This window comes from Eulemur rufifrons, chromosome 7, assembly GCF_041146395.1.
Source record: "Eulemur rufifrons isolate Redbay chromosome 7, OSU_ERuf_1, whole genome shotgun sequence".
Taxonomy (NCBI): domain Eukaryota; kingdom Metazoa; phylum Chordata; class Mammalia; order Primates; family Lemuridae; genus Eulemur; species Eulemur rufifrons.
Window position 1 is genome coordinate 198,492,422 of NC_090989.1, and position 71,701 is coordinate 198,564,122.

The 71,701-nt window shown below is 46.1% G+C and overlaps 3 protein-coding genes across 3 annotated transcripts in view; 1 reads left to right on the forward strand and 2 right to left on the reverse strand.

The window, feature by feature from the left end:
• LOC138385894 (putative serine protease 47) overlaps positions 1-348 on the forward strand; it is an 11,588-nt gene extending 11,240 nt beyond the window's left edge. The window contains 1 exon segment of the mRNA XM_069472083.1: positions 43-348. Within this exon segment, the coding sequence (XP_069328184.1) occupies positions 43-348 (306 nt within the window).
• Positions 349-20,033: 19,685 nt separating this feature from the next.
• Positions 20,034-31,625, reverse strand: LOC138385895 (putative serine protease 47). The gene is given in 7 exon segments (XM_069472084.1): positions 20,034-20,339; positions 20,477-20,575; positions 20,577-20,663; positions 28,320-28,608; positions 30,098-30,282; positions 31,089-31,155; positions 31,378-31,625. Coding segments are annotated over 7 exon segments (1,281 nt in total).
• An 18,498-nt stretch (positions 31,626-50,123) lies between these two features.
• Positions 50,124-55,998, reverse strand: LOC138385896 (NUT family member 2G-like). Its single transcript, XM_069472085.1, has 8 exons — positions 55,917-55,998; positions 55,089-55,520; positions 54,695-55,007; positions 53,808-53,936; positions 52,656-52,792; positions 51,879-52,177; positions 51,332-51,448; positions 50,124-50,867 (listed from the first exon to the last, which is right to left on the reverse strand). The coding sequence occupies exons 1-8, from the start codon at positions 55,996-55,998 to the stop codon at positions 50,124-50,126; spliced, it is 2,253 nt and encodes a 750-aa protein (XP_069328186.1).
• Positions 55,999-71,701: the final 15,703 nt, after the last annotated feature.

Below are 71,701 nucleotides of genomic sequence, written 5' to 3' on the forward strand. Positions count from 1 at the left end.
ACTCCTCCCTCTCTCTCCCTCTCTCTCTCTCTCTTTCCTCAGGGCGATTCCGGGGGGCCCCTGGTCTGCTACGTCCCCAGTGCCTGGGTCCTGGTGGGGCTGGGCAGCTGGGGCCTGGACTGCCGGCATCCCGTCTACCCTGGCATCTTCACCAGGGTCACCTACTTCACTGACTGGATCAACGAAATCAAGAGACTCACTCCTCTTCCTGCCCCTGCGTCTGCTCCTCCTCTCACTGGCTCTCAGCCCCAGCGCCTGAGGGCTGCCGGCTCTCCCGGGCCCTGCACAGCCCTTGTGCCTCCACAGACCTGGCTCCTGCTGCCCTTTACCCTCAGGGCCCGGGGGTGACCTGGGAGGCCCTCCACTCCTCTCTGTCCAGGCTCCAGTCTTCATGCTGGAACCTCCTCCCTCCAGCCCACCATCTCTGCATGGTTCCTCCCCAGCTTTTCTTGTCCATCAGCTGCCACTCCCTAAACCAAGCCTGGCAAAACCAGACCAAACCAAACCAAATAAAAAACCCATCTGCTCCACCTCCTCCCTGCACAGCCATCTGGAGATTCCTCCTCCTCACCTGCCTGCTCTCCCTTCAGGGGTAGTCGTCTGATGCCCAGGGCAAGGGCGTGGGTCCCGCAGGGACTCTGAACCTCAGGCCCCAGGGCTGGGGGGCACTCCAGGTACTGAGGGAGCCGGGGCTGCCAGCCAGGGAGCGAGGGGTCTGTGACTGCCCTTGCCCAGTCCTTCAGAGCTGAGGCTTTGCCCCTGGAGTCCACTGTGCAGGGAAGCAAGGACCTCCCCGAAGTAGAACGGTACTCCTAGGGCTGGAGGAGGGAGCAGTGGCTCCCAGTGGAGAGCAAGGGAGGGAGGTCCGCGGGGCGCAGGGTGACTAAGCAGGACTAAGGGACACGACCCAGGCTGTGAGCGAGGAAGGGAGTTGTGGCCTGTGGCAAGAGGGCTCTCATGGAGGCCTAGAAAAGTGGATCAAAAGCAGACAGAGTAGGGCCCTGACGCCAGGCTTAGAGCTGAAGTTTAGGCCAGCCATGCTTGGAGCTCTGCTCCTGGGGACAACTCCCAGCACCTCCTCACTTGCCTCCGTAGGCCCTGCTCTCCCCAAGTCTTCAGGAGCCTGGTGCACTGCCCGCCCGCCCAGCCCCCAACCCCACATGAACCTGCTTGCTCCTGTCCAAGGCCCCAGGCCAAGCCTGCCCTGGGATGTCCACACTCCTCCTGTGGTTGGAGCCTGGTGTCACCTTCTCTGCTTAGCTGACCCAGGACTTAGTGGCCCAGCAGTAAGCCTGAAAGAAGTGTCCTAGGCCATCCCTCCTGCAGATCTGCCATACACAAAGTCCTTGTGCAGCCAGCAGGACCCCGGGGCTCCCAGTGCAGCCCAACCCAGGCTTCAGATACCACATTAAAACTGGGAGAGCTCCCATTTAGCACATGTCCATATGGACCAAGTGCCATCCAAAGGATCTAGCGCACATTCTTCCGATCCTGGTATTGCCCAAATGTCCTGGACCCTCACCAGCAGGGAGGCACAGATCGACTCACGTGTGCATCACCACCAGGATTTCATTGGCTTAGACCCTCTGCTACTCATGCAGGAATTCTCATCCCCAAATAATCTTGTGAGGCCTTAAGAAAGTATCTTCCCAGTGTCCAATCCTGTAGGGGCATTTCTAGCAGCCCCTGCCTGTAGCCGGAGCCCCACCACGCAGGCAGCATGATGCCGGGTTGTATGCCCACTACTGGCATCCAGCCTTAGAGCCCAGCAGTCTCTGGAAAGGGGACAGCAAGCATTCCCTCCCCTGGTAGTAAGCTCAGTTACAGGGTCTCACAGCAGGGTTTCTCAGGACTCTGGGATGTCAGTGAGAGACAGCATGCATTCCACACAGGTTCTCCACAAGCTCAGGAAAGTTTGAGTAGTTCAGTTTGGGGTATTAACGACTCCATTGGCCCTAGAGCCACTGTTCTCCCAACTGTGGCAGCCACAGGCTGGCTGTGCTCTGGGGGCCTGGCTGTCATATACCCTATTCCAGGAGTTAAGTGACTTCCTATCCCCCAAATGTTCTCAGACCTCTAAATCAAAGGGTCCCAACACATACCTAGTCCACACAACAGATCAACCAAGTCTCGGCTCCCGCACAGCCAGTTTCCCCATTGCCTGAAACAAACGTAAGTGCTGAGGATTCTTATCCTGGTTTGGTTGCTTTTCAAGATAAACTGAAGCCTATTAGGGTAGCTTTTCAGAGATGACACAGGTAGTAAGTAGTGGAACAGAAATTCAAACCCACATCTCTCTTGAGAGAGCCCAAACACCATTGTTCTTCCTGCTCCCACAGCCTGCACCCAGATGCCAGTTACCCAAGCCTCAGGCACCTGGGAGAGGCTTCCTCTAACCTTTCCCAAGATTGAGCCCGAGACCTTCATTCCTGAAGAGAGAGACTGGGGTGAGGACTGGGGGGGCCCTGGAGACATCATCAGACACCCTCCCCATTGGTGCACTGGCATGGGCTGCTGGTCTTGTGGCCAGTCGTTCCCAGAAAAGCTATGGAAGTAAAAAGAAAAGAACCAAGATCAATTAAAGACTTCCAGTTTCCAGGCTGGAGCATAAGGAGCTTGGAAGTTGTCACTCCCATTCTCAAAACAAGAAAATAGCTGAACAAATGGAAAATTAACTCTTCTTAGGTCTGTCAGAGAATTGAGGTCATGAGGCAAACTGCTGCCCTCAAACTTGGAGACAGACAGGCACAGAGAAACACAGCTTGCCTGAAGGGAAGTTGAGGAGTAGAAGCTGGCCACTGGAGCCACTATTAGGGTAGGAAAACCTAAACTGTAACTTACAAAGTGCAGGAGGGTCAGTATAGATGAGCTTGAGAGTTAAAAACTTCAGGGCCAGTCTTTGGGGAGTGTGCCCAAACTTTCATGAGTTTTACCTTTTATAGTCTTATCCGGTCTTCAGGGTATAGATCAGAGAAAAATCACTTCCTGTTTTTGACAGGTGGTGGCGAAAAGTAACCACTTTGAAATATGACCAGAACATTAGTTCTACTCTACGAAAGTCTGCCCTCAAGAGAAACTGTTAATATTTTACCAGACCCTAATCTGTTGGGGTTTTATCAGAGCCCACTGATTTGGGGAAAGGGAAGTACCAAACTCCAGCCCCCTTTTGCCTTCTTGTCCCACTAGAGGTGTGGGTGGGTACTACTGAGAAGCATGTGTGAAGGTCACAGCCCAGGGGCATAGGCTCACTCTAAGACTGAGACTTAATCATGGAACTATAGAACACTTCCCCTCCCACATACACACCTCACCACCACATTAATAGGGCTCCTATGTAGTAACAGGGATTACAACAGAAGGAACTGCATATCTCAGCCCTTGTTTAATAAGGAGTCTCTAGGGAAACTCAAAGTCAACAGGGCAGATAAAAATTAGAGGAAATCTAGCCTTTAACACTTATAGCAACACCAAATAGTAAACATAGCCTAACTATCAGCCAGATAAACATAGAACCTTATATCAAAGACCCGTTTTCCTCTGTTCCTCTAGCCCAGTATATCATGTCTAGCTTTCAACCAAAAATTACAAGACATACTAAAATTAAAAAACAAACAAACAAACATAGTTTGAAAAGACAGAGCAAACATCAGAACCATACTTAGATATGGCAGAAATTTTGGAATCTTCAGACCAAAAATCTAAAATAACTATGATTAATATGGTAAGGGCTATAATGAAAAAAATAGACAACATGCAAAAAAAAGATGGATAATATAAGCAGAGATATGGACACTCTAGGAAAGAAGTATAAAGTAATGCTAGAAATCAAAAGCACTGTCACAGAAATAAAGAATGCCTTTGATGAGCTTATCAATAAACTGGACATAGCCAAGGGAAAAAAAATCAGTTATTTTGAAGATATGTCAATAGAAACTCCCAAAAGTAACATGCAAACAGAAAAAAAATTCAATGATAAAACAATATCCAAGAACTGTGGGATAATTACAAAAGGTGTGACATGCGTGTAATAAAAATATCAGAAGAGAAGAAAGAAAAAAAAAGCAAGAAGAAATATTTGAGACAATGACTAAGAATTTTCCAAAAGTCATGACAGTAACAAATCTGGATCTACATATCCAGAAGGCTCAGAAAACACCAAACACTGGCCGGGCGTGGTGGCTCACGCCTGTAATCCTAGCACTCTGGGAGGCCGAGGCGGGTGGATCGCTCAAGGTCAGGAGTTCAAGACCAGCCTGAGCAAGAGTGAGACCCCGTCTCTACTAAAAATAGAAAGAAATTATATGGACAACTAAAATATATATATATACAAAAAATTAGCCGGGCATGGTGGCGCATGCCTATAGTCCCAGCTACTCGGGAGGCTGAGGCAGTAGGATCGCTTAAGTCCAGGAGTTTGAGGTTGCTGTGAGCTAGGCTGACGCCACGGCACTCACTCTAGCCTGGGCAACAAAGCGAGACTCTGTCTCAAAAAAAAAAAAAAGAAAAGAAAACACCAAACAAGATATATACCAAAAATTACACCTAAGCATGTCATATTCATTCACACTGCAGAAAATCAGAGAGATAGAAAATCTTGAACAAAACCAGAGGAAAAAAACACCTTACCTATACAAGAAGAAGGATAAGAATGACATCAGACTTCTCTTCAGAAACTATGCAAGCAAGAAGAGGGTGAAATGAAATATTAAAAGTGTTGATAGAAAAAAATCCACCAACCTAGAATTCTATAACCAGTGAAATTATCCTACATAAATGAAAGATAAAGATTTTCTCAGACACATAAAATTTGAGAGAAATTTTAACCAGTAGACTTGTCTTGCAAGAAAAGTTTAGAAAAAGTTCTTCAGAGAGAAAGAAAATGATATAGGTCAGAAACTTGGATCAACATAAAGAAAGAACATTTGAGAAGGAATAAGTGAAGGTAAAATAAAAACTTTCAGCTTTTTATTCTTAATTGATCTAACAGGTAGCAATTTGCTCAAAATAATAATAGTAATAATGTACTCAGTGATTAAAGCTTATGGATAAGTGAAATGAATGACAGCAATATTATAGGAACAGGAGGGAGGAATTGAGAATATTCTATTATAATGAATTCATGAAGCAATATAGTGTTATTTGAAAGTGGACTGGGATTAATTGTAAATGTATAATGCAAACTCAAAGGCATCCTCTAAAGATGTAAAAAATAAAAAAATATAACTGATATATTAGGAGAAGAGGGGCAATGGAATAATAAAATGTTCAACTAAAATCACAGAAGGCAGAAAAATAGAAGACAAAAACAAAAAGAAAAAACAAGGGCAAAATATAGAAAACAGTAACAAATGTGGCAGATTTAATCTAACTATATCAATAATTACCCATCAATAAGCAACATCAATGGTTTAAATATACCAGTTAAAAGATAAACTGTCAAAGTGGATTAAAAAAGCCCTAACTATATATTGTCTACAAGAATTCCACTTTAAAGATACCCCAGTCCCCAAGCTGCACTGCATTAAACCCAACTCACTAAGACAGGAATTGTTGTACATAGTCTCCATGGCCAAAAACATTTCAGAAGCATTAAAAATAAATGAATTGAAGTATATCATTTCTTTCCAAGTGGGTAGAAGAGTCAACTTGCTGATTTTTTGGATTTGTTTAATTTTTTATTTTGAAATAATTATGCATTTACAAGAAGTTGCAAAGATGGTACATTCTGTATCTTTCACCCAGGTCCTTACCGTGGTTATATCTTACGTAATTATAGAACAATATCAAAACCAGGAGATTGACCTTGGTACAGTGTGTGCGTGTGTAGAGTTCTAAGCCATTTATTTTATCACATGTAAACATTTGGGTAACCACTGCTGCAAGCCAGATAGAGAACTATTCCATCCTCACAAACATCCTCATGTTGTCCCTCCCTGGTCACACCTGGCTCCTCATCTATACCATGTGAATCCCTGGCAACCAATTAATATATTCTCAATTGCTATGATTTTGTCATTTTGAGAATGTTATATAAATGGAATAATAAAGTATGTGATCTTTTGAGATTGGCTTTTTTTCACTCAGTATAATTTCCTTAAATCCATTCAAGTTTTTGTTGTATCAATAGATCATTCCCTTTTTATTACTGAAGCATATTCCTGGTATGAGTTTACCATAGTTTAACCATTTACCTATTGGGGGGCATTTTGGTTGTTTCCAGTTTGAGCTATTACAAATAAAGATGCTAGGAATAGTCATGTGTGGATTATATAAATGTTAAGTCTTCATTTTTCTGGGACAAATACCCAGGAAAGCAATTGCTCAGTCATATGGTTAACCGTATATTTAGGGTTTTTTTTTCTTCTTTTAAGAAAAAAACAAACTATTTTCCAGAGTGGCTGTATTATTTTACAATCCCATCAGCAATATATGAGAAATCCTGTTTCTTGGCATCCTCACCAGCATTTGGTAGGATCAATAATTTTTATTTTAGCTATTCTAATTGGTGTGTGGTAATTCTCCTTGTTAATTTGCATTTTATTAATGGCTAGTGATGTTGAACATCTTTTCATAGCTTATTTGCCAAACATTTGTCCCTGTGGTAAAATGTCTCTTAATGTCTTTTGCCCATTTTCTAATTGGATTGTCTCTATTTTTGCTGTTGAGTTTTGAGAGTTCTTTATATATTCTAGACACAACACTTTGTTAGATATGTGGTTTGCAAATAGTTTTTCCAAACCTGTAGTTTCTTTTCATTTTTTTAACATGGTCTTTCACATGGGAAAATTTTTAAATTTTGTTCAAGTCCAATTATCTGTTCTTTCTTTTATGGATGGTGCTTTTGATATCATGTCAGAGAACTCCTCACCAAGCCCTAGAACCCAGTGATTTTTTTTCTATGTTATCTTCTAAAAGTTTCAGTTTTATGTTTTACATTTAAATCTATGATCTATTTTTTGTTAACTTTTGTATTTGGTAAAAACATTACCTTTTTTATTGATTTTGAACTTTTGTAAAAAATCAGTTTGCTCTATTTGTGTGTGTTTATTTTGTATGCTCTTTATCCTGTTCATTGAACTATTTATCTGTCCTTCCACCAATACCACACTGGCTTATACTATAGCTTTTCATGGTAAGTCTTAATATCTTCCAACTTTATTCTGCTTTCCCTAAATTGTTTTAACTATTCTAGTTCCTTTGCCTTTCCATATACATTTTGGAATAAGCTTGTCTATATTTACAAAAACAAATTTTGTTGGGAGTTGACATTTCATTATGTTGAATCTTCCAATCCATGAAAGTGATATGCCTCTCCAGTTATTTAGGTATTGTTTGGTTCCCTTCATCAGAGTTTTCTTGGTTTTATCAACCTCTATAAAATTATTTATAACCAAAAATATTTCCTTTTTTGGGAACCATTGTGTATGGCATTGGGTTTTTAGTTTTGGTTTCTAGTTGTTCATTGTTGGTACTTGGAAATAAGATTAATGTTCATGTGTTGATCTTGTATCCATAAACTTTGATAAAGTAATATATTATCATTTATTAAGAGTGTTCTTGTGGATTATTTGGGATTTTCTATATAGATAATATCATTCATAAATACAAATGGTAATATTTCTTCTTTTCTAATTTGTATGTCTTTATTTCCTTTCCTTGCCATACTGCACTGACTAGTATCTATAGTACTAAGTTGAAAAGGAGAAACGAGAGAGCACATTTTGGCCTTATTTTTGAACTTAAGAGAAAAACATTCATTCTTTCACCATTAAGCATGGTGTTAGCTGTAAGGTTTTTGTTGATTTCTTTACTAAGTTGAGATAGTGACCTTCTATTCTTAGTTTTCTGAACATTTTTAATACAAATGAATACTGAATTTTGTCAAATGCTTTTTATGTATTAATTGGTGTGACTATTGTGTTTTCTTCTTTAGATTGTTAATATGGTGAATTACATTGATGATTTTGGAATATTGAATAGCCTTGTTTTCCTGGAATAAATTCCTCTTGTTCATAGGGTATTATTATTTCCTTCCTTCTTCATGATTTGGTTTTATTTTGCTGTGTTTTGGGGATTTTTCTTATGTGAAAGCATAAATATATACTTGATGTCAGTCCCTTGTTCAAATATAAGCATTTAGTGCCAATTATTGTCCTCTTAGTAATGCTTTATTGGATCTTACTACATTTTATATGTCGTATTTTCATTTTCATTCAGTTCAATGTATTTTTAAATTTTCCTTGAGATTTACTCTTTAATCAATTACTTAGAAATGTACATTTGACTTTCTAAGTGTTTGGAGGCTTTCCTATTCTCATTCTCATTTTTAAATAATTTAAAACTCATACTGTGGACACATTAGAGTAGAATGCAATTAGGTTTAGTTACTTTATATAGATTTGAAAAAACTTTTCAAACATTAATTTTATGTAGTGGTCCTCAATTTTTTGCACTAGTAAGGAATTCCCTGAAGATATGACCCCCAAGCTACTGGGGAAGTGTTTATTAGAAGAAGTTCACAGAGACAGAAATAATGGCAAGGGATCAAGGGCCCAGAAGAGGGGCCCAATCCTTGGGCTCTGGTGCCTTTACATTGCTAGATCAGAGAAGCCCAGGCCCTGTGTAGACAGGGACTAGGCCCAGCACTATGATGAGCAGGGTGTAGGCCCAGCACTTCTCCATCTAATAAGCACTTGAGGTGAGGAGAGTACCAGCCTCTCCCCTGCTGTCAAGGTCTGAGTCAGCCGGCAGCATTCACCCAGCTTTGATGGCCCTAAGCCTGGCAATGGGCAATGTTTATGAAAACTTGAAGGAGGCTGGCCTGCAGGGAAGTAGTCTTGTACAATTTAACCCTGCTTTCTTGCCACTGCAACAATCAAAATATGTGGCTGGGATAGTGGTTCACACCTGTAATCCCAGCACTTTGGGATGCTAAGGTAGGAGGATTGCTTGAGGCGAGGAGTTCAAGACCAACATGGGCAACATAGTGAGACCCTATCTTTACAAAAAAATTTTAAAAATTAGCTGGGCATGGTGGCACGTGCCTGTAGTCCCAACTACTCTGGAGGCTGAGGCGGGAGGATACCTTGAGCTCAAGAGTTCAAGGCTGCAGTGAGCTATGATGGTCTTACTCCCCTCTCGCCCCCAAAAAGCATAGTTTTTCATGGGGGTGCCCATCATTCATTTTACAAACATATTAACATCATTTCATAAAAGAAATGACATCCTAACCCCTCAATTAACCAGGAAATACATATTGCAGAATAAGCAATAGTTTGCCCTAAGATAATATACCATTAGCAACTTCCATGTGTATATACATTTTCTCCAATTTGTTCATTGTGCTGCTGAGCAATGAAAAGTTGATGCTTGAGAATTTCTCAGATAATTGGTGTGCTATCAACAGCATTTCCAAAAGCAGGAATCTGACAAGCCAACAGTGGCAGTGTGAGCAAAGAGGTGAGGAGACAGCAGCTGCTGATGGCTCTGCGCTGTGAGTGAGGGCTATTCTCTGTCCCCTAGCCCATCCCTTTAGCTCCTTTGTATCTCTGTCATCTGAAGAATGATAGAAGTGCCCAAGGAAGACTACCCAGGCATCCTGACAACTTACTGCAGAATTGCCCCTGTCTAACAGGAAGGTCACCTCCACGCCAGACAGCCCAAATCCTCCCTGAAACACATCACCCCACCTGCTGCTTAACAATTCCCTTCAAGCAAAGTCAATTTACATTCGTAAAAGTTGTCCTATTAACAAATAGTTTCTGGTTTGGAAATATGGTGACTCCCTGCCCTGCCTGCTCTGTTCTTGGAAAAACATGACATTTTGTAGGGAAGACCCACTCAGTGGGCCCAAAGTATTACTGTCTGTTGACTCTGGTTCTTCAGAAAATGCTTTGAATCAAGGTTGATGATGGCAGAGTTAGGTATTCACCACACTCACCATCATGGTCCTTTCCCTGGTATCACTGACCAAGCTTTACCTTGATGAATACCATGTACAAAATGTTGCCCAGCCCCTGCCTCATTCTCTCAGACAAGCCACAGCCATGTTGCCTGCTGGAGTCAGGCACCTCCTCTGCACACCCTGCAGATAGTGGTCATTTGCCTGGATCCATGAACACATCATCTACTTAAACTGTTATTTCACAATGTTGTTTTTGCAAGGATTGTTTAACATATGAAAATCAATCAATGTCATACATCACATTAACAGAAAAAGTGACAAAAACCTCATGATCATCTCAAATGATGCAGAAAAGCATTTGACAAAATTCAACACCATTTCATGATTTAAAACACACAACAAACTATGAATAGAAGGAAAATACTACAACATGATAAAAGCCCTATGTGAAATGCCTACAATAACATTATATTCAATGATGGAAGACCAAAAGCTTTTCCTCTAAGTACAGGAACAAGGCAAGGATGCCCACTCTCACCACTACTATTCAACATAGTACTGGAAGTGCTAGCCAGAGAAATTAGACAAGAAAAACATATGAAAGATATCCAAATTAGATAGGAAGAAGTAAAATGATCTCTGTTCACATATTACATGATTTTATATGCAGAAAACCCTAAAGATTCCACAAAAAACATGTGAAAACTAATAAAAGAATTCAGCAAAGTTGCATGACACAAAATTAACATGTAAAAATCCATTGTGTATCTATATGCTAACAATGATAGATCTAAAAAGAAAATTAAGAAAATAATTCTATTTATAGTAACATTAAAAAGAATAAAATACTTAGAAATAAACTTAACCAAGGAGGCAAAAGACTTATACACTGAAAATTACAAAAGAATGCTATAAGAGAAAGGATATAACAAAAAAAAGAAAACTACACACCAATATCTCTTATGAATAAAGATGCAAAAAAATCCTCAACAAAATATTAGCAAATCAAATTCAATATACATCAAAAAAATAATTCACCACAACCAAGCGGACTTCATCTCAGGGATACAAGGGTGGTTCAACTTACATAAATCAATAAATGTAATTCACCACATAAACAGAAGCAAAAACAAAGATCACACAATCATCTCAATAGGTACAGAAAAATCATTTGACAAAATCCAGCACCTTTTCATGATAAAAACCCTCAACAAACTAGGCATAGAAGAAACATACCTCACCATTATAAAAGCCATTTATGATAATCCCACAGCCAACATCATACCAAATGGGAAAAGTTGAAAGCATTCCCCCTAAGAACTGGAACAAGACAAGGATGCCTATTGTTACCACTTCTGTTCAACATAGTACTGGAGGTCTAGCCAGAGCATTTAGGCAAGAGAAAGAAAGAAAGGGTATCCAAATTGGGAAAGATGAGGTCAAACTATCACTTTTCACTAATGATATGATTTTGTATCTAGAAAATCCCAAAGACTCCACCAAAAGACTCCTAGAATTGAAAAATAAATTCAGCAAAGTCTCAGGTTACAAAGTCAATGCACAGATATCAGTAGCATTTATACATATTAATAACAGTCAAGCTAAGACTCAAATCAAAGACTCAATACTATTCACAAAGAAAATAAAATACTTAGGAATACACTTAACCAAGGAGGTGAAAGATCTCTACAAGGAGAATTATGAAACACTGGTGAAAGAAATCACAGATGACATAAACAAATGTAAAAATATATCATGCTCATGGATTGGTAGAGTCAACATTGTTAAAATGTCCATACTGCCCAAAGTGACTTACAGATTCAACACAGTCCCCATCAAAATACCAATGTCATATTTCACAGATCTATAAGAAATAATTCTACACTTCATTTGGAACCAAAAAAGAGCCTGAATAGCCAAAGCAATCTTAAGCAAAAAGAACAAATCTGGATGCATCACATTACCGGACTTCAAACTATACTATCAGACTATAGTAACCAAAACAGCATGGCACTGGTATGAAAGTAGAGACATAGACCAATGGAACAGAACATAGAACCCAGATATAAAACCATATACCTACAACCAACTGATTTTTGACAAAGCAAACAAAATATATATTGGAAAAAGGAAGTCCTATTCAAATGGTGCCGGGAAAACTGTATAGCCGCATGCAGAAGAATGAAACAGGACCTGTATCTCTTGCCATATACAAAACTTAATTCAAGATGGATAAAAGACTTAAATGTAAGACATGAAACCATAAAAATTCTAGAAGAAAATGTAGGAAAAACTATCCTAGACGTTGGCCTAGGCAAAGAATTTATGAAGAGAACCCCAAAGGCAATTACAGCAACAACAAAAATAAATAAATGGGACTTGACTAAATTAAAAGGCTTCTGCACAGCAAAGAAAATAATCATCAGAGTAAGTAGACAACCTAAAGAATGGGAGAAAATATTTGCAAACTATACATACAACAAATGACTAATATCCATAATCTACAAAGAGCTCAAACAAATCAGCAGGAAAAAAACAAACAACCCCATTAAAAAGTGGGCAAGAATCCCATCCTTCTCTATATTGGAGAATAGTTTATGTAGGATGGGCACCAGTTCTTTGTAGGTATGGTAGAATTCAGGTGTGAACCCATCTGGTCCAGGGCTTTTCTTTTTGGGAAGGTTTTTTATTGCTGTTTCAATTTCAGATCTAGATATCAGTCTATTTAGGAATTCTACTTCTTCCTGGTTGAGCCTGGGAAGGCTGTGTGTTTCTAGGAATTTGTCCATTTCCTCCAGGTTTTCTAATTTGTGTGCATAAAGATTTTTGTAGAATTCATATATGGTATCATGTATCTCTGTGGCATCAGTCGTGATTACTCCTTTCGTGTTCCTGATGGAGGTTATAAGAGATTTTTCTTTTCTGTTCTTGGTTAGTCTAGCCAGAGGTGTGTCAATTTTGTTTATTTTTTCAAAGAACCAACTTTTGGTTTTATTAATCTCCCTTATGGTTTGATTGTTGTCCTTTTCATTTAGTTCTGATTTAATCTTAATAATTTCTCTCCTTCTGCTGGGTTTAGGATCGGTCTGTTCTTCCTTCTCCAGCACTTTGAGTCTATTCATTAGATTGTCTAATTGTACCAAGCCAACATAATCCTGATACCAAAACCAGGAAAGGATGCAACTAAAACAGAGAACTATAGACCAATTTCTCTTATGAATATAGATGCAAAAATTCTCAATAAAATTCTAGCAAATCGAATCCAAGTGCTTATCAAAAAAATAATCCATCACGACCAAGTGGGCTTCATCCCAGAGATGCAGGGATGGTTTAACATACGCAAATCTATAAATGTAATTCATCACATAAATAGAAGCAAAAATAAAGATCATATGATACTCTCAATAGATGCAGAAAAAGCATTCGACAAAATTCAACACCCTTTTATGATAAGAACACTCAAAAAAATAGGCATAGACGGGGCCTATCTAAAAATGATACAAGCCATATATGACAAACCCACAGCCAACATCATACTGAATGGGGAAAAACTGAAAGCATTCCCACTTTGAACTGGAACCAGACAAGGCTGCCCACTGTCCCCATTACTTTTCAACATAGTATTGGAAGTCCTTGCAAGAGCTATCAGGCAAGAGAGCAGAATCAAGGGAGTCCAAATAGGGACAGAAGAGATCAAACTCTCACTCTTTGCTGATGATATGATGTTATATCTAGAAAACCCCAAGATTTCAACCAAGAGACTCCTGGAATTGATTAATGAATTCAGCAAAGTCTCAGGATACAAAATCAGTACACACAAATCAGAGGCATTCATATACACCAATAACAGTCAAACGGAGAACCAAATTAAGGACTCAATACCCTTCAAAATAGCAACAAAGAAAATAAAATATCTAGGAATATATCTAACTAAGGAGGTAAAGGACCTCTATAGGGAGAACTATGAAACTCTGAGGAAGGAAATCGCAGAACATGTAAATAGGTGGAAAACCATACCATGCTCATGGATCGGTAGAATCAACATTGTTAAAATGTCTATACTGCCCAAAGTTATCTACAGATTCAATGCAATCCCTATTAAATTACCAACATCTTTTTTCACAGACATAGAAAAAATAATTTTACGCTTTGTATGGAACCAGAGAAGACCCCGTTTAGCAAAAGCAATATTAAACAACAAAAACAAAATGGGAGGTATTAATTTGCCAGACTTCAAACTTTACTACAAGGCTGTGGTTCTAAAAACAGCCTGGTACTGGCACAAGTGCCGAGACACAGACCAGTGGAACAGAACAGAAAATCCAAATATAAAACCATCCTCATATATCCATCTAATCTTTGACAAAGCAGAAAAAAACATACTCTGGGGAAAAGATTCCTTATTTAATAAATGGTGCTGGGAAAACTGGATATCCACATGTAGAAGACTAAAACAGGACACACAGCTCTCACCCCTCACAAAAATCAAATCACGGTGGTTAACAGACTTAAACCTTAGGTCAGAAACTATTAGAATTCTAGAAGAAAATGTAGGTAAGACTCTTACAGACATTGGCCTAGGCAAAGAATTTATGAGGAAGACCCCTAAGGCAATCACAGCAGCAACAAAAATAAATAAATGGGACCTGATCAAATTAAAAAGCTTCTGCACAGCCAAAGAAACAGTCACAAGAGTAAATAGACAACCTACAGAATGGGAAAAAATTTTCACATACTACACATCAGATAAAGGACTGATAACAAGAATCTATTTAGAACTCAGGAAAATCAGTAAGAAAAAATCGAACAACCCTATCAAAAAGTGGGCAAAGGACATGAATAGAAATTTTTCAAAAGAAGATATAAAAATGGCTAACAAACATATGAAAAAGTGTTCAACATCTCTAATCATCAGGGAAATGCAAATCAAAACCACAATGAGATATCACTTAACTCCAGTGAGAACGGCCTTTATCAAAAAGTCCCAAAACTATACATGTTGGCGTGGGTGTGGAGAGACAGGTACTCTCATACACTGCTGGTGGGACTGTAAACTAGTGCAGCCCCTGTGGAAAGCAATGTGGAGATACCTTAAACAGATTCAAGTAGACCTACCATTCGATCCAGCAATCCCATTACTGGGCATCTACCCAGAAGAACAAAAGTCATTCTATAAAAAAGACACCTGCACCCGAATGTTTATAGCAGCACAATTCACAATCGCAAAGATGTGGAAACAACCCAAATGCCCATCGATTCATGAATGGATTAGCAAAATGTGGTATATGTATACCATGGAATATTACTCAGCTATTAGAAATGATGGCGATATGGCATCTCTTTGGTTCTCCTGGAGTGAGCTGGAACCCATTCTATTAAGTGAAGTATCCCAAGAATGGAAAAACAAGCACCACATGTACTCACCAGCAAACTGGTTTCCCTGAGTGCACATTTGGGATTCACACCAATTGGGTATTGGACAGAGGTCGGGGCTGGGTGGAAGGGATGGGTGTATACCTACTTGATGAGTGAGATGCGCAATGCCTGGGGAATGGACACCTTTGAAGTTCTCTCTGGGGGGGATGGGGTGGGGGGAGGGGAGGAGTGCACACCTATATGATGAGAGTGATGTGCACTGTCTAGGGAATGGACACAACTAAAGCTCAGACTCGGGGGGATGGGGAGGCATGGGCAATGTATATAGCCTGATCTTTTGTACCCCCTTAATGAGCTGAAAAACAAACAAACAAACAAAAAAAAAAAGTGGGTAAAAGATATGAACAGAAGTTTTTCAAAAGAAGGTAAGACAAATGGCCAATGAACATATGAAACAATGTTCAACATCACTAATCATCAGGGAAATACAAGTTAAAACCACAATGAGATATCACTTTACCTCTGTCAGCATGGCCATTATTAAAAAAATCAAAAAACAATAGATGCTAGCATGGATGCAGAGAGAAAGGAACGTTTATACGCTGTTGGTTGGACTGCAAATTAGTACAACCTCTATGGAAAACAGTATGGAGATTACTCAAAGAAATAAATATAGACTTACCATTTGACCCAACAATCCCATTACTGGATATCTACCCAAAGGAAAAGAAGTCATTTTATCAAAAAGACACCTGCACCCAAATATTTATGGCAGCACAATTCACAGTCACAAACATGTGGAATCAACCTAAGTGCCCATCAATTCATCAGTGAATTAACAAAATGTGGCATATTTACACCATTTACTCAGTCATAACAAATGAAATAATGCCTTTTCCATCAATTTTGATGGAACCTGGAGACTGTTATCCTAAGTGAAGTATCTCAGGAATGGAACAACAAACACCACATGTACTCTCTAATAATTTGGGACTAATAGATGGGCACACATGGGCACAGAGAGAAATAAAGGTCATTGGAAATCAAGAATGGGGGAAGGGTAAAAACCTACCTATCAGGTGCAATGAACACTATTCAAGTGATGGGCAAACTGATAGCCCTGACTTAAGCATTATAAAAGCTATCCATATAACAAAAATGTTTATGCTCCCTTAATATTTTGAAATTAAAAAATACTTTATTGCTAAAAAAAAGAATGCTACGAGAAATCAAAAAAGATATGAACAAATGGAAAGACATCCCACGTATGTGCACTGGAAGACTTAATATTGCTAAAATGTCCATACTATCTAAAGCAATCTATAGTTTGATACAATTCCTATCAAAATCCCAACAACTTTTTTTGCTGAAATAGAAAAACCTATACGAAAATTCGCATAGACTCCCAAGGGATTCTGAGTAGTCAAAACAATCTTGAAAAAGAACAAAATTGGAGGTCACACATTTTCTGCTTTCAAAACATATTACAAATCAACAGTTATCAAGATAATATTCTAATAATACTGGCATAAGGACATATAGACCAATGGAACAGAACAGAGAGCCCAGAAATAATCCCTTGTATGTATGGTCAAATGATCGTCAACAGGGGTGCGAGGACTACACAATGGAGAAAGAATAATCTCTTCAAAAAATAGTTTTGGGAAAACCAGATGTTCACATGCAAAAGAATGAAGTTGGATCCTTACCTTATACCACATACAAATATTAACTCAAATGGGTTAAAGACCTAAACATAAGACCTAAAACAATAAAATTCTGAGAATAAAACATAGGGAGAAATCTTCAGGACATTGGATTTGGCAATTATTTCCAGGATATGACACAAAAATTACAGGCAACAAAAGCAAAAATAGACAAATGGAAATACATAAAATTTAAAACTTCTGTGCATCAAAAAAAATTAAAAGAGTGAAAAGAAAATCTACACCAGAAGGGGAGAAAACACTTGTAAATCATATTTTTCATAAGGGGTTAACATCCAGAATGTATAAGGAACTCCTATAATTCACTAACAACAAAAAACAAATAACCTGATTTAAAAATGAGCAAAGCACACTTCCCAACTATGTACTATATCCATGTAACAAACTGCAGTTTTACCCCCTAAATCTATAAAAACAAAAGAAAAGTTGGAAAAAAACAGGCAAAGGACTTGAATAGAGAGTTCTCCAAAGCAGATAAACAAATGGTCAACAAACATAGGAAAAGACACTCAACATCACTAACACAAAAGAAATACAAATCAAAACCACAATGAGATTTTACTTTATATCCATTAGGATGGCCACTACCAAAAGAACAAAAAATAACGTGTTGGGGAGGATGCGGAGAAATTGGAACACTTGCACACTGTTGGTGGGAATATAAAATGGTGTATCCCTTGTGGAAAACAGTATGGAGGCAGCTCAAAAAAAGAAAAATAGAATTACCATATTATCATATAAATATTATATATAATTATACAATTAATTACCATATAATCCCACTTCTGAGTATATATTCTAAAGAATTCAAAGCAGGATCTCAAAAAGATATTTGCAAACCCATGTTGATTGCAGCATTATTCACAATAGCCAAGAGGTGGAAGCAATCCAAATGTTCATTAATCGATGAAAGTATAAGGTATGGTACACATATATAATACCATGGAATATTCAGCAGCCTTTGAAAAGAAGGAAACCTTGTCACATGCTACAACATGAATGAATCTCAAGAACGTTAATACGCTAGGTGAACCAAGCCAATTACCAAAGGACAAATACATTCCCTCATTGGAAGTATTTAAAGTAGTCAAAAATCATAGAAACAGAAAGTAAAAAGGTGGTTGCCAAGGGCTGAGAGGAGGAAAATTAATGTTTAATGTATATAGAATTTCAGTTTTGAAAGATAAAAAATTTCTAAAGATCTCCTGCACAATGTGAATATACTTAACAAAATGAACTGTAACTATACACTTAAAAATGGTTAAGATGGATTTTAAAAAAGGAAGAAGCTTAAGAATAAATCTTCATGACCTAGAACTAGTTCATGGCTTCTTACATGTGACACTAAAAACACAGGGAACAAAAGAAAAAATAGAGAAGTTGGACTTCATTCAAAGTAAAAACTTTTGTGCTTCAAAGAGCATTATCAAGAAAGTAAAGAACAACCTATGGAATGGGAGAACTGTTTTGCAAATTATATATTGGAAAGAGATTTTTATTTAGAATATATAGGAGTTCTTATAACTCAATAATAAAAGACAAATAAATCAATTAAAAATGGGCAAATGTTGAGTACACATTGACCCAGGAAGATATACAAATGGACAATAAGCATGTGAAAAGCAGCTCAATATCAAGGAAATGCAAATCAAAACTACAGTGAGATGCAACTTCAGAACCACCAGGATGAATATTTTCAAAAAGACAGATGACAACAAATATTGACTAGAAGGTGAACAGCAATTGGAACCTTCATACACAGCTAGTGGGTATATAAAATGATGCATCTGCATTGAGAACATTCTGAAAAGGTTAAACATAGAGTTTCCATATGACCCAGCAATTCTTTTAGACACATAGCCATGAGAAATGAAAACATACATCTCCACAAAACCTTGCACACGAATGTTCTTAGCGGCATTATTCATAACTGCCCAAAAGTGAAAACAACCTAAATGTTCATCAATTGATGAATGGGTAAAGAAATTTTAGTATGTCTACCCAGTGCAGGTTTCATGTAACAATATGTGCTAAAACATGGGTGAATCTTGGAAATATTATTCTGTGTGAAAGAAGACAGACATAAAAGGCACTTATGATATGATTCCATTCATATGAAAGTCCAGAGTATGGAAAATTATGTGGACAGAAAGCGAGTGAGTGTTTGCTCAGGGCTGGGGTGTATAGATGAGGGGCCAGGGGGTGATAGCTAAAGGATAAGTGGTTTCTTTTTGAAGTGATGAAAATGTTCTAAAAGTTATTATGGTGACGGCTGAAAATTCTATGAATATGCTTATTGTGGTGATGTTGCAAATTCTGTAGAAAAACCATAAAATTGTACAAATTTTCTCACTTTTTATTTTTCAATTACTTTAACACTTTTCCACCTGTGAAGACTTGTCTGTTTTAAATGGGTATTCTACATGAATGATTTAATAAAGCTTTTATTTAAAAAATGAGCTGAAGCAAAAATAACAAAATGTTAATATTGCCTACATTTAGATGGTGACTGTATTGCTTTCAATTATATTTTTTCTATATGGTTGAAACATTCCTAAAAAAACTATGAAGTTTCTTTTAAAAACAGAAAACATCTGTTTTCTTTTCAGAGGCTGAAGCAGGAGGATCATTTGAAACCAGGAGCAACATAGTGAGACCCCCCATCTCCACAAAAGTAACAACAAAAAACATTAACTGGGCATGGTGGTGTGCACCTCTAGCCCCAGCTACTCAGGAGGCTGAGGGAAAAGGATCACATGAGCACAGGAGTTCTAGGCTACACTGAGTTCTGATTGTGCCACTGCTCTCCAGCCTGGGCAGCATAGCAAGACTCTGTCTTAAAAAATAAATAAATAAAATAACAAAGAGGTTTGATTCGGTCTGGTTTTGCCAGGCTTGGTTTAGGGAGTGGCAGCTGATGGACAAGAAAAGCTGGGGAGGAACCATGCAGAGATGGTGGGCTGGAGGGAGGAGGTTCCAGCATGAAGACTGGAGCCTGGACAGAGAGGAGTGGAGGGCCTCCCAGGTCACCCCCGGGCCCTGAGGGTAAAGGGCAGCAGGAGCCAGGTCTGTGGAGGCACAAGGGCTGTGCAGGGCCCGGGAGAGCCGGCAGCCCTCAGGCGCTGGGGCTGAGAGCCAGTGAGAGGAGGAGCAGACGCAGGGGCAGGAAGAGGAGTGAGTCTCTTGATTTCGTTGATCCAGTCAGTGAAGTAGGTGACCCTGGTGAAGATGCCAGGGTAGACGGGATGCCGGCAGTCCAGGCCCCAGCTGCTCAGCCCCACCAGGACCCAGGCACTGGGGACGTAGCAGACCAGGGGCCCCCCGGAATCGCCCTGAGGAAAGAGAGAGAGAGAGAGGGAGAGAGAGGGAGGAGTTGGCGTTGGGGACTGAGTAGCTCAGAGACATCAGGTAGCAAGGTGAAGCACTCTGTGCGTCCACCGTCTGAGTCAGGGTCCCACTGCAGACCCACTAGACAAACATCTCCAGGGTGGGACACTGGGTTGAGTACCGAGATGCTCCTAAGCTGATCCTCAAGGTGGACAATCATGGATCTGAATCTGTCAACATGTGGACCCCACCCCCTGTGCCTTGCACGTGGGACAACACGCTGCCTAAGGCCTACAGGGGACAGCTGTAGGGACAGGGCCCAGGAGAGGCTGGGGCTGTGAGCAGAGCTGGGCCCGCTCTCACCTCTGTGCAGACCTCACTTCTTGTAAACCCTGAGCTGCGGCAGAGCATTCCCACTGGGGGCTCCTCCATTGTTTGTTCATTTGGACCTTGGGCTTTCTCTCCGCTTCTTGGGCGAGCATCTTCAGAAAATGCCCATACCCGGCCTGGTGGAGACAGCCCGCTTCTCTAGGGGAGCAGGCAGGGGTCTCTAGAAGGTTGCTGGGAGTAACTAGAGTACTGAAATGCTGTCATGGTGGGGTCAGCCCCCTACTTCATAGGCCAAAAGGTGAGGCCCAAATAAAGGGTCTCAACCTTGGGGTGGGAGGGCAGGAGCCACAGTAAACAAGCAGACAGACCCTGCAGAAGGTGGAAGGTGGTCACAGAAAGCTTTCCTGAGCTGGGACTGGAGACAGGAAAGAGAACCTTCCCCTGCAAGGTCCAGGAGCAGAGGGCACAGTTAGCGCAAACAAGCAGAAGCGTGAGCCCAGCGGTCGGGAGCATGGGGCCAGGGGAGGTCCCAGGGCCGCACGGAGGGAGTCTAGAGGAACATCATCAGGGGTGGGACGCATGACCTGTCTAAACAGATCAGTTTGGTGCCGTGTGGAGAATGAACGGTTGCTGAGCACCAGCTAGAGAGGGAGACCAGGAAGGACTATAGGAGGGAAGGTGAGACAGATTTGGGATGCTATTTTGAAGGAGGAGCCAAGGGACTTGTGGAATCTAATCCTTTATCACCACAAGGAGAAGGTGCAGAGAGAGAGGGAAGAGGGCTGAGAACTCGGCTCTGGGGTCTCCAGCATATATTTAGTGACCAGGAGGGGGCAGCCAGAAGCAGAGTGGGCAGTGGCTGGGCCTGGCGCCAGGCGACAAGTGCTGCTGGCGTGCCAGGGGAGCAGAGGCTGCGGGCCAAGCAGGTCTGGCGGCACGTGGGAGCACGGTGGGGCAGCGTGGGGTAAGGAGAGGAGGAGTCTTTGGGGAAGGGAGGCAGAGAAATTGGGCAGCAGCTAGAGGAGATTACTGCTGTGTGTCTCCGTGGGAGGTGTGAAGGGGAGAGCAGGGGAAAGGCCCTGGGTGCTGGGTGCTCAAGGCGGGCCCAGGACCAGGCAGATCTGAGGTGGGTAGATGCAGGCCCGGGAGGAGCGAGCTCTAGTCTGACCGCCTGGGTCCCCTCAGTGAGGGAAGAAGCAAGATGGCGTGCTGAGAGGGACAGCAGGGCTGGGGGCAGGGTGTGGAGGCCTGAGGGGAGGCACGGGGGGACATGGTGTGGTGGCCAAAAAGTGGCCCCTAAAACGTCCACATCCTCATCCCGGGAAGCTGTGAATATGTTATCTCCTGTGGCAAAAGGGACTTTGCAGATGCAGTTGAGTGGAGAATCCTAAAGTGGGGGATTATCCTGGAGTATCTAGGAGGCCCAATGTCATTACAAAGTTCCTTATAGGGGAAAGAGGGAGGCAGGAGGATCAGAGTCAGAGGAGATGTGACAATAGATGCAGGGGTCACGCTGGTGTGCTTTGAAGATGGATGAAGAGGCCACAAGACATGGAATGCAGGCGGCCTCTAGAAGCTGCAAAAGGCAGGAAACAGACTCTCCCCTAGAGCCTCCAGAAGGAACCAGTCCCGCTGACACCTCAGTTTTAGACTTTTGACTTCCAGAACTGTAAGATAATAGATGTCTGTGGTCTCAGCCTCCCAATTTTTGGTGATTCACACACACGGTCTTCCTGAGAGTGGGAATGTGCCTTTGCTGCCTCAGGTCTTCCCCTTGGTGCCCCCTACTCCGAATGCCCTCGCCGCTCCCTGCAGTGCACCCCCCCACTGAGCCAGTCCAAGGCCAGTGGGAGGCCTGGTCCTCTGGGCAGTGGTCCCCACCCACTCCAGGCCTCCTCAGTTCATGCAAATGAATCATGTGGTTGCCAACATCATGCTGGATTCTGGGCCAGTCTGGGGGAGAGGGGAAGTACTCCAGCAGACTCAGACCCTTGGAGAACTCAGAGTTGGCAGAGGATGCCCCAACACTAATTACTCCATGCAGAGTGAGCTGTGGTTTGCACTACTGTGGAGACAGAGGCAACTGTGTGTGTATGCACGCACATGCACACACACACACGTCAGTGGGGCCGGGGCTGTGGCGGGTAGGACAGGTCTAAGACAGGCTCAGAAGAATGAGTATAACTCAGATAGACGGAGACAGACAAGGCCAGGAACATGAAAACCAACACTTGTTAAGCACCTGCTAAAAGCCAGGCATGATGCTAAGTTTTCTACAGGAACCTTATGAAGTAGGGGCTGTTAGCAAGCCCATTTCACAGGTGAGAACATAGCTAAGGTCACAGCACATACAAATGACAGAGGAAGACTGGAACCAGGCCTGTCCTGCTCCACAGTCTGAGCACTGAGTCAGCCCGGGGCCCCATCTCTCCTCAGAGTTGTTTCTAGGTGCTCCACGCAAGGATGGGGGTAGTCTGGGGGAGAGAAGAGAGCCTTGGGTGGACGTGGGGACAAGAGCAGGTGAGTGGCAGGAGATGAATCCAGATGGCATCTAATAGACATACAGTGGTGACTGAAAGGCTAAGGAGGCACCAGCTCAGTGGTGTCCTTGGCCTGCAGGAGGGGCAGGGTCGAGGGGGCACTACGGATGTCCAGCAGGCAGTAAAAGGGTGCTGGTCCTGAGGCTCCACGGGCATGGCCTTTGCAAGAGAAGGCAGCTGGAGAAGAAGGCTGGAAGGGAGCTGGACTGGGGAGCCGGTGGCTGAGCCCCACCAGGCCCTGGCACTCAGCAGACTCCTTACTCCACAGACTCTGTGAGGAGGATGGGCCAGGCCAGGCTGCCGGAAAGGAGGGGTATGTGGATGGGAAACCAAGCAATCTGGGGCTACCTCCCACCAGGAGGGCGGGTGGGCCAAGCTCCCTCCCTCTGGCTCAGCCAGCTCACGGGGCAGTAATGAAAACAGTGCTGTTGGTGAGCCCTCCCACAGGCTAGGGGGATTCAGGCTCAGGCTGCAGGGCAGGACAGACCTGGTTCTAGTTTTCAATCTGTCGTTTCCCAAGTGCTGTGACCTTAGCTAAGTGTATTCACTCCAAGTGCTTGCCATAACACATTGCCACACACTTGGTGGCTTAGAAATAACAGAAACTGATTCTCTCTCAGTTCTTGAGGCCAGAAGTCCAAAATCAAGATGTTGTTAGGGTCACTCGACCTCCAAAGGCTCTAGGGGAGAACCCCTCCTACCTCTTCCAGCTTCTGGTGGCCCTGGCATTCCTTGGCCTGCGGAGCATCACCCCACTCTCCGCCTGTCTTCACGTGGCCATCTTGTCTCTTTGTGTCTCTGTGGCCTCTACTCTTCTTATGAGGACACCAGTCATTGAATTTAGGGCCTAAATCCAGGATGCTCTCATCTTGAGATTCTTAACTAATTACATCCTTAAAGATCCTATTTCCAAAATAGGTCACATTCTGAGGTTCCGAGTGCACATAAATTTGGGGGAACACTATTCAACCCACTACACTATCCTTTCAACAAATTCATGAAGGAATCCTCAGAACCCCCCCACACTGTGAATGAGGACCCAGGCTCAGAAGGTAGAGAGACCATTCAAGGTCACAGGGCAGGCACACGTGGCAGAGCAATGTCTCTGACTCCAGGTTCCTACCACTTTCCTCTCTGCTCCACAGTGGCATCTACACAAAAGCTCGGCCCACAGATGCCAGCTAAGGGGCTGGACGCTATGGGAGATGTCGTAGAGGCAAGGTTGGCCTTGGAGTCAGATCACCTGGGCCCGGGTTGTGCCGCCTCACTTTAGGCCGCCCACTTTCCCTCTCTGGGCCTCAGTTTCCCCACCTAGAAAAGGGGACATTACAGAGGGTTGGAAAAGATCTTCACAACCCATATGTCTAACAGTGAACTTATATCTAGAATATATAAAGAACTCCTAGAAGAAAAAGACAGGCAGCCCAACAGAAAAATAAGAGGGGAAAAAAAACTTGAAGGGAAACTTCACAGAAGATATCCAATAACGATAAACATATGAAAAAATACTTAATTTAATTAGCCATCAGAAAATACAAATTAAAACTATAAACCACTACTCACTCACCAAAATGGCCAAAATGAAAAAAGATGGGAAAGGCCAAGTGTTGGTGAGGATAGAAACTCATCCACTGCAGGAGGGAGGGCTTTTTGGCTGACCTGAAGCCAAAGCTAACCTTTTTGCCAAAGCTGAACACACGCACCTTTTCCTCCAGCAAGTCTACTGGTGGGCTTCTATGAAAATAGAACGTGAAATACACGGTGTTCATCTCTGCCCCAAAGACAAATACAAAAATGTATATAGCACTGCTATTCATAATACTTCCAACTTGGAAACTACTCAGATATCCCCCCAGTGTAAAACTGATGATAGAATTTGATTCACACAATGGCATGCTATAGAGCAATGAGAATGAACAAGCTACAATGATGTGTAATCGTATGGATGAATCTCACCAATATAATGTTAAGACACAGAAGAGTGCCAACTCTAAATTCCATGTATGGAAAATTCAGAATTGAATCTAAAGTGTTAAAAGTTAAGATGGTGGTTACCTTTGGGCATTAGCGATGAGAAGGGAGCATGCAGAGGGCTCCCTGGGATGCTGTGGTATCAGCATGGGAAGGTTCATCAAACTATACACTTATGAATCATGCACTCTTACGTGTGTACATTATGCTGCAATAAAAATGTTTAAAATAGGTAACAAAAATGGATGTTGTCTGAGGGTCTTTCCAGAAAACGCTCATCATGCTGGGATGGGGAAGGGGGTAGTCTGGGGGAGATTTCTGAGGGATGGAGCTCAGGGAAGACACACAGGGGAAGGAAACAGGGGTTCCCTTCCTGATAAGTCCAGGGGTCTGCACAAAGAGAGTAGAGGCAACACAATCCCCACTGGGGAAACTGAGGCCAAGAGAACAAGCAAGGAAAGAGTAGAAACGGCCTTACTCACCTGGCAGATGGACTTTCCCGTCGAGAAGTCTCCCGCACACACCATATCCTCATGCACATAGTAAGTATTGCCTTTGCTAGTAATTTGACCATACAAGAAATTGCAGAACATGTTCTCAATGAGGATCACTTTACCCTCCTGGAGACTGAAGGGCGGTAATAGACGCACTGCAAAGATAAGCGGAGGTCATTGGCATGCCCTGTAGGGTAGCCAAACAAGCCCAGGCTACTCTGAACCTCCACTGTTCCTGACTGCTCCTCACTCCCCCCGTGAAACATGGCGTTTTCTCAGAACAGCTGAGCTTTAAACACTGCTTAAGTCTTCTACCCATCCTTGATAAGCTACTCTTTTTCTCAAACCCCTCCACATACTCATCCTATTCCTTTCACCTCTCTCATAGCAATAGATCACACCACTCCATTCCAAAAAGAGACAAATCCCACCAACACGTGACACACTCATCAGGGCTTAGCAATCGTTCACTGACCCATCTACCCTTTCATGAACTGTCCCATCCATCCTCCATCCATCTATCACTGATCTTTCTCCCAACTCTTCATCCACCCATCTGCCCACCCGTTCACTCATTTACCCATTCCTCCATCCACTTACCTCTCTTCCCACACATCCCTATTCATCCATTCATCCTTCCATCCATCCACGCTTTTATCTATCCCTCCACCCGTCCCTCCATCATTCACCCACCCATCCTTCCATCTATCAACATATCCATCCACCCCATCTATCCACCCACTCCTCTATCCACACATCTATCCCATACATCCATTTACCCACCCAAACATCATCCACCCATCCACGCATCCATCCATCCATCCATCCATCCATCCATCTGTCCATCCATGCAGTCACCCATCCTTCTATGCACACATCCATCCATCTTCCCTTCCATCTACCCACTCATCCTCCCAACTATCCACCTATCCATCCACTCACCCAGTCACTTATCTATTCTCTCATCTGTTCATCTACCCTCACACAAGGCATCTTTTAGATACTAATGATACAAGGAAGATACAGAGTAGATGAAGTAAGTACATTTTTTAGTTGGAAGATACAGAGTAGATGAAGTAAGTACAATTATTTTAGATTAAGTGGTATGAAGAAAATAAAACAGGGAGATGTGATGGTAGGGGTTCCTACTTTAGCTCATGTGATTAAGTAAAACTCCTCAGAGGAGGAGCTGAGTTGCAAATGTAAGGAAGAAACAGTCATGCAAGGATTAGAGGGGAGAGCGAGCAAGGCAGGGAAGGCAGCAAAGCTAAAGGCCTGAGACGGGAATGGCCTTGGCATATTCAAGGAGCAGCGAGGAGGCCTGAGTGGCTGGGATGGGGCACGTGAAGGGAGCAGTAGGAAATGAGGCAGACAAGGAGAAGGGCATCAATGTCACACAAGGCCTTACAGCCAAGGTAGGGAGTTGGGATTTCATTCTAAGCACAAATGAGGCACTGGAGGGTACTGAACAGCGAAGTGACATGACTTATGTTTTAAAGTGACACTCGGATGCTATGTGGAGACTACAGTGGAGAAACACAATGGCGGAAGCTGGCAGACCAGTTCAGAAGCTATAGGCAAGAAGTGATGGCCTGTCGGGCCAGGTGGCAGCAGTACAGTGGGACCAGGCCCCAGGGCACAGGTTGGGATACTAAAACAGGTAATATATGGCCCCTGACCTCAAGGAATAACCAGTCTGTATGGGTGTGTGTGAATGCTGGGATCTGGCCGTCATGTGATTAGGGAGTGATCCTGATGTTTAGTAGGCAAAGGCCAGGGACGCTAGCAGAGCCCCACTCAGTAAAAACATGTTTGGTCCAAAATAGCTGCAGCACCTCTGTTCAGAAACACTGTACTAAATTGTGACCCTACAAATAATTATACATATATGTTCTTCTTTTTTCCCCTTAACATTATACCATAAGCATTTCCCCAAAGCCCGTAAACACTCCTTTCTTCAATACACACTCTTGGGTTTATAAGTCTTTGCCTATATTTCTCTTCTTTCAATCTAAAAAAAACAAAAACAACTTTCTTTTCTGTTATTCAGTTCACCTAACAGGACTATGAAGGAGATGGTTGACCCAGGTTACGGTAAGAGCAAAGTGAGGTTCAGAGAGTTTAAACACTCCTAAGCCGTAATCATTCTAACTTGATCATGCGGGCTCAGAGGTCTGAAGCCACAATGTGTTTTCCTTCTACTTTTCCCAGGCACCCTCTATGGCAAGGGAAGATTAAGATGTTGGGTGGTGAACTGGAATAGGCCAGCCCCCGAGCATAACTTTTGAGTGGAACAAGTCATTTCAGATCCGTGGCTGATTAAAACCTTAGAGTCAAGAACCAAGAAGAATCAAAAAACCCAGACTCTTGATTCCAAAGGTCAAAGATTCCCAGACTTTCCGAGCCTGGGACTTAGGGGACTCAGAAGCTGTGGAACCCACACACCTTTAGACCTAGAAGGGCCAGCATGGTTGGTTCTCATCTCATAGGTCATGGAAATGAGGTACAGAGGACCAAGGTCCAGTGGCTCCAGAAACCAGCCTGGGCCTCTTTGCCTGGCTAAGCCACTCTCCCTTCTTCCCTTCCATCCCTCTTCTCCTCCCCTGCCCCTTCCTCAACCTCCCCTCCCTCATCCTCCAGCTTCTCCCACACCCGCCTCACTGTCCTCGGTGAGCATTCCCCAGCCAGTTATCCAACAGGATGCGTTACTGGGCAGCTGCATGTCTGAGGATGGGAGGCAGACTGGGGCAATGTAGAAAGTGAAGTTGACAGGCAGGTCCAGCTGTAACATGGCAATGTCACTCCCAAAGGGGTGCAACTTCTCAAAGTCTGGGTGGGTGATAATCTGGTTCACAGACATCTTCTGGGTGTGCTGGGTTTGCTGATACAGTTGAGTGTATCCCAACAGAACCTGATAGTTCTCCAGGGCCCGGGATTTTCTGGAGGAAGAAAGGGCCCATTATCACCATCCTCTCTGAGTGTGGGCAGCGCTCTCTTCCTGAGTCCTTGTCTAAGTGCCCACACTTCTCTCGGCCCCTCCACCCTGCCATGATGCCAGGCAGCTTTGTCTTCCCGTTTCCAACAGGCAGGAGCTCTCTTCTCCTAAGGCTAATGGGTATTCTACGCACGATGTCAGGACACATGGCTTCCCATCACACCCTAGAATCAGAGGGGCAGAGAATTCTAGTCCTGGAAGAGTCCTTGATGGGGTCATCGAATCGAGCACTTTTATCTTACAACATAAGGAGCTCTGGCTCACTCCTAGCTCCAGCCTGACCCTTCTGAATGCTCCCCATGCCCCAACCACCTTTCCTGCCTCTTCCCCGGTGATTGCTTCTCCACCGGGCTGTAAGCACTCACAAAGGATTTGTTAACAAATGCCCAGATGAGTGCATAAAACTGAAGCTCTCCTTGTTCCTGAACATGACTGATGAAACGTCCTACTCTTGTGGTTTTGTTCACACAGGACGCCCACCTCGAAGGCCCTCGCCACACTCCCCATGCCCGAGTCTCCCCTCTGGCAAACCCTTGCAGCTCCTCAGCCCTCCCGTCAGACTGCAGCATCTCTCTCGACTCCTCTCCTTTGGGCCTGCCCCTCACCCACGTTAGGATTGCTCTCCTGCATCATGCTGACTGGAGCCTGTGCCTCGCCTTCTTGAGAGGATGGAGACACCCGGACGTCGGGTCTTGCCACCGTCCTGTGCCACAGAGGGTCTTAGGTAAGTGTGGCACAGAGTAGATGCTGACAGGACCCAGCTGGGGTCTCAAAGCCAGTAAATGCCCAAGCTGCAACTCCCTGACCTGGGCTGTGATACCCTCCACTCCCTGTGCGTCCCTCCACGTCTGCTCAGAAGCTGGGCACTGGGTCAGGCCCAGGAGGGCCAGAGGAGTTAGACTCCTGACTGTCTATGTCATTCTCCAGGGTCAGAAGGCCCCATCCTTCCCACCCAGGCAGCCAGGCACGGCTTCTCTCAGGCAGGCAGTTTTACATAGAAAAGAATGACCTGGTTGCTGGTCACAGGTGCAGAGTCCCACGTCCCTGCCTGAGTCTGACTCACAGGAGTGTGGGGGACAGCGAGGAGAAGGCCTGGCCAAGACACACACTGCTGATGCTCTCAGGCACGTCTGTGTTGGGGGCACAGACACAGAGGACGGGGCTGGGGGCGGTTCTCTGCTGGAGCTGAGGATGAAGGTCGAAGAGGACCTGGGCAGATGAAGGGAGGGCTGGGTGGCAAGTGCGGAGGACAGTCCAGGCGAAAGGGAATGCAGGTCAAAGGCAGGCACCACATCCACTGTGTGGCAGCAGATTACCCAGACCAAAGCCCAGGGGAGAAACAGGTGGGACCCCTTACGTCCCTTGTCTCCACTTCCCCTTGCATCTCCCTCCCTCGCCAGCCCCTCTGCTGAGGACCCCAGGGAAGGACTCACTTGAAAAAGCAGTGGGCAGCCGAAACGAGCCAGTGGGAGTCGATGAGGGCAGCTCCACAGAGGTGCGAGCCCTTGTACAGCAGGCTGGCCTGCCACGGCCACTGGCCAGCCTCAGCGTCCTGGCCACCATAGATCTTCCCCATCGCCCTGGGCTTCCCGCACACTGTGGAGACAGCCCCACCCACCTGTTAGAGACACTGGTGGTGCCCGTAAATGTCACCCCAGTGAGGCCCCTCCTCTACTTCACAGATGGGAAAACCAAGGCTACAGGACAGACGGGTGACCTGGCCAAAATGACTGAGGGCTACCCCTTCAGTGGCCCTCACCAAAGACCAGATGACCGAGAAAAATTGAGCAAGCTCTCTAGGAATGGGGGCCCACGGGCCTGGGGGTGGGGCCACTGAAGGTGACTGAGGGTGACCACAGCAGCTTATCCTTAACTGGGCCTGCCAAGGGCTGGGGGACTGGCAGCCAGGCCGTGACTTTATTTCCTTTCACCAGCACACCTCTATGCCTACTTTGCAGATCAGAGAACTGAAGGGCTGAGACATTATTAATGTTACTTGCTCAAGATTGTGGCTTCTGTGTGTCTGTGCCCCGTTACCTCTCCCCAGTACCCTGGGGACAGAGATTCCCAGGCAGGAGTCTGTGGTGCTGTGTGGCCTAGACAAACTCACTCCCCCTCTCTGATTCATGATCCTCTATTTCTAGAAGGAGAGCGGGTAGGGCTAACAAAGACAACCTTGGTTCTAAGACTCCCCCCTAGGAGGGGCACAGTGGGCCCAGACCCCTGAAAGGCAGTGCCCTGGTCCCTGGCTTGTGCTCCCAGGCCTTAGGAAAGGGACGTGAGACCCCTGGGCCCACCCAACTCTGGGCTCCCAGCAGTAGTTCTGCTGTTCCATCCCTCCACCCAGCCCCAGGGTCAGGCGCTGGCCATCTATCTAGTTCCACGGCTCCCACCACGGGTCCTGGGAAGAGAGCCTTGACCCACCTCTGCTGATGTCGTCTCTGGGGCTACCTGATTGGAAGCCGAGGGCAGAGAAAAGACGCCGGTGACTCTGGAGCACCAGACACTGGGCCTGAGCTAGGCCTTCAGCCTCCCCCAGTCGCACCCTCCCCTGGCCTATACACCCCCACCTCTTCTTGCCTCCCCCCAGTCGGCCCTTCTGCTGGTCCGCCCTCCATCCTCCCACCCCCTGTTCAGCTGAACTCCATGCCCCCGCCCCGTATAGCCTGCAGCCCCGCTGCCTGCTCCCCGCCCCGTCCCTCTAAGCCCCCACGCTCGGCTGGGCCACACACCCTCTGCTTGGGCTGGGCCTGCAGAGCCCAGGGGCCTGCCGGCTGCCTGCTGCCGGCCCTCCTGCGCCGCCGGGCTCCCTCCGGCCTCGCGTGGCGTCTGGGAGGGGCTGGGGCCCCGGGACTGCGGAGTGGGCACGACCCCCAGGCTCAGGGGCAGAAGCAGCAGCGGCAGCGGCCAGAGGAACGGGGCCGGCCGCCGGCCTCGGATCCTCGCCACCCGGGCAACCATGGCTTGACGCCAGACAGGAGGGAGGGGCGGAAGAGCCAGTCCTGACCCCGCCCTGACCCCCTCTCAAGACAGACCCTGACCCTTGACCCTGAACCTTCCCGTGTCCAGCCTCTGACCCCGCCCCGCCCCCGCCCCAGACCGGTCGGTCGGACTTGGCCCTGACCACGAGGCCATCTTTGATTCCACAATGCAATCAAGTGCTCCTACAAATTAAGGAGAAACAAAAAGACTACGCATAGAAAAATGGGAAAGGATATGAAAAGGTAATTCACCGAAGGAGGAATTAAAAGACACATACACAGCAACAAATTTTCAATCTGATTAATTATCTGGAAAATGAAAACTAAAACGTGTCATTTTCAACTATGAAATGCAAACATTTTATGACATTGGTAAAGACACCTATCTTTTGTTAATTAATGATTTCTCCATAGCCTGGTGGGAAGGGGGAAGGATCCCGACATTTCAAAGACAGGTTTCCTATTTTCCACTCCAGGATGTAATGTCCTGAATTTGTTTGTATTAGAGGTGAGATCCTGTCATTTTACATTTATTTCCTTGTCTTTGTCTTTATCACTAAACTGTAAATCCATATTACAGGGAAATTATTTTATTCACCACTGGGTCTTGACATAAGAGAGTAAGCGGAATAGCACTTCACACAGTATATGCTAAAATATCAGTTTAATAATCAATGTCATTATTAATGAAAACAGACACCAAGGGTCACACACCCTTACGTACTGGTTAAGAATTTACACTTTAGCACAGTTTTTAAAAATTAGGGTTTGGCAAACATATCTTAGCTTTAGGAAGAATTTATACTTCAATATAGAGACTAGAAGAAGAATTCATAAATGTTATAAAGGGAAGATAAGACTGACGGTGAAAGTGGGGTAAAGATAATGAGAACCATATTAAATTAATTAAGATTGAGATATCTATGGATTGCCGGGTTAGATGTTTCCAATAGGGATTTAGAAATGCCAATGGGACTTTGGGAAATGGATTTGGGTTGGAGATACAGAGTAGCATAAGGATTTACAAGACAGCTGAAGCCACAGGAGTTGATAAAATCATCAAAAGAAAGCATGTAGAGCAAAATTAGATACCAGAACATGCGAAGTAGCCAAACAGGAAATGATTTTGAGTAAGTTTAGTAAGTTTATAGAATTGTGCAACAATCACCAAATTACCAGTTAGTCTTCACTCCCGTTCCTACCCCCAGACAACCACTGATCTCCTTTTTGTCTCTGTGACTTTGTTTTCTGGACATTTCATATAAACACAACCACACAACATGTAGTCTTTCGTGTCTGGTTTCTGTCACTTGCCATAATGTTTTTGAAGTTCATCCGAATTGTTGCACGTGTCACTATTTTGTTCGTGTTTATTCCGTTGTGTGGTTGTACCACATTTTGATTTACCATTTACTGATGGACATTAGTTTGTAGTTTGGGGCTATTAGGAACAACGCTGCTATGAATATTTTCTGGCAAGACTCTGTGTAAAAATATGTTTTTGTGTCTCCTGGGCAGATTCCTAGGAGTGAAACTGCTGGGTCATATGGTAAGTTTATGTTTAACATATTATAAACTACCAAACTGTTTTCCAAAGAATCTGTCACTTTACATTCACACTGCAATGCGTGAAGGTTCCACTTTTTTTCACATCCTTGACAACACTTGGTGTTGTGTGTCTTTTTTATTTCAGTCATTCTAGTGGGAGTAAAGATGTAGATTTAATTTGCACTTCCCTAATGACTAATGGTGATGAACATATAATCGTGTGCTTAATTGCTGTTCTGTATCTTTTTTAGTGAAATGTCTGTTCAAATCTTTTGCCCATTTCAAAAATGTGTTCTTTTCTTTTTATTGAGTTGTAAAAGTTCTTTATGTATTCTGGATACAAGTTATTTACCGGATACAGGATTTGCAAATATTTTTTCCAAGTTTGTGGCTCGTCTATTCATTCTTTTAACAGTGGATTTTGAAAATCAAGAGTTTTGAATTTGATAAAGTCAAAGTTATCAATTTTTTTCCTCTATGAATTATGCTTTCAATGTCACATCTAAGAGGTGATGAAGATTTTCATCTATGTTTTCACTGTGAAGTTTCAAGGGTTGGTTCTTACATTAAGGTCTATGATCAATTTTGAGATTGTGTAATGTGATGTGAATTTTTTTGCTTGTTTCTGTTTTTGCTTATGGGTATCCATTTGTCCCCAAAGGAAAAAGGGAAAAAAAGAAAAAAAAAAAAAAAAAAAAAAGAATTGCCTTTTCCCAATTGAATTGTCTTAGGATCATTGTTAAAAACCAGTGGACAATAAAATATTAAGGATTTATTTCTGGACTCTCAATTCTGTTCCATTGATCTATATGCCTATCATTTTGCCAGAATCCCACTGTCTAGATTAACATATAATCTAGTAACACAGTAAATCTTAAAGCAGACTGGTGAAAGTCCTCCAGTTATGCTCTTTTTCAAAACTTTAGGCTATTCTAGGTCCTGTACGTTTCCATATGAGTTTTAGGATTGCCTTTCAATTTCAACACAAAAACTGTCTGCTTGGATTTTGGTAGGGTCTGCATTGAATTTATAGATTCCTTTGAGGAGAACTGCCATCTTAATAATATCAAATCGCCCAATCCATGAACAAGGAATGTTCCTCCATTTATTTAGATCTTTAATTTCTCTCAGCAATGTTTTGTAGTTTTCAGCATACAAATCCCGCACTTCTTTATTAAATTTATTTGTTTTATTTATTTATTTCTAAGTATTTTATTCTTTACATCCAATTTTGAATGAAATTATTTTGTTAATTTACCTTTTGTAGTTTTTTTCCTACTATATAGAAATACAATAGAGTTTTATATAGAAGTATTATCTCCAGTGACCTTGCTAAACTTGTTTGTTACTTCTAGTCTTTTTGCTGTGTTTGCGTTAGTTTGGTGGGTTCACTGGAATATTCTACATACATGATCATGATATTTGTGAGTAAAAGTTCTACTTCTTCCAGTCCAAGTTAAATGACCTTCACTTCTTTTCTTTCCTTCTTTCTTTCCTTCCTATCTTCCATCCTTCCTTCACCTTCCCCTCCCTCCCTCCCCCTCTCTCCTTCTTTGTTTCCTTTGCTTCTTTCTCTCCTTTGTTTCTTTCTTTCTGTGTGCCTTTAGAGACCACATTTATAAATATCTTTCTTTTATTTATTCATTTATTCCTTTATTTTAGAGACGGGTCTTGCTGTGTTGCCCAGGATGGAGTGCAGTGGCTATTCATATGCGTGACCATAGGGCACTGCAGCCTTGAACTCCTGGACTCAAGGGATCCTCCAGCTTCAGCCTCTGGAGTAGGTGGGACGACAGGTGTGCACCACCACATCTGGCAAGATCTTGCATTTTTATCCAGTCTTTCAATCTCTGTCTTTAAATTGGTATGTTTAGACTATTTGCATGTTTTATGTTTATTTTGTTTTTAATTCTCACGTGAGAATTATACATATTTATGGGGTACATTGTGATGTTTTAACGCATTATATACGTTGAGTAATGGTCAAATCAGAGTAATTGGCATATCCATTACCTCAAACACTTGTCATTTCTTTGTGATGAGAGCATTCAAAATCCTCCCTTCTATTTTGAAGTATACAACACATTGCTGTTGTCTATAGTCACCATATTGTGCAATAGAACACCAGAACTTATTTCTCCTGTCTAACTATAACTTTGTACCAGTTGACCAACCTCTCCCCTTCTGGCCATACCTCTTACTCTCCCCAGTCTCTGGCTACCACTATTATACTCTCCACTTGTGTGAGATGAACATTTTTATATTCCACATATCCTGCACTATTTGTCCTTCTGTGCTTGGTTTATTTCACTTAACATAATGTCCTCTGTGTTTACCCATGTGGTGACAAATGACAGGATTTCATTTCTTTTTATGGCCAAATAGTATTCCATTTTGTGTTCATACCACGCTTTCTTTATCTGTTTGTCTATTGATGGACATTTAGGTCTATTCCATACCTTGGCTACAGTGTGTGTGTGTGTGTGTGTGTGTGTGTGCTGCAAGAAACATAGGAGTACAGATGTCTCTTCAACATACTGATTTCATTTCCTTTGGATATATACCCCGCAGTCAGATTGTTGGAGCATATGGTAGTTCTATTTTTAATTTTGGGAGGAATGTTTATACTGTTGTCCATAATGGCTGTGCTAATTTACATTCGCAATAGTGTATGAAAGTTCCCCTTTTATTCACATCCTTGCCAACATGTGTTATTTTTTGTCCTTTTGGTTATAGCCATTGTAACTGGAGTGAGATGATACCTCATAGTGGTTTCGATTTGTATTTCTCTGATGATTAGTGATATTGAGCATTTTCTTCATATACCTGTTGGCCATTTGTGTGTTTTCTTTTGAGAACTGTCTATTCATGTCCCTTGCCTATTTTTAAATGGGATTATTTAGATTTTTTTGCTATTGAGTTGTCTAAGTTCCCATTATAGTCTGGGTATTAACCCCTCGGCAGATGCGTAGTTTGTGAGTATTTTCTTCCTTTCTGTAGGTTGGGCTATTCACTTTGTTGATTGTTTCCCTTACTGTGCAGAAGCTTCTTAGTTTGGTGTAATCCCATTTGTTTATTTTTCCTTTTGTTGCCTGGGCTTTTGAGATCTTATTCAAAAACATCCTTGCCCAGACAATGACGTGAAGCATTTCCTCTGTGTTTTCCTAGTAGTTTCATAGTTTGGGGTCTCACATTATGTGTTCAGTCCATTTTGAGTTGATTTTTACAAATGGCAAGAGATATGGGATCTAGTTTCATTCTTCCACATGTGGATATCCAATTTTCCAGCACTATTTATTGAAGAGACTTTTCTTTCCTCATTGTGTACTTTCAGCACCTTTGTCAAAAATCATTTGGCTGTAAATATGTATACTTATTAATGGGTTCTCTATTATTACGTTCCATTAATCTATGAGTCTGTTTTTATGCCACCACCATGCTATTTTGGTTACCATAGCTTTGTAGTATATTGATACCTCCAGCTTTGTCTTCTTTTTGTTGTTGTTGTTCAGAATTACTTTGGCTACTCACGGAATTCTGTGGTTCCATATGAATTTTAGGATTGTTTTGTCTATTTCTGTGAAAAATGTCATTCATGTTTTCATGGGGATTGCATTTAATGTGTAGATCGCTTTGTGTTGCATGGACATTTTAACAATATTAATTCTCCCAATACATGAACATGAGCTATATTTCCATTTATTGATGTCTTCTTCAACTACTTTCATCAGTGTTTTACAGCTTTCATTGTAGATAGCTTTCACCACTTTGGTTAAATTTATTTGTAGGTATTTTTTATTTAGCTGTTGTAAGTGGGATTGATTTCTTGATTTCTTTTTCAGATAGTTCACTGTTGGTATATAGAAATGCTACTGATTTTTAGATGTTGATTTTGTATCCTGAAAATTTACTGGATTCATTTTTTGCTTCCAGTAGGTTTTTGGTGGTCTATTGGATTTTCTATACACAGGTTCATGTCATCTGTAAACAAAGATAATTTGTTTTCCCCCTTTCCAATTTGTATGCCCTTTACTTCTTTCTCTTGGCTAGTTGTTCTGGCTGGGACTTCCAGTACCATGTTGAATAGACATGGTGTCAGTGGGCATGCTTGTCTTGTTCCAGATTATAGAGGAAAAGCTTTGAATTTTTCCCCATTCAGTATGATGTTAGCTGGGGGCTTGTCATATTTGGCTTTTATTGTGTTGAGGTACATTCCTTCTATGCCTAATTTAAGTTTTGGGACTTGTTTTGGATTTTTATGATGAAGGGGTGTTGAATATTGAATGCTTTTTCTGCCTCTATCGAGATGATCACAGGGGTTTTGTCCTCTATTCTGTTAACATAGTGTATCATATTTATTGATTTGCATATTCTGAAGCATCCTTGGATCCCTGGGATGATTCCCATGTGATCATGGTGAATGACCTTTTTGATGTGCTGTTGAATTCAGTTTGTTACTATTTTGTTGAAGATTTTTGCATCTATGTCCATCAGGGATATTGGCTTGTAGTTTTGTTTTTTTCTTTTTGTTGTGTCTTTGTCTGGTTTTGGTATCACAGTAATGCTGGGCAGAATGAGTTTGGAAGAATTCTCTCAACTTTATTTTTTTGAATAGTTTCAAAAGAATTGGCGTAATTTGTTTTTTGAATGTTTGGTAGAATTCAGCAGTGAATCCATCAGGCCCTGGGCTTTGCTTGGAGGGTGACTTCGTATGGCTGATTCAATCTTATTACTCGTTATTGGTCTGTTCAGGTTTTCTCTTTCTTCATGATTCTATCTTGGTAGGTTGTATTTGTCCAGCAGTTTATCAATTGCTTGTAAGTTTTCCAATTTGTTAGCATACCGTTGTTCATAAGTCTCTAATGATCCCTCAGTATTTCTGTGTTATCAGTTGCCATGTCTCCTTTCATCTCTGATATTATTTATTTGAGTCATTTCTCTTGTTTCCTTAGTCTAGCTAAAAGTTTGTTGGCTTTGTTTATCTTTTCAGAAAATGACTCTTCATTTCATTGATCCTTTGTATTGCTTTTTAGTCTCTATTTTATTTATTTCTGCTCTGATCTTTACTTTGTCTTTCCTTCTACCAATTTTGGGTATAGTTTGCTCATTTTTTTCTAGTTTTTTGAGGCACAACATTAGGTTGTTTATTTGAGATCTTTCCACTAGCCATTTATTGTTATAAACTTCCCTCTTGGAACTGCTTTGGCCATATCCCATAGGTTTTGGTATGTTGTGTTTTCATTTTAATTTGTCTCAAGACATTTTTTAATTTCCTGTTTAGTTTCTTCATTGACCTATTGATTGTTGAGGAGCGTGTTGTTTAGTTTCCATGTATTTGTACAGTTTCCAGTGTTCCTCCTGTTATTGACTTCTAGTTTTGTTTCATTGTGGTCAGAAAGAATACTTGATATGATTTTGGTTTTTTAAAATTGGATGAGATTTGTTTTGTGCCCTAACATATAATCTGTCCTGGAGAATGTTCCACGTGCTGTTGAGAAGAATGTATATTCTGCAGCTGTGGGATGGAATAGTCTATAAATGTCTGTTATGTCCATTTGGTACTCTGATGTGTCTTTGTTGATTTTCTGTCTGGATAATCTTAGAATATTCACACATAATATGATTATTGATATGGTTGCAATTACATTTTCCATTTTGCTGTTTGTTTTCCATGTGGCTCTTTTCTTTTCCTCTACTTTTACTTCTTTACTGCTTTCTTTTCTGCTATGTAATTATTTCATTGTGCCATGTTAATTCCTTTGCTAATTTTGTAACTATAGTTTTAGTTACTTTCTTAGTGGTTGCTGTAATGATTACAATATGTGTCTTAATTTATCTAAATCTACTTCAGATTAATATTAAGTCTGGTAAAATAGAGAAAGTGCCCCAATATAGCCTGATTTCCTTTCCCTCCTTTGTGCTGTTATTGTCATTTTTATTACATCTCTATGACATGAACCCATGAATACAACGTTTTAATGCTTTAATACATTCTTAAGTCTTTTTAATTCTCAGCTGCTCAAAGAAGAGAGAAAGATATATTTATGCAATATTTTGTATTTACCTTTGTATTTGTCGTTTCTTTGTTCTTTATTTCCTTGTGTGAATTTGATTTACCAGTTGGTATCATTTTCTTTCAAACTGAAAGACTTTCCTAAGTATTTTGTATAAGGCAAGATTGCTAGCCATAAATTCTTTCAGTTTTTGTTTATCTGTTGTCAATTTAAAAAAATATAGTGATAAATCTCTAAGTATTAATAAAAAGCTTTTATTTGGGAATAATGTACAAGAAGAAGGATTGCGGTCTTGGACACACTACAGACCAGGGGGGCCTCCAGCGTGTCTGGAGAACACAGGAAAATGTTAGAGTTTTATTGGTGAAAAAGGAGGTTAGGCAAGTTGTTTTGAAAGAAAGTTCATTGGCACTGGCAGTATCCTTCAGGAGCTGGCCAGCTCTGATTGGTGAGTGGCGGCAGTGGCTAGGTAAAATTTGTAATGTTAAAGCCACAGCACACTGTTTCATTGGATTGGGCTTGTGAAACCGTGTCAGGCAAGTGTTTTTGTATAAGCGGCTGTCTGTCTTTGTGCTGCTAACTGTCCTCGTGTGACTTGTGGTAAACTGCAGTGTGCAAAAATTTCTCGTGATAATTCCTCTTATCAGGTATATCATGCGTGAGAGCCCTCCGTTTATGGCCTTCCCTGGCTCCATTTTGCCCGGGTTTGACACAAGTGAATCCACTTTGAATGTGACAACTTTTGCAATGGCTCTTTTACAATGCTCTTCTGTCAACTTCAATTTGAAGGATAGTTTGGCTGGATATAGAATTCTTATTTGACAACTTTTTCCTTTCAGCACTTTGAATATTTCATCTCACTGTCTTCTCACCTCCATGTTTTTCCGACGAGAAGTCAGCTACTAATAAGCATGTCATTCTTCTGTATGTGATGAGTCTCTTATTTTTTCTCCTGCTGCTTTCAATAGTCTCCCTTGGTCTTTGTTTTCTAATAGGTTGCTTTTTGATATGTCCAGATGCAGGTTTCTTTGTTTTATTCTACTCGGAGTTTGTTGAGCTTTTTGAATTTTTAGATTATTATATCACTATTTTTCATCAAATTTGGAAATGTTGTGGCTATTATTTCTTTTAAAATTTTTTACCCTTTCTCTCTCTCCTTTCCTCCTTTCCCAACCGTTATTCATCTGTTGGTATATTTGATTGTCTCACAGATCTCTGAGGCTCTGTTTGTTTTTCTTCATTTTTTTCCCCTGTTCTTCAGACTGGATAATTCCCATTTATTCTTTCGTTTGCCATCTTGAATCTTCTGTTGAAACTGTCCAGTGAATTTTTCATTTTCATTATTATAGTTTTCATGTATGGAATTTATACTTGATTCTTTTTTATAATTTGTATCTCTTTATTCATATTTTCTTTTGGATGAGTCATTACCATTACAGTTTCCTTTAATTCTTGAACCATGGTTCCCTTTTGTTTTTTGAACATATCTATTAGAAATAGTTTGAAGTCTCTCTGGAAATTCCATGATCAGGACCCCATACAGCTTCTGTTTCACGGGTTTCACTTTCCTGTCTCTTAATTTTTTTTGTTGGAAATTGGACACTTTAGGAAAAAGTATTGTACAAACTCCAGATTCTGATTTGTCTCCTCCTGCTTTCAGGAATTTACCTGGACTAATTATGGGGTCTGTCTCCCTTGTGGTATACAGACGTTGATGTCTCTTTGGGTTTTTTGTTTTTTAATTCTTCCTTCTGTATTTAAGCCTGGCTTTCCAGGACTCACCTCTGTGGTATCATATAGTGGTCGGAGGTTGCATTCAAACGCTTGAGTAAGTAAGATTTTCACACTTTTCTAATGGATTTGTGTGCAGATAGTTCAGGCAGTTCATGGTCTTTCTAGATTTTACTTCCTTCTGGACCTCATCCTGTCGTCTCCACGACTTCACAGGGCCTTGCATTCAATCAGGAGTGTGTGCACAGCTAGGGTTGCCTATCGTTTCTCCTCAGCATGCATGCACAGATGTTCGCTGTCCAGACCAGTCAGGATACGTGGCAGTTTATTACAGACCACTCTGGCTATCTCATTTTCCAGATTTTTCCTGTGAAATTTTTTATTAGTCTGCAAATCTGCTGTTAACCTCAACTGGGATGGTGACCTCAAACTATCTGCAATGCTTTTTTTTTTTTTTATTTCATCTTATTGTTATGGGGGATACAGAATTGCAGGTTACATACGTTGCCCATGTACCGCCTTTCCCCCCAAGTCAGAGCTCCAGGCGTGTCTGTTCCCCAGATAGTGCGCGTTGCACCCATCATGTAGGTATATATCCCTCCCTTCCCCACCCCCCCCTTCCCGAGTCAGCACCTTCAAGCGTTACCATTCCCCAAACGGTGCGCAATGCACTCATTGTGTAGGCATACCCCCATCCCCTGCCCCCACCCCCCACCTCAGTCTGATATCCGATTGGTGTCGTTCCCAGATGTGTATTTAGGTGATGATCAGGGAAACCAATTTTCTGGTGAGTACATGTGATGCTTGTTTTTCCATTCTTGGGATACTTCACTTAATATAATGGGTTCCAACTCTCTCCAGGAGAACCATAGAGATGTCGTATCTTCATTATTTCTTACAGCTGAGTAATATTCCATGGTATACATATACCACAGCTTACTAATCCAATCATGTATTGATGGGCATTTGGGTTGTTTCCACATCTTGCAACGTTGCCGTTCCTTATTGGTTTTTACCAAAATCCCTACTGTTTCTCATAATGGCCGAAGGTATTGGGTATTTCAAAGTTCTGCTCCAAATCAGATCAGTTCTCTGCAGCAGAGAAACTTCTGGTTTTCGCAGCTTGCCTCATTCTGGTAGAACTACTGTTGCTGATGGAGCTAGGGAAGGTGTAGGGGCAGGGGTTGGTAGGAGCTGCCGTAGGGAATAATCATACAGACAGCCACTCTTACTGCTTGAGGTTCAATAGGTTTGTTTTTGTTTTTACCCTAATAAACACTTCTCAATTTGTTGATGCCTTGGTCAGTTTTCAGAGTCCTGAAATGGTTGCTTTAGATATTAATAATTTCCTCCGGTTTTATCACTGCTTTGTAGGAAGAGGATTTGACGATCTCCTCACTCCCTCGTTCCAGAAATCCCACCTAAATATCTTCCCAATTTCAAGCAAAACAAAAGAAAAGAACTGTCAAGAGTGAATATGTTTAAATATCAAATATACTGCTTCCTTGCTCCTGGAAATCTTCCTGTACACAATGCCAGTTAATTTCCATCCTTTAGATATCATTCACATGAGCATCATCTGGTCACAGTTTGCCTTAGGCAACACAGCAGATCAGTGAGACCGTAAGCAGGTATTTGCCTGAATGAGTTCACTAAAAACAAGAGTCCCTGGGGAGGACACCAACTGATAAATATAGCATGATCCAGTTTTATGCACCACTCTGCTCTAGTGCTCCCAATTTCATGCGCACAAGTATCCTTCCATTTTTATGATTAAAATGTGTAAGTTCCATGAATACATTCTGAGTATACCTCCTCTCTCCTGACTGTAGCTCTGCATTTTATCCCTGCCCCCGCAATACACCAGGGCATGTGGAGTTTTAGTCCTTGTTTTGGGGTGAGCAACAAAAAGGGCTGGGTGCTAAGAGAACAACTTCCTCTGTGAGACAAAAAAGTGTTCACCGTGGTTCACTAGTCTGAGAGTTCTTCAGTTCTTGCGAATAGTGGTCCCTCTGTCAATATCCCCCTCTCGGAGGCCTGCGTCTACCTGGCTGGGGCCACGTTTTCCTGCAGACCTGCACTTTTGGCTCAGGTCTGAATCTGAGCCTGCAGGGCCCTCGTCTATGTCTCTAAGATTCACCCTTTTCGCCTTTCCCTCAGCCCGAGGAATGGCAGTTCAATTCTGAAGTTGCTACCGCTATTGCAGCTTGGAGTTCTCTTTTACTCCTTCGGTAGTTAACTTTCTTGTACTTAAGAAACTCTGTATTTTTTCCTGTTCAGATTAGTGGTATGACGTTTGTCTCCTGAATGATTATAATCTGAATGAAGTGGATGAGAGAGAAAGGTAGGTGTATGCAGGGAAATTTATTTCTAGTTATCATACTTATGTCTGTGAACATTGTAATTAAGTTGAAAACAAAACTAAAGTTAGTAAGATTCTTGTAAGAGTTTATACTATCAAAAGAGTCACCAGCCTGAACCAAAAAGAGATGAGTTTGAAATGTACAGCAACCCTTGTGCCCCCAACCTTCTGTGGGCAGGAAGTTGACTACCCCAAGGAGGGTAAGTATATATTTATTACCTTAGGCCTATTTAAGAAATGGCCGAGGATGATAATGGAAAAGAATTTCCCAGAGGGTAGAACCAAGAGCCATGAAAAAGTAGACTGAGATCCACTCTCATGAAAAACTGTGGTCAAATCAAGGAACTTTCCCTACCCCATAAAAGGCGGCATTAAAATATCTGCCCTGCAGCATCTAAGAGTGTTACAAACCTCATCTGCTTAGTATCTCATTTCCCCAGGTGCTGGTGCTTTCTGATGCTCACTTTCTGATCCTCCCTCCATGCCTGCGGGAGCTGCCCAGCCGGGCATTGTTCTATGCACTTTGTAAAGATCATTATTTTAGTCTTCGCAACAAGTTCTGTGACTTAGGCATTATTATTTTACTCCTTCACGTGAGGAGATGGAGGCACACAGGGACTAAGTACCCTTCCTGTGGCCATCCAGCCAGTGCTGTGAGGGGCAGTATCAGGATTCAAACTCAGGCTCATAGTCACTGTGCTGTGGAGCCTCGGTTTCCCTGTTTGGAGCTACATAAAATCTGCCAGACAATGTCAATGCATTGAATATATAATATCTTCCTTTTAAAAAACCACATATATCAAATGCTTTCCATTCCCTTATGTGGAGCACTCAGTTCTCTGCAGCCCGTGAGCACCTCTGCGCACCTGCGCATCCAGGCTTGGCCAAAGCACGCTGTTAAAGAGAGACTATAGGTGTACATATAGAAGAAAAAATATATGTATCTATATAAAATTTCCCCCCTCCCCTCCACACACACAGTAGTTACTTAACACTCCTGAGTTTCCATCTCCTTCAATCACACGTATACTCTCGGTCTCTCTGCGGGCGAAGCCATTGTGCTGTGGCTTTGGCCAGCTGACTGAACTCCTCTGAGTTTGTTTCCACACCTACAAACTGCTGAGTTGTTTGATTTGCTTGTATATTCCTGCTCGCGTATTCTGGATATTAGTCCTTTGTCAGATGAATAGTTCATACTTTCTTCCACTCAACAGATTGTCTGTGCACTCTGTTGATTGTTCCCTTTGCCGTGCAGAAGCTTTTCAGTTTAATACGGTCCCATTTGTCTATTTTTGTTCCTGTTGCCTTTGCTGTTGAGGTCTTAGCCATAAAACCTTTGCCTATACCACCAGTGTCCTGAAGTGTTTCCCCTATGTTTTCTTCCACTTTTATAGTGTCAGGTCTTATGTTTTTAGTCTTCAATGCATTTCGACTTGACCTGGGTAAATACTAAGGAACACAATTGCTGTATCATATGGTAAGAATATGTTTAGTTTGTAAGAAAGTGTCTTCCAAAGTGGCCATACCACTTTGTAATTCCACCAGCAGTGAATGGGAGTTCCTATTGCTTGGCATCCTTGCTGTAATTTGGTGGTGTTATTAAATAATATGTTGGGCTTTGGCCATTCTCATGGGTGCGTAGTGGTGTCTTGTTTTAATTTGTAATTCCCTAATGACATATGAGATTGAGCATGTTTTCGTATGCTTACTTGTCATCTGTATATCTTCTCTAGTGACATGTCTGTTCAGGTATTTTGTTCATTTTTTCAGCAAATTGTTCATTTTCTCATTGTTGAGTTTTAAGAGTTCTTTGTATATTTTAGATAACAGTGCTCTATTAGATGTGTCCTTTGCAAATATTTCCTTCCAGCGTGTGGCTTGTTTCCACATTTCTTGACATTACCTTTTGCAGAACAAAAGTTTTTAATTTTAATGAAGTCCAGCTTATCAATTATTTCTTTGATGTATCATCCCTTACACAAGGCACGATTCTAGGCAATCATACCTAAAGGTTCACTGTCGGCAGGGCACCGTGGCTCATGCCTGTAATCCTAGTACTTTGGGAGGCCAGCCAGGAGGATTCCTTGAGCCCAGGAGTTCAAGACCAACCTTGGCAACATACAGAGACCCTGCCTCTAGAAAAATTTTTTTAAAAATTAGCTAGGCAAGGTGGCACGCACCTGTAGTCCCAGCCACTCAGGAGGATGAGACCAGAGGATCATTCGAGCCCAAGAGTTCAAGGTTGCAGTGAGCTATGATGGCAACCCTGCTCTCCCGCTTGGGCAACAGAGCAAGACCCTGTCTCTAAAAGAAAACAAACAAACAAACAAACAAAAAAAACCAAAGTGAACTCTGGGAGGCTGAGGCGGGCAGATGGTTTGAGCTCGGGAGTTCGAGACCAGCCTGAGTAAGAGCCAGACCCCGTCTCTACTAAAAAGAGAAAGAAATTAGCTGGACAACTAAAAAAATGTATACAAAAAATTAGCCGGGCATGGTGGCACATGCCTGTAGTCCCAGCTACTTGGGAGGCAGACGCAGGAGGATCGCTTGAGCCCAGGTGTTTGAGGTTGCTGTGAGCTAGGCTGACGCCACGGCACTCTAGCCTGGGCAACAGAGTGAGACTCTGTCTCAAACAAACAAACAAACAAACAAACAAAGTGAAAAGGAAAACAAAGCAGTGGATGTGAAGGCAGGACATCTTGGGATCTATGGTCACTTGATGTGGGCTTAGAAGCTCCAATTCCTGGGGAATGCAGGGAAAAGCATTAGATGGGGTAGGCTCTGGTCTGTCCAGGTGGTTTGGGTGACACACGATGGCCCCAGTGGCAAAACTTGGTTTGTACGATTTATGCTTTTGAGGCACTCCTTTGGCACGTTACAAAAGAGAATAGCTTGCATTGAGTCTGTTTCAATCTGTGCTAACACATTGCAAGGGGGTGCAGCATTTTATCGCAATGAGCCCCTCTACTTACATTTATTAGGAGCCTTGTGACCCTGTCGTCACATGTGAGATTTCAATGTTGTTTGTGTTTAATCCCAGAGGATGTCTTTTAATCCCTCATACTCTTCATACAAATACCATACACCTGATACGAGGCCCTGGGACACTATCTTTGGGTTGAGTGTAACTAACACAGAGAAAATTCCTAGGGCACACTGTGGCATAAGGAGTGGACTTGCTCCTTCGGAGGACTGGAATGAGAAAGGGAAATAAACCGTTGGTTAGTGCAGCATGAATCACGATGCACTTGCCTAAAGTGTGATCAAAGGACACAGGTCTGCACACAAGGCATCCTCTGTGACATCGTATCTGAGAATTCAGTGACAGGGCTAAAAGTCCCTCACAGGTGTGTGCTGGACTGGTGGCGACTCTTGAGAGTCTGTCCCTGGTGATGGCCAGTGACTGCCTGACCGGCAGATGTGGGCAGGCCTGGCCGTTTAGCAGCTGCTTGGCCAAGAGCCCCCAAACCAGGTGACTCTCCCCACTACCACCAGTGCAGCAACACCTGAAGGACACCATGCAACTCTGACGTTGCAATGAAAGTGCAGCTACAAAAGGGCAGCCACCTGGTGCTGGTCCATCCTGGCCACAGTCAGAAAGCACAGCACTGTCACCAGTGGGGCCAGTCTTGCTCCTGTTGCCCGTTGCAAATTGCCCGGGAAACTACGGCTTCCTGCAGGGACCTACTGCCCAGCCGTGAAGGCGGAGGGCTCTGGAGCCCAACCACCCGCTGCCGCCCAGAGGCAGGAGGCGCTGGAGTGGGACCTGGCTCAGCCTCACCTCCTCAGGGCTTTCCGTGAGACTCGAGGAGTGCACAGGGAGGCGAAGCCCCCAGGACAGCGTCGGGCACACACGGAGCGCCTGCTGCGTGAGCGCCACGGTTTCCCTTGGCTTCGGGCACGATGATGCTGTCGGTTTTGGAGATTCTCCTACGTTTTGTTCCTCTGCTCTCCTGACTCACAGCTTATAGGCCGTACTTGCGACATTTCTTCATTCTTTCTGGTGGCTCTGAAGCATGGTTTCCAGGTACCTGTCAGGAAGGAAGTTCCCGAGTTGAGGGGCCTCGTCCTAGTCAGAACGGGCCACCATGACACAGTGCCGTGGCCTGAAGGCTTAACAAACAGACAAGCACTTGTCACAGTCTGGAGGACGGGAATCTGAGGTGAGAGCACCAGCGTGGCCGGGTTCTGGCCAGGGCCTTCTTCCTGGCTTGCACCGCGTCCTCACATCGGGGAGAGAGAGACAGCTCTGGTGTCTCTTCCTCTTCTTCCCTGGACACTAACGTCACCATTAGGCCCCAACCTCATGACCTTGTTTAAGCCTAGTTACCTCCCAACGGTCCCACCTCCAAATACCATCACATCGAGGGTTGGGACTTCAATCATAGGAATTTGGGGGGAACACATTCAGTCTCTAAGAGCCACCAGTCGGCCCCACTGTGCAGGTCCCGGGTGGATTATGGGGTTCAAGGGGCACAGAGGTGGAGGAAGCACAGGTGCTGCCTCCTTCTGGAGACTGTTGGGCCACTACTGGGCCGGGGGCAGACAAGAGGCAGGTGAGGGAGGAGCAGTAGCATGAGCCCTGACACAGGATGCTGCCCATCCCTGACTGGCGGCCCACGCACGCCGCTGATCTCCACTCCCCACATTTGCCCTGATGGCCTGACGTGTGCGCAGCTGGACGCCAGGGACACAGTGGGTCGGGTGGCAGGTGGAGATGCCCCGCCCTGCGAAGCAGGGTCTGCGCGGTGCAGTGTTCTGGAAGCTTCTGGACCTCAGGGCCATGGTGTGCGGGCCCACACCTCACTGTCCAAGCCTAGCACAAACCCTGGGCCCCCTTCTCGATGTGGAGAGCAACCTGGGAACAGAAAAGGGGCGACAGCCAGGAAAAGCTCCTCCAAGAATGAACTGTCCTTCACAAAGCCACAGAGGGCAGGCAGGACTTGGGCGCTGCCCACGGGGAACTGGAAAAGGGAAGGTGATGGAGCAGCATCTGTCCGGCTGACCGGTAGTTTCCTTGGGCAGATGGGGCGGGCGAGGACCCAGACCTGGCACCCTTTGTCACCCAGCAGAAGGGCCAGGCCTCAGTAGACAGCTGTGCCCCACCTGCCATTGCTGCTGGGCCACCTCCCCCATCGCCGTGATCACAGCTCTGCTCAGCAGGCAGCACCAGGGCTGACACTCTGGGAGTCACAGCCGCCCCACCCCTCTCGGGCCCTCAAGGAGGAATCAGAATTTAGAACCTGGAGAAGGGGTTGGCCGGGAGGGAATGAGGGCAGGTGCTGGGTCTTGCCCGTGCTAGGATCAGAGATTCTGAGACGTGGGCTGGGAGGAAGGGGTGGAGAGGTTGGCCACAAACACGGGATGAGGGGAGTTTGGCAGAGATGGGAGGACAGGACAGTCCCGTGAAAGAGGGGGCATCCTCCCCTCGGCTCAGCGTCCCCCCTAATGCATTCCTCATCTCACTGTTACCTGCCCAGATGTCTCCCTCCAGCAACCACCTGGACCCCACCCCTGAGGCTCCTCCCAGACAACAAATGCCACGTCCCAGGCAGCCCCTGCTTGGCCCTCTGCCCGTGGGGTCTGTGCCCAAGCCCAGCAGGAGGGCAGCTGACCCTCAGCCCCCTCAGCCTCCATCTCCGGCTCATACCAGCCCTCCGGCCACCATGTGTCTACAGCCATTCTGCCCCTGGGGGGGTGGTCGGGCTTGTGACCGCCGGTATATATGTTTGTGTCAGGAAGGGACTGCTTGATACGAACACAAATCTATACGTGTGACAGTTCCACACAAGAGTTCAGTCATCATTTGGGACGGGAATTGTGGGGGATTCCAGGCAAAATCCCGAGGGCCCCTGAGGCCACAGCAAGATGGGTCTCCTCGTTCAGCTGGACAAGGCCCTTTTGTGCCCAGAGACCCTGCACAGGAACGTCGTATGCCCCCCCCCCCCCACGGTCACGTCACAGACACAGGCCCGTGAGCAGCTGCTGCAGCGATCTCCTCTCTGCCCGCTGCCCCTTGCCGTGTCCCGATTAGGATTCCAGGGAGCTACCACCTCGCCACACGTCAACGCTCCACTGGGCCGCGCAGACGTCAGCTCCTGTGCCCCGGCAGAGAGCCGTGTCCCCTAGACCCACGCCTTTCCTCCTGTCAAACCCCTCCCCAGGAAGGGCCCTGGCTGTGCTGAGGGTCGCTCTGGCCTCGTCATCTGCCTCCTTCAGGGAGGCGGAAAGAAGCTCCCCAGAGAAAAGAACCCCAGCCAGGCTCCGTTCTAGAAAATGGGCAGATGACCTAGAGACTGGAGAGGCTCCAAAGCAACTTTCCATGACAAGAGGGTTAAGGGACACAGATGATGACGGGATGTGCAGAGAAGCCCCCCTGAGGTAGGCGAGGCTCTGTGAGTGGGGACAAAGGGATCTCAGGGATCTGTGGGAGTCTGCTGGTGAGGCGGCATCTGCAGGGCCAGCCTACATCTGGAGGGGAGCACCCGGGGGTCTCAGTGGGCCCTTCCTTTCTTCCTTCCTCGAGGTCCTCACTCCACTAGCAGCACAGATGCCAGTACAGGGACAGCAGCCCTGAGAGCATTTTCAATAAAACTTCCTTTATTTACATTAACACACAATATCCCAGGGCACTGTCCCCTAACCCACCCGCCCACTCCCCCTGGAAGTGCATCCCCCCAGCCCTCCCCCCACGGTCCTCGGCCCGACCAGCACTGCCTGAGGCGGAGCCCTTGGCACTTGGGGCTGCAAGCTGTAGCAAGGGGCTACTCTCCGACAGGGCCCCACCTTGGGGGCTGGCCCCCGAGCAGCCACCCCGCCATCCCTACAGGCTACGGTGCCGCTTCTTCCTTGTCCCCGAGACAAACGGGTAGCCCCTTCTCTTTTGAGGCTGTGAGGATCGACCTGGCCCCAGGGCCAGGGGTTGCCCCTCCGAGACCCCGAGCTGAGGCCCTGGGTGGGCGGTCTCTTCAGCAGAGGACGGGCCCCCAGAGAGGGTTTGCTTCTTAGACTTGGCCACTGTAGGGGCAGCGGGGCTGAGGCCTCTTCTCTGAGCAGATGGGGGCTGGGCAGGGACAGGGCTCTGGGACAGCCTCCAGGGCAGCAGCCTGTACTGGGAGCACAGGAGGAAGGCCAGGCTGGGGAGCTCCTCCTCATCCTCCCTGGAGCCATCGCCTGGCCCGAGCGTCTCCCCGACAGGAGAGGCTCCTGGGAGACCTAAGGCATCCCTGGTCCCCAGGCCAGGGGAGGAGGGTCTTTGGCCCTGGGGAGGAGAGGCTGGCCGGGCGGCCCTCAGCCTGGGGGACTCTGGATGCCCAGAGAGGTGAGCAGGGGCCTTAGGCCTGGGCAGGTCGGCTTGCACTCTGCCGAGTCCTTGAGGGGCACGGGAAGCCATCTGTGGTGGGCAGGTTTCTGCACCGACCCCCAGCCGGGGGCCACAGCCGTCGCTGTCTGCACCTCGGCCAGCTGCAGACTTAGAAGGACTCGAGTCCAACCTGGGTGCACCACGACTCGGGGCTGCCCCCACACCCCGTTCCTCCTTCAAGTCCAGGAGTCGCTTCTCCACCAGCTGAGGGAAGAAAAACGGGCATTTATTTCCTGGCTCTGCACCAGCTGTGAGGACGGTGGAGACGACAACGGCATTTGGGCGGAAGGCAGGGAAGGCGACTGGTCACTTGGCTTGTGTCAGAGACAGAGCCTGTGGCTCTGCCGGCCGCCCTCCTGGGCCTCACTGCAGCTGGCCTCCTACCCTTCCTCTCGGGTCCTCTGGTCTCCTTCCTACTGGTCTGCACCTGCATCTCCCCCTGCTCCCCAGCGGCTCCCCTCGGGAAGCCGTGCACCCCGGCAGGGCAGGGGAAGACAACAGCTGGGGTGGCCCTCCCGTGCTGGGGTCTGGCTGGAGTGGCTCCCTGCCCTGGTCTACCTGGCTGCTCCTCCCTCCCCTGCTTTCCCTGAGGGGCCCTCTCTGCCTGGAGTACCTGAGTGTGCCTCCCCCCATGCTTGCCCTGGGTGTCCCTCCCTCTCCTGGTTCACCTGGTCAAGGGTGAGACCCTCCTCCTGCTCCAGCTCCTGGGTTAGGGCCAAGGAGTCCATATTTGCTTCTGGGGAAAGCAGTTCTTCCAGGAATCGGGGGTGAATCACGGCCTCCACCTGGGACAGAAGGAAGAGAGTGTGAGTGTCCTTGGCAGGCGTGACCTCAAGCCAAGGGGACCTCGAGGAGACGCAGAAAGCAAAGACCACCCCATCCTGATGCACACCGCTGGGTTGTGTTATACCATCCTGACCACCAGCTACACACAGACACACAGACACACAGACACACAGACAGAACACACACAGACCAACCCACAGCCACCCGGACACACAGGAACACAAATGCACGCACTCACAGCCACATTCACACACACGCTTGGTGACAAAAACACAGACACAAACACGTGTAACATATACACTCACACCTATGTACACATACACACACACACACACACACACTCATACACTCTCACACGCTGCTCAGTAGCTAAGGAACAGAGCTGAATTTCAAGGGGGAGGCAGAACCCAGTGCTCCAGGCCTGCCCACCTTGGTGATGAAGCCGTCTTGGGAGCACAGCTTGTCAATGTAGCTGAGGAGTCCTGGGTCCGGGTACGTCTCGGCCTCGTCCTGAGACTGCTCGGTGGCCACCTCTTCCCACTGCGCATCGGGCTCCTCTGGAGCCCTGTGGGGAGGCCCCAGCAGCTCGTCCATGATGTCCATGTATTCCTTCTCGGCCTCAGGGGGGATCTCCTTGGGCACCTTGGTCTCCGGCGGCTGCCGCTGGGGTGCGGGTGGTGGCAGGTGGGCGGGCCGGGCCTTGGGGCCAGCTTTCCTGGGAAGGATCACTGAGGCAGGGAGGAAGGAGGATGGCGTGGCAGAGGCTGCAGCACTCCTCAAAGCCCCACTGGGGAGGGCTCGGGCCAGGGGACATGCATCCTGTCCAGGCTGGAGCAGGACAACCTGAGCTACGGAACCCTGAGAGGAGACGCCGCAGGAGGGGGCACATCTGAGAGAGACAGTCTCACGTGGGAGGAAGTTTGGGACCACTGGTGCTCGGGTCCCCTCCCCAGCCAGCCCCTGCTCCATGGGCGGACTGTGTGTTGGGTTTGGACAGGCCGGGGAGAGAGTAGCTCTGAAGCCTGAGCAGGTCAGTACTCAGTTCACGACCAAGGACAGCCGAGCCCCCAGGTCTTGGTGGGTGGTTTGGTTTGAAAGAGCAAATGACCCCTCTTGAAGACAAGTTCGGGAGGTGGGGCCGGTGGCCTCCCTGGTCCCTTTGGCTTTTGCTCCCTGTGGCTCCTGAGGGAAGGTGGGAAGGCTCACCTGGCTGCTGGACAGCCTCAGGGGCTGGGGGCCCTCGAGGAGCAGGCCTCGAAGGGGCCGGTGGAGGCAGGAACTGGGACCCCTTTATCCACTGCAACTGCTGGTGCTGCATCTCCTCTGCCTCAAACTCCATAAACCTGGGGGTGTGGGAGGCACAGGCCGTGCTGAGAGGGAGGCCAGGCCCCCGGGCCCAGCACCAGGGAGGGGCCGACCGCAGGCATGGGAAGGAAGTACCCTGTGTGGGCTGTCCAGGCCCTGGCTGGGTCCAGTCCCAGGAGGGAACTGCTCCCAGGGGCAGAACCACAGATTCGGGGTCGCCCTTCCTCCCCTTGCACGCGCAGGGCCCAGGCCATCGACACAGGCTGGCTGACGCAAGTCAGTCCTCTGTGACCCAGGCAGGGCCCGACCGTGGCCTTTCCTCCAGGCCTTCCCTGTGTCTGCCCAGAGCCCCCAGAGCACAGCCCCCAGCCAGATTCCGGGCCAGGGACGTGATTATCGCAGAAAACACCAGGTTTGCTGCCCAGATCCGGGAATCCTGAGGCTGGGGCTGTAAGCCCTGAGGGTAACCTGGGGCACAAGGGCCCAGGAGATGGCGGGAGGGATGGAGGCTGAGCTGAGAGGACAGGGTTCGTGTCCTCTGAGGGCTCTTGTTGCCTGGTTGTCTGCATGTTTGAACACAGGGCCCTGCCGAGGAGCAAAGGCAGTAAGGCCAGAGCCGTGTCCTCGGGTGTGTGAGGTGCTGGCTTCCCCTCACCAGCCTCCCCTGGTCCCTGCTGGGATGGCAGGTGACCAACTTCTGGCCACTTTTCCTGAGGAGGGGTGGACCCCAGTTCTGTCGATAGTTGCCAGGCCACCTTCTGCACAGCCCCCACCGCTGGAGGAGACCCACTGGGCTGTGCTGGTGACTGTCGCCACCATGACCTTCACCGTTGGGCAGAGACGACCCAAGACCCGGCAGGGCAGAGCTTCTGGGACGCGAGGACTGAGACACCCTAGCACCCAGGTGGAGGGAGCTCGGGGCCCGGAGTGGGGGCCTGTGCTGGAGGGCACCCCTCCTCATGGTCTGCACTGACCAGCCACCACAGCAGCCCTGCCTCTGTCACCCACCCTCACCCCACCACGCAGCCTCTGAGCCCAGGACCCTTGACTCACTTTCCTGCCATCTCGTAGAAGACCATCCGATCAAAGTTGCTTTTGTGTTGCCATTCCTGCATGGCCCGCCACAGGCCCTCCTCCAGGGTCATGCTGGGCTTCAGCCGGGCCAGAGTTCGAAGCACTGGGCTGTAAGACAGTGGGGTCAGTCACAGCCTACAAGCCCACCCTCCATCCCGAGCTGGCCCGGCCCAATACACATCCCCTGCCCTCCCCCCAGCTGTCCTGCCATCTGTCCCTGTCACGTCTCACCCCAATGTTGGCTTCTCAGTCTTCAGGACCCTCCCACCACCAAACAGCAACACCGAGGGGATCGTGTGGCCTCTCCGACTTCCCCTTGAGTCCTCATGTTATCGTGTTCAATGTCACATTCAATGTTCGGGGTTGAGTGTTTGCTTCCCCCCAAGTTCCCATGCTGAAGCCCTAGCCACCAATGTGATGCTATTGCCACCAATGTAGGGCGCTCGCACCTCTCACGCACCCCCAGGTGATGTCCCCGTGGCCATCAACAGTCAGGTGCTATGCTGGAGGGTGAAAGTCCAAGGGGAGGAATCAGCGTGTGGCCCCAGGGACCTAAGCCCAAATCCTAGCTGGAGTTACACCGGGAAGCCCGTCAGACCTTTGGATTTCTGTAAACCATGGCGTGGTAATTATTGGAAGACGAGGACTGGCTGGACTCGTTGTGTGGTGAGGATCGACTGAGACAAGGACCTGAAGCATGTCGTGACTGGAGTGACATGAGTGCAGCTGAGAAGTCCCCTTCCCAGAGGGTGACCCATGGCCCTCAGGGCCATCCTTCCAGAACCCCTAAATTGCCCCTCCTGTCCACCCACTTTCCCCTGTATGTGTGACCTCTGCATGAGCCGCCATCCCCTGAGGACACTCACATGAGGAAGCAGGAAAGTGCTTCGGTATCAGGACTCTGGGGCAGGTGCCTCCGGGCCAGCGACTTGAAACGCTGCCAGCGTCGGTAGTTCTCGTAGACGCTCTTGGTGTTACAGGAGTCATCCCGTGAGGCCTTGGCCTGGGAGGGGGGCAGGCTGCCCTCCCTGCACTCCCCGAGGGGCTGTGGCCGAGCTTTCATTGGCGACACAATGGCGGCCAGCTGGGTCGCCGGTGGGGGCTCCGGGTGAGGAAGGCCCATGAACCAGCCTCCTTCACTGGCTGGGGCACCGCCAACAACCGAGGCACTGCCAAGGACTGGGGCACCACCAAGGACCGGGGCACCGCCAAGGACTGGGGCACCGCCAACAACTGGAGCACCACGAACAACCGGGCCACTGCTGATGACTGGAGCAGGCATCACGGTCTCCACAGGAGGAGCTGCCAAGAGTAGGGGAGCTGGACCCTCAGCACCCCCGCAGAGGGCTCCTGGAGTGCTCCAGTTGAGCGGGGCCTGAGTCAGGACCAAGGTCTGGGTGTGAGGGGGCTGCACCGGCCCCGCTTCTGGTCTGACTTGGACAAGGACGTTGAAAGCACCAGCCCCACTCGGGCCACGGGCACCATCTCCTCCCAGCAGAGGAGTTGTGGGCAGAGCAGACAGCACCAGGGGGGTTCCAGGAGGGAACGCTGCAGTCATGAGGGGTGGTGGCTGCTGTCCCCAGGGTGGCCGGTGTGCTGGGCCGGGGACAGGTCGGGGAAAGGGCAGAGCTGTGAACGGAGGCATGGAGGCACCAGGGTTCAGGGTCATGTCCGGTCTCAGCACTGAGGATGCTGTGGAGACAAAGGAAAGGGTGGATGGAGGAGGAGAAGCGGCAACCAGGAGGGAGGCTCTCACGCTCCCCATTAGTGAGTGGGGATCACAGCGAAGAATCTCAACAGGTGTGGGTGCCACACGGCCAGGGGGACATGGTGCGGGTTGCAAAGGTCCCGGGAGTGAATCTGATGCTCTGTTCCTCCATTGGAGAATTATTCCACTGGAGAACTTGACCATGACCCTGTCTGCCAAGAAGCAACACCTGAGCCTTCACTGCCTGCGAGAGCCCCCCACCCACAGGGACACCTGGCAGACAACTGGCAGCCTCCAAGGCTTCTCTTGAGCCATGGATCAGGCTGGACTTTTCCGGCGGGAACAGCACCTCTTAGTGTGCCCAGAAGCACGTGACGGACCTTCCTCAGTGGCAGTTCTAGGCACCCCAATGCTGGCAGGTTCAGAGGGCCCCATCTCATCCTCAGTCTTCCTGTTCCTCATGCTCCTTAGAACCTGCCCTCTCTATCCTAACCTGACACAATAAAACAAAAACAACTGCAAGAAGTCTCTCTCCAAGCCAGTGCCCCAGGAATCCTGAAGATAACCCCAGAACGCATCACCTCAGGGTGCAGGTGCTTCTCCTAGCACCACCCACAGCAAATGCTGAGCAGGGGTCAGATTCGGGCCACCCTGTCCCCGTGTTTGGTGTTCCCTGCCCCCCCACGCTAGAAGCTCTGTTCCCAGGGGACTGGTCTGTGAAGTAGGTGTTGCGTGCCCTGGAATACCGTCATTGCACAGCCAGCAATGGCTGCACAGGATTGGACAGGGGCCAAGACATGGGGACATTGGGGCAGTGAGGGTGGGTTTCCAGAGATCTGCTTGGCCGTTGGTCATCTTAGAAGGGGTCGGGGGCAGCGGAAGGGGGGAAGGAGGCCATCTGTGGTCCTTCCTCTTTGAGCTCCCAATAAAGGAACCTAAAGACCCAGGCGGGAGCCAGGTGCCAGGTGGGACAATGTTGCCTGGAACTCATCCCTGTTCACTAGGACCTCAAGCAGACTCTAGCCCAGGAGAACAAGGTCCACAGCTCATGCACCTAATTCATCAGGACATGGGTCCTAACTTTTAATAATAATTAGAGAAGATCATATTCCCAATTGTGTGCTACTCTCATTCCCCTACTGAAAAGGAAACCAGCCTTTTCACAACCTTCCACTCAAAAGCAACAACCCTTCACACTGTTCCCCATTCACGAAGTACTGGACGTGGGATCTGGGAAGAATCTTCATCTCGACAGTAAAACAGGGGGCGGGAGGTCGGCTGTGAGCTAGTGGACAGGATGAAGCGGGTCTGAAGACCTGAGTTTCCACAAAAGGGGAACAATTCAGAACCACTCAGGGAAGCCCAAGCCCTGTGCTGGTGGAGGATCCCCAGCTGCCCCACCCTTGTTGATTCCAAGACAGCAGCTACCTGGGACTGAAAGAGCAGCTATCTCCAGGGGGAAGGGGCTGAGAGGCTCAGGGCTGTAGCAGTCACAGTAACCCCGGGCCCCACTCACAGAGGGGATATGTCTCTGCAGACCCTGTCACAGCTAAGCCACTCAATGGTTTTCTGGCTGAGGCCATTTCTCCCCTCTCCCTCCAAAGATCCAGGAAACTGCTGTCCAAATCCCTCAGAATAACATCACAGGACAAGCTCCCGGTGCCTGAAGAAATGGCAGAGGGCTCAGGTTGTGCCCTGTAACCCTCCCTGTGCTACCGCCACAACACAATCCCACGACTCCCTACGAATACATGTCGAGGTGGCCAGTCTCCCGTCTGGAAAGACTCAGTCTCTCCTGACCACGTCTCCTCCCATGCTTCTCCCTTGCCCGGTGTACTTCCCCGACTGCGTTGGTCCACTTCCCGGGAGCCGTCCTCCCCAACCACAGCCTCAGGTCGCCATGGGCTTCCCAGCTGGGACAACCCAACCGGGGGACGTGCAGTGTTCCCTCCCTCGTCCCCATCCCCATCAGCTGTCCCCAGGGTGAGCTTCAACTAGGGTCTGAGGGGTGGCAGGGAGTCTGGTAACACAGCTTCCCTCTACGGCCTTACCTCCTTCTGAAGCCATCCCTGCAGGACAGGCACTGACAGCAGCCGTCTGGCGGCCTCCTCGATAAGAAAAGTCACGGGCAGGACCCAGAGCGTGACCTGCCTCAGCAGACGCTCAGAGGTCCAAGTAGAGCCAGGCAAAGTTTGAGCGTAAACAGGATAGAACCGCAGGGGCCCAGCCATTCCGCAGTGGGGGAGGGGTGGTGGGCAGCAGGCCTCAGGGGGTTGGGGGGACCAACATTCCAGGAAGTGCTCTGGCAGGTGGGCAAGAACCTGGAGCTCCCTTCCAGTTAGACAGTGGCAACGCCATCTGTGTGTGCCTCCTTAGGCAATTTGTGAACAGCTCTGCAGATTCAGAGTTCACGGGTTACTTGATGTCCTCTTTACTCTGATTCTTCATCAATAAGCCTACTTCTGTACGCCTCAACACACCCTGCTTTTCACCTGTGGAGCTGAGCTCTTGACGAACAGCAACAGTGGCTGCAATTTCTGAACAAAATCCAGGACACATTTTCTGTCTGCGAAAGATGGGTTCTTAGGGAGGCCAGCAGACTGAGTGTCTGCAAACAGCACGGTCTCAGCAGACCCAGGGTATCTTTGCACAGCATTCTGTAGGAAGCAACCCTGTGCGCTGGAGACCCGCCCATGGCCGCAATCTCTGCAAGAACAAGCATTTGCAGTAAGGAGACTCAGGTTTGAGTTGCGGCTCCACCACAAAGCACAAAAGTTGCAGAAAAAACATACACAGGCTTCTTTGATGACATGGAGTTTGGAGTAGCCATCATACCCTTCTTTAAGCCTCTCAGTTTAGCAGGTTAGGCACAGCTGGAAGGGAAAGGAGGGCAGAGCACCTTCTTCTCCTTCCCTAAGGTAAAGGGGCTTAAAATTCCTAGAGCTCAGGTTTCTCCAGGTGTTAGCAATGCACTACCCATGGACTGGATGTCCATTTTGAGACCAGCCAGGATTCTACCTACCAATGTCCGGAGCTCCATTCACAGGCATCCATTCCGGCATCATTGAGAAGATGAAGTGAGAGCAATTCATGCAAAATCAGGGTGAACTTAAGCAAAAAGAAAAACAACTAGAGGCTAGCATGAAAAAAGCAAACCATCTGGAGATTTTTCTTAGGACTTAAGCTCCACGGGGCAACCTTACACGATTTTGAATCGAGAGGGACGGTGAGAGAAAACATCGTCCTCGGGCACTGAAGGAAGGCAGGCTTCTTTGTTGCTTCTCCCCTTGTGAAGTCATCCAATATTGCCCGAGTTCTCATTCATGGTTTTGATACAGGATTTGAATGTGTTTTTTTCTGGGCCACTGATTATAAAATTTGCACTGTGGAAATAGTGTCTTGTCTGAATTCTGCAATTGCTGTTGTACTTGATTAAAATCCTAGACGCCAGGAGCAGATATAATCCAATTAGCCCAAATATAATTTGTGAAGACTGGCCAAGGAAGGCAGTAGCTGAAAGTCCTTTGGACCCTGCTCTCTGACCATTGCCACAGAAAAGTCCTGGCCTGGCACTGACTGCTGAGAAAAAAAAAAAAAAAAAAAAAATCTCTGTCCCCCTGTGAAACTCTTACCTAACCAAAGAGAAAGAAAGAAAACCCATGTCTGGACGTGGATCACTGGCTTCAGAAGACAGATGCTGTTCCAGCCATGGAAGTTGGAGGAATGGTAAGATGCCCTGTCTGTGCCTGGACTGCTTCCAGTCTCTGCACGTGGAGGCCCTTGCCAGTGGTAGATGTCTTGGCTCTTCATAGTCCTCCTGTGGATTGAGAAATACAATCCTGCAAACAACCAGGAGGAGGCTGTGATGATTCAAGTTGCTTCTGAAAGTATTACAAACTCATGTCAGCGAGTTGAGGCTGTAGTATGTTCTTGCCAACTGGAACTCTGCACTCTATTACAAAGTGGGGGGTGGGAGGGGGGTGGAATTGTTCCTTTTCTAATTGCTGCTGTGTCATCTCAAAGTGGCCCAATTTCAAATCTTGATGAAGGTTATAAGAGCAATTTTTATAGAAAACTTTTATGAATCAACATTTATTGAAATATCTTTATGTATTAAATAAATATCCAGTACAGTGAATTTGGTAGGAAAAACTCTAGGAATGGAGTCATCAGAAAGCATGTCCCCGAGTGTTCCCCAGGTGTAAAATTCTTTGCTCGAACTGTTCTTCACCGGAATCTTCAGACTGACTAGGAAAAACAGACATAGTGTTTTTGGAGGGCATGAACAGGAATTAAAGACTGCAGTCCAAAAGGTATGCATGATTCGCTGTGATTTGAGGATACTTTGCTCCAAAAAGTCTTTCGGCAAGGATGGTATCTAAGTGCACCGTCGGCAGGTGTGTAATTTTGGAGAATCACGAGCGGTCGTCTCGGAGGCGCTCCTTATAGCAAGGGAGGGCCGCGGAGGTCCCCTGCGTGTGCGAGGCGCCCAGGAAGCCTCAAATGCGGAGCCAGCCCAGACCCGACCACCCTCCGCTCCTGCAGCCCTCGCGGGACAGCGCCGCCCTGCCCCGCGCATGCGCACGCGCTCCCGCTGGGGTGTTGGCGCGGCGTGCGGGCTGCGTGGCGTGCGCGGCTGTGGCGCGTCAGGTCGCTCTGCAACGGCTCCCAGCGGCGCCGGTTGTGAGCGTCCGCTGGGGAAGACGCGCTGGCGCGAGCGGGAACGATCAAACCCCGCCAATGGGCGCTTTTTCCAAGCGGTTTCCATAAGGAATTACATAAAAAGTGGAGGTAATGGATGCGCAGAGCCATCGCCGCCTCCTTAGGCTGCTGCCTGTGGCCAGTTGGCGCCCCTGAGTCTGTGCCGGTCGACACCGCCCTGGGTCCCTCAGCGCCCCTCTGTGGCGGCTCAGTCACGGGGCTGGGGGCGCGTGTATCCCAGGGAAACGGGTCAGCGCCTGGGCCGGGCTCCTTTGCCTGTTGTGTTAGTTGCCTGGACCTGAAGTGAGAGGGGACGTTTAACAATGTGTTGTGAACTTGAGAGTGCGCCGCGTCTCTACTTTTTCTTTTTCTTTTTTCTGTTTTTTTTTTTTTTTGAGTCAGGATGTCTCTGGCACCAGGCCTAGAGTGCAGTGGCGTCATCACAGCCCACCGCAGCCTCCAACTCCCGGGCTCCAGCGATCCTCCTGCCTCAGCCTCACGAGTAGCCTGAGGAAAGGCGCTTGGCACCATGCCCGGCTAATTTTTCTTTTTTTTTTTTTCCTCGTCTCCCTCTCCCCGTCTCCGTCGTCTCCCCCCCCCCTTTTTTTTTTTTTTTTTTTGTAGCAACCGGGTCATGCTCTTGCCTAGGCTGTCCTCAAACTCCTGGCCGCAAGAGAGCCTCCTGCCTGGGCTTCCCAAAGTGCTGGGATTACAGGCATGGGCCACCGTGCCCAGCCTCCAGCTCTTCCATGCTGAATAATGTCAAAGCTTGAGGAATATTTGAAAACCATTATCCAAGTCAGCAAAGAAGTAGCTCATGTCATTGGAAAATGAATAAGGCCTAATGTGCATCCTTATTGTTTCACTTCTGAAACTTATTAATGTAAACAAAATTATCCACCAACATTCATGTTTTAACTCAGTCAGTGACGTGAGTTTTCAAAATTCAGTAAAGCTTTGATTCACAATCTGTTGATTGCGAACATAGGTTTGTTATGGATGCAAGAGTTTGGGAAAAGTGAACCAAAGCGTTCTATGAGAATCATTTACCTACATGGAATTTAAAATAAAGAGTAGTGACTATTTTGGTATTACTTGTAATTGTAGGCTACACATGTATTATATCTGTAAAATTGATTACACGTGTGTGTATTCATGGGTTGTTGGGGGCCCTCAGGGTGTATGTTTGAGAATGTGAGGAAGATTTCCTTTTGATTTGAGAGGGTGTGAGATTTCTGGGATGGCTGTGTGTATCTGAAAACGTGGTGGCACACTTAAGAGCGGTCCTCTTGGGGATTGTAGGAATTCAGGGGTTGTGAGTGGGTTTTCGGACGTCTTTATCTGGAGGTCTCTTGGGAATATGGTTATATGCTGTCATAGTTGGGAGTTTGTTATGCCTTTACCTGGTGAGAGTCTGATACGTGCATTCACACGTGTGGGTCGGTGCTGTCTATGTGGATATCATGGATTAAAAGAAGGTCCTGACTTTTTGTGAGAGTGTGTAGGGGGAACGTTTGTACAAGAAGGGTGTGAGATGTAATGTGTACTCAAAGAGCTGGCATTAGGTGTTTGTAATTTGGAGATTGGATTTTCCATATTTTTTTTTTCCCAGGAGTGTTGGGGATTTGTGTGTGTCTGATGGCAGCTTTGGAGGGATTTTCTGCTTGTGCATATGGGCAGTGTCAGGGAAAGTGCTTGTGTATATATTTTTGAGTGTGCAGTCTGTTTGGTTTATCTGTTTGGGGGATGTAGGAGGACTATTTGTGTATTCAGGGCATGTCGTATGGTTCTGTGTGTTTCTTTTTGAGATTTTCTGGAGTTGTGTATGGGTATATCAGTGTGTGAGGGTGATCTATGCCTATTTGGGGCACTAGTAGGATGAATATGTGCAGTTGTGAGGTGGGTTTTGTATGATTCTGTATTCTGGAAGATGGAGGACTTATTTGTGTTGTGAGTATTTGGGAGTGTGTGATTACGGATGTGCAGGTAGTGGGGGGCCATATGCATATTTGTGGATATGGGGTGGTGTATTTGCCTATTTGTAGTGTGCTAGGTAATCATGGGTATATTTGGGGCATGTGGAGAGGCACATGTGTATTGTGCGTTTGTGCGTTCAAGGGACTTGGTAACTTGGCTGAACATTGTTTGGGGCCATGTGGTTGGATGTTTCAGTGAGTGGTATTAGGGTTAATATATTCTGGGAATTGAGTCCGTGTTTCTCTGACAGAAAGGTGGGGTTCTGTATTTAAACAGGGGAGTGAGAGAAATGTATTTATATGTATCTGAGCTATGTGATGTGGTTTTTGTTAGGATTTGAGGATGTGGCACCTGGTTCATACTAGATTGAGATAATGTAGGATTTGGAAGTGGTTTTATGTGTATTTAAAATGGAATGCTGGAGATATTTCTGTGTGTCTTGGGTGGGTATACTGGCTTCTGTGTATATCTGTCAGCAGGTGGATGAATTATCTGTTCATTTTATTAAGCTTAGGATTGTTAGAAGACTATTGAAAGTATATTTCTTTGTAGAATGATAGGGTGTTTCTATGTGTGTTCGGGAATGTTTGGGGAACAAGGTGGGGAGGTTGTTTTCCGGGGATGTGTGATATTGTATGGTGTTTTGAGGGATGTACATATTCAGGAATTGGGAACACTTGCATGTGTGTCTGTAAGTGTGGGAGAATTGCATATGTATATTAGAGTGCTGGGATCGTTGGTGTTTTTGTGTTTTGTGTGTATCTCTCTGAGTATGGGGGATGTGTATTGGTGGGCAGTTCGTGACTATGTATATAAAGGGTTTGTGAGTATATCAGAGTTAGGGGTCCCCCTTGTCTGTCCTGGAACAGACCACTTGCAGAATTTGGTGGTTCTGATTGTATGTGTTCTCAGTGTCTGTGAGATAGACTTATATGTATTTCATAAATAGATGGTGGCTATGTGGGTATTTGAGTTTATGGAGCTTCTGTGTTTTAAATTCTGGGAGATGTGGGAGGTTTGGTGTGTACGTTTGGAAACAGAGAGGCTTTGTGGGTTGTGTGTGCATTCAGCAATCATGGAGCATGTATGTGTATTTTAGAGCTGTGGGATTGCATGTGGTTCTTTTTTAGGGGGAGTGCATGAGATAAGTATTTGTATAGTTTGTGGCTTTTGAGAGCCTGTGGCTTGCTTTAGGGTGTGCATTGCTTACATAGGGGCGGTGTGTTCATTGTACGTGTTTGTGTTTGTGCACTTGTTTGTGTATATATGGTTGTAGGAGTGGCATGTAAGCATTCAGGCTGAGTAGTTTTGTCTGTCCAAATTTAGGTAGTAGGGGGCCTGTCTGTGTGTTCAGGGGGCGGGTAGCAGTTGTACATGTGTGTTCAGTATATTTGAGGGGTTCGTGTTCCTGACACATGTAGTGTGGTTTTGTTTAGAGTTGAAGGTTCTCAGGATGCAGGTTGGTAGCTTGCAATTATGGACGCTGGGATATTCACACCATTTTACACCAAATTATATTTACAGTTAAATATGACAAATCAAGGCTTTTCCATCTCCCCCTGGGGAGCATTTTGTTAAGCATTTAACCGGCACACACTGATGTGTGTGTGTGTGTGTGTGTGTGTTCAGGATGTGTGAGCAGAGGTTTGTGTGAATCAAGAATATTCAGGCATCAGTGGGTAAATGTACTGGGGACTGTGTGTGAGTTGTGAGTGGGACCTGGTGCCTGTGGAACCTATTTGTGTGCCTTGAACCTTGTCATTCTGAGTCACTGTGTTGCTCCTACCCAGTTGGTTCATTATTTGGGGCCAAAGAATCCCCACTAACATTGATAATTCTCGACTCCTCCTGAAGCAGAAGGATTCAGACATTCTTGTATCTTAAGGAGGTGGTTGCTGCTTCAGCAGTTGTGTGTTCCTGTCATCTGGGTCCTGGACTGGGCTGGGCCTGGTGAACAGAATGCTTTACAGAGCCAAACTTCCGTAGGCATCGTTCATGTGATGGGCAGCACTCACAAAGTTGTGGGGGTTCCCAGATGGGAGGTCAGATGTGCCAAGTCCTCTTCCAGGCAGAACCCCCTGAGAATCAGCTGGGCAGCTGATGGCACTGCTGGCTCCTGTTGGACACAGCTGGTGGGTAAGGACACCCTCCACCATGAGGTCCAGGTGTTGAAAACCTGCCTGGGCCCCTGCTACCATCTGCCCCCTGGACTGATGGGTGGGTGTCAGGCAGGTCAGCTATGCCACCAGTTCTCGGCCAACCTATCTCCAGGGCAACCTGGGCTAGGCAGCACCTCCAGCAAGTCCTCGGTGTTGAGAGGACTTTTTGGTTTCTGTATTAGGAGCCATGTCCAAGGGGGTCATGGTTAAAAAGAAGGAGTCAAAGGCACGTGTGCTCTTCTCCTTTACCCTGATGAAGCCAGGAATGTAGCATTTCCTTCTGAAAATCTATACAGCAAATGTACCCTCAGATTGAGTAGCTCAAGGTGGTTCCTGGTCTGTTCTTTGAGAAGATGTCATTTGGGGTCTTCTGGACGCCAGAGCCTGATCAGCTTTTTGGTGGGAGGTGTTGGGCAGAGCTTGGCAGTGATACAGCCCAGCCAGAGCTGGGCTGTAATTCTAGGGGCAAAGTGAGGAATAAAGAGGAAGTAGGGGACAGCCTGCCTTGAGTCCCTGGGCCTGGGGAGAGCAGGTCCAAGGAAGCCTGAGCTTGCATGGGCTTGAGTCCTGGGACAAAAGCCAGACCCAGAACCCGGGCAGGCAGACTCGCTCTGTCCTCGGGGCAGGTGAGGTTGAGCCTCCTGATGTGCTCCTGTCTGGGGCAGCCCTGAGCTGCTGGCGAAGGTCTCAGGCACAGCGGAACAGGGATGTGTTCCTGGTCTGGTGGGTGAGGAGTGTGAGTGCTAAGGAGAGGAGGAACTGGTCTGTGGACCTTTGGCAATCAGAAGGGCGATGGAGGCCCTGCTAGGGTGGGTGCCCCAGTCACACCCCCTGGATCTTCTGTCCCATGGAGGTGCAGGACCCCAAAAAGAGAATGGATTTGGTGTCCCTGATGTGTCTCATCTTTTGGTTCTGGGCCCCCACCATCTCTGGCAGGGTGGGTGCCAGCTCTGCGGAAGTGGGAGAAGCCTGGCAGGGCTGGGGTCAGTGAAGCGACAGTGACAGAGGTGGGCAGGCTCTGTTCCGAGGGGGACTGGGCGCTGAGACCTGGAGCTATGGGGAAGGCCTCTCTGAGGAAACAGGGCTCTGAACCCTTCAGACATGTTCTCCTTTCTTTTCTGTAGGGTCAGGCTGCTTCTGGCTCTGGGAAGCACATCTCAGCTTCGTGTTTCTCTGACTGGGTGACCCTACCTCCTGTATTTTCTCTATTCCATATGGAACTACAAGCCCACCAGAGGGAGCCACGTGATCAAGGTGGCCACCAGCTGACCCCACAGTCCCCGCCTCCTCCCTCGGACCCACCCAAGCATTTCTGAGCCTTGCTCCTTATGGTGAGCTCCCTTTTGGCCTTTTCTTCCTCATGGCGAATCCTTCTGCCTATAAAAGGTGTCGACATCATTTTCTTGACTGTTCCAATAACTGCTTCCCTGTCATGCAAATGGATTCCTAGGAGCTCCCATTGCCTCTTTCATGTCCTACCGTAACGTAATGACAGTGCGTTGTGCTAATTGCTTTGTGTTTTATTGGCAGAATAGAGTTTTGTCTGCTTTTATGCATTTTTTTTTTTTTTTTTTGGAGACAGGCCCCGTCTGTGTCATCTGAGCTAGAGTGCAGTGACGTCATCGTAGCTCACTTCAGCCTTAAACTCCTGGGCTCAAGTGATCCTCCTGCCTCAGTCCCCCGAGTAGCTGGGACTACAGGAATGTGCCACCACACCTGGCTAATTTTTCTACTTTTTGTATAGATGGGGGTCTCGATCTTGCTCAGGCTGGTCTCGAACTCCTGGCCTGAAGCAATCCTCCCGTGTCAGCCTGGCAAAGTGCTAGGATTAGAGGCGTGAGCCACGGTCATGCTTTTGTGTTTTAAAACATTATATATTTTAAAGAAGAACGCACTATAATGTATACTAGGTAGGTCATCTTGGGATTTTTCGTTGTTTATTTTTAAAGGGGAAGTCATGGTCCTGAGCTTTGGGGGAGAAGAACAGGTGTATCTCAGGATCTTGAATCAGCACTGAAAATCTTCCACTGAGCTTACATGAATGGAAGTTGCCAGGATGGCTGGGGATGGACTGGTCTAGTTGTTGTGGGGCCATTCCTTTCTCAGGGTGCATGTCATGGCATACACCATGCACTACCCGCTTCTGTCCGTGGACAGAAGAAATACTCAGCTGTGTACTGAGTGGCCCTCCATCCAGGCCTTTGACGGCCCCTACTCCTCTGATTCTCAGGAGTTGATGGGAAGAAGAGTCTATACCCATCTCAATCCACATGGATATATGGGGCCCCAGGACCATACAGTGACACACTGTTGGGCCTGAGGACACCCAGAAGGTGGCAGTGTGGTCATTTAGTAACTAACCCATCAAAGGAGGACATCATGATGTCTGCTGTAGGAGCCTGGGGTCAGTGGGAGGAGGCTATAGTCAGAGGGCCAAAAGAAGGAGACTTGGCCCACAGAGACCCAGAAAGGCAGAATGGGCTCAACAGAGACAGAAGGAACAGAGCAGAGATAGCTAGGATCAGGAATGGAGCCCAAGGCAGGCTTTGACTCTGCAGGAAGAGGTGGAGTGAGCAAGTCGGGGGATATGAAGTCCTCCCATCCACAACACAGGAGCCCCAGCCCGTCCCACCTTGGCCAGGCTCATCTCCTATGGCCGCAAGTAGCAGGGAACATTGACGAGTGTCAGCTTGGGGCTCAGTGGTCTAAGTCCTTCCCATAGGGCAAGACTTCACTTCATAGGTGCTCATCTTATGAGCACCAAATATGTCCGTGGTGCCCCCAGATTAGAACTGGGGTATTTAAGAAAGCCCAGGGTCTCTTCTATGGGAACCTAGTCAGAGGGGGACGCACGTGTGGCTGGAGGTAGCCCAGAAACATATGCCAAGGCCCAGCACGGGAAGCAGGCAACGGGAGATGGAGCATTCTCCCAACGAGGAGACTGCTGCCACACTGACAGCGAACACTAGAAGAGGCCTGACTGAGGTTATCCACCCCCATGGGGACCCTCCTTGTTGGGGGAGCTTTACCCCCAGAAGAGATAATGGAGGCTTCACTTCCTGTATGGAGTGTCTTCTCTGCACTCAGCACTCCCACGGGGGCTGGGAAGTTCCCAAAAGGACAACCTAGGTCAGGGCAAGGGTACAAGCTGTGAAGCCAGACTGCCAGCTCAAATTCTGCAGGCCCCAGTGTGTACTCTGTGAGCTTCGTGACCTTGGGCAAGCATCTTTCTGAGCCTCAGCTTACTTATCTGTAAAACGGGGATAGTAATGCTACCTCTACAGGGTTATGAAGATTAGAGTTAATGTGTGTAAAGTGCTTGGAGCAGTGAAATGGCATATTGTATTAATAAGTATTCAGCCTGTTAGCTGGTATGATTAGTAGTTTATACAGAACATAACTGCCATTTTCCTAGTTCAGGCCCTCTTCCCATCCACACTTGGAGCCATTCCTTCTGATAGCCCTGGGGGAGCATGGGCTCCTTGCTGTTCTTCCTAAAACCCCAGCCTCAGCGTCTGTGTCATAGCAAAGTTAATGCTTAAACCTCTGTCTCCTACAGGGTTTAAACCTTAGGCACAGGGAGCCGACCTATTCACCTTAGAGTCCTCCAGAGCCTTATCACAGTGTCTGCACCAAGGAGGCAGCAAAGAATGAAGGAACAGATATAGGGAGAAAGTGTTTTTTGCACAGTTCAAGAGCAATAACCTGCTGTGGGATAAAAGTTGTGCCTCAGAGTCTTCACCTAATTCAGGCAGAAATGACCCCAATTCCTCACCTCACTGCACCTGTGCCCTGCACCATGGGACTCAGCACAGCCTCCATCCCACTCTGACTCTGGGCTCGGCCGTGGGACCTGCCTGGGGCTCTTCCTCTTGCTCTTCTGCCGTCGATGGAGGACATGATCCGGCCAGCCTTGTGGAGGATGTGGCCCGGGAGAGCTGAGTGTCCCAGTCATGTGAGTGAGCCCAGACTGGAACAGAAGGACCATCCAGCAGAGACAAGCCCAAATCACTGGCCCGTAGACGCCTGACATGAGTAAATGCTTGTGGTTTGAATCTGTTGTATTTTCCATTCATCTGTTTTTCTACGTTATTGCCACAATAGAAAACTGAGAGACCTAAAAATGAACATGTACCAAAACTGCAGGTATCCTGTGAGGAGAAAACCCAGTAGTAGAAACCATTTTATATGAGGGAATGTACTCTTTCCTTTGTACTTTCCTTCAAATCTGCATTTATAGCCCCTCAGTTCTCTCTACAGAGCCCCAGTGTCTTCATCTAATTGCTGAAGGAACATCTCCAAGAAACTACATGTGTGTGTATCCATGGTACATTTATTTGTTTATTGTCTGTTTCCTCCAGTAGGATATGATATCCATGAACGGGGCAATCTTCACCTTGTTTGTTGGTGGTTGATAAATAACTGTTGAATGAAGGAATCAAATAATATTGTCTCAGATTGGTTCAGTCTGAGATAATTCATGAGTATGGTGTTTTGTTTAAAAATAGCGGGGAAAAGGGGAATAAAATTCGTCTGAGGGAGAAGTGAAATTATGACCCATGCCTCAAAACAATCTCACCTGACCCCACGTGGCACTGTGGGGCTAAAGTGTCTCAATAGGACTGTCCTCAGTTGTCCTCAGTCAGCTGCTTTATCACCTGCTTCTCTTAGCCAGTGAATATGAAGCCTCCCCAGGAAGAGGTGAGAACCCAGTGAGGGTTCTGTCCATAGCTTAAGCACTGCTATAGGACCTGACAGCCAAGGCTGTCTTCCAGACGCTTTCCCAGCAACTGGCAAAACAAGTGCTTCATCAAGGAGGGATCTAGGTGGCAGATGCCCATATCCACCACAGTCTACCCCTGCTCAGCTTGAAGCATTTCTTCATTTACATTTAGAGGGTGGAAGAAAAATGTGTGTGTATGTTTAGGCTAGCATGTCTTTGTGTGTATAAACGTGGAGTTTGTGTGTGTGAATTTCAGAGGTGTAGGAGGCTGAGTGTGTATTAGGGAGGTTTGAAAGCCACCGTGTGTGTTTGTGGTGAGGTTGGAGTTTTGTGTATAACGTGAAGGTTCTTTTGGGATATATGCGTGTGTTTGGGTAGTTTATGTGGATATTCAGAGTATCTGTAGGGAGTGTGTATGTCTATTTGAGAAGGGTGATGTCCTGTGAAGTACATGTTGAATTCTGGTGAGATAGAGCACATGTGAGTCCATGGTTTTATGTAGCTGTTTGAGAAGGCTGGTGTGTCTTATATTATATGCACTTGGGGAGTGGGGTTTGGTGTCTCTGTATGTGTATTTGGGTCGTGGAAGGTTGTAGATGTGTGTATTTCTAACTGTAGAGGGTTGAGGATGCATATTTGGAAAGTTTGGGGAGAATGTGTGTATATGTGCACATGTGTGCACACATGTGCAGTGTGGTGATCTTCTTCTATGTGTTGATGTGTGAGGCATGCATCCATCGGGCCATGCCAGATTATCTATGTAACAAATAATTCTCCATCTCAGTGACTTCCAAAAACACAAGTTTATTTCTGACTCACATTACATATTCTCCATTGGTTGGCTTTGATCAGTTACTGGTCCTCTTCACCTTGGATCCAGAGGTAGTCCCAAGTAGCTGGGACTACCGGCATGCGCCACCATGCCCAGCTAAATTTTTCTATATATTTTTCGTTGTCCAGCTAATTTCTTTCTATTTTTTTAGTAGAGATGGGGTCTCGCTCTTGCTCAGGCTGGTCTCGAACTCCTGACCTCAAGCAATCCTCTCGCCTCGGCCTCCCAGAGTGCTAGGATTATAGGCGTGAGCCACTGCACCCGGCCTATAATGAAATATTTTGATTCACTGCTCATTTCCTTTTGTGTACACTCTATAGATATTATCTTGGTGGTTACCATGGGGATTACATATAACATCCTAAATTTATAAAAATCTGTTTTAAATTGATAGTAGCCTAATTCCAATCACGAAAAAATTCTACTCCTTTACAGCTCTACCCACCACTTTGTTATCGATGTAACGGTTCACATTTTTATATATTTTGTACCCACTGTTATGTATTTATAATTATTTTATGCTTTTGTCTTTCAAATGCCTGGAGGAGAATAAAAGGTGAAGTTATAAGCCAAAGTGACAAAATACTGATTTTTATGTATGTCCATATATTTACCTTTATGGGAGATTTTTACATGGCTTCTAGTTACTGTTTAGTATCCTTTCATTTCCATTTGAGGGACTCCCGTTAGCAGCTCTTGGAGGCCAGTTCCAATAGTAATGAACTCCTTCAGCTTTTATGTGGAATAGCTTAGTTTCTCCCTCACTGTTGAAGAACAGGTTTATTAGGTAGAGAATTGTTGGTTGATTATTTGCCCCAGCATTTTAATTATATTATTCTACTACATTCTGCACTGTAAGGCTTCTGCTGAGAAATATGCTGATAATGTCATTGAGGATCCTTTGTGTTTTAGTCTGCTTTGTGCTGCTAGAACAGAATATCTGAGACTGGATAATTTATAATGAACAGAAATTTTTTATCTAATAGTTCTGGAGACTGGGAAGTCCAATATCAAGGTGCTGGCATCTTGGAAGGGTCTTCTTACTGTGTCATCCCCTGGTGGGACGCATTACATGGCGGAAGAGCAAAGAGAGGGTGAGAGAGAGAGACACAGAGAGAGAGAAAGACAGACAGTGTGTGTGTGTGTGTGTGTGTGTGTGCGCGCTGAATTTGCACTTTTAGAGCCTTAATCTCACCCATGAGGGCAGAGCCCTCATGGCCTAGTCATCTCTTAAATGTTCCACATCTTCATACTGTTACAATGGCAATGAAATTTTAACATAAGTTTTGAGGGAACAAATATTTAAACTAGAGCACCATGTACGTGATAAGTTGCTTTTCTCTTGTTGCTTTCAAAATTCTCATTTTGTCTTTCAACAATTTGATTATGTGTTTTATCGTGGATCTCTTTAGATTTTATTAAGCTTCCTGGATTTGTGTATCTCTGTTTTTCCTCAAATTTGGGAAGTTTGGGGCTATCATTTTTTTCAAATAATCTGTCTTCCCCTTTTCCGTCTCTTCTCCTTCTGAGCACTGCAATAATACATACATTAGTCTACTTGATGACACTCCATAAATTCCCTAAGTTCTGTTCCAGTTTTTTTATTCTTTTTTTTCCTCCTCAGATTCAAAATTTCAAATGACCTGACTTTAGGTTCACTGTTTTTTTCCTTCTCCTGCCTGTTCAAGTGAATTTTAAATTCTATTGAATTTTTCAATTCAGATACTGAATTTTTCAGCTCCAGAATTTCTTTTTGGTCCTGTCTCATTGTTG

Coding starts and splice junctions, on each gene's coding strand:
- LOC138385896 (XM_069472085.1), bottom strand. CDS start 55,998: ATGAGGAACAGGAAGACTGAGGATGAGATGGGGCCCTCTGAACCTGCC. Junction 55,521..55,916: donor TAGAACTGCCACTGAGGAAG/GTCCGTCACGTG, acceptor TTGTCTCCACAG/CATCCTCAGTGCTGAGACCG. Junction 52,793..53,807: donor TTCTACGAGATGGCAGGAAA/GTGAGTCAAGGG, acceptor CCACACCCCCAG/GTTTATGGAGTTTGAGGCAG.